The 72,089-nt window shown below is 41.4% G+C and overlaps 2 protein-coding genes and 1 non-coding gene across 4 annotated transcripts; 2 read left to right on the top strand and 1 right to left on the bottom strand.

Annotated features, from left to right (window-relative positions):
• The first annotated feature begins 41,319 nt into the window (after positions 1-41,319).
• LOC133143767 (lamin-B2-like) lies at positions 41,320-51,841 on the top strand. 2 transcript variants are annotated; one of them, XM_061265915.1, is made up of 19 exons: positions 41,320-42,993; positions 43,471-43,596; positions 43,690-43,788; positions 43,968-44,039; positions 44,177-44,302; positions 44,388-44,611; positions 44,874-45,102; positions 45,182-45,289; positions 45,567-45,686; positions 45,771-45,863; positions 47,616-47,744; positions 49,395-49,531; positions 49,797-49,953; positions 50,431-50,556; positions 50,650-50,748; positions 50,932-51,003; positions 51,141-51,266; positions 51,352-51,514; positions 51,703-51,841. In XM_061265915.1, the coding sequence occupies exons 1-18, from the start codon at positions 42,727-42,729 to the stop codon at positions 51,511-51,513; spliced, it is 2,472 nt and encodes an 823-aa protein (XP_061121899.1). In that variant the 5' UTR covers positions 41,320-42,726; the 3' UTR covers position 51,514; positions 51,703-51,841. The 2 variants fall into 2 exon arrangements, with proteins under 2 accessions (XP_061121899.1, XP_061121900.1); XM_061265916.1 differs by lacking the exon at positions 47,616-47,744.
• On the top strand, positions 51,579-55,168 carry LOC133143990 (lamin-B2-like). Its single transcript, XM_061266327.1, has 5 exons — positions 51,579-51,622; positions 51,703-51,931; positions 52,011-52,118; positions 52,398-52,517; positions 52,602-55,168. Exons 1-5 carry the CDS (start codon positions 51,579-51,581, stop codon positions 52,749-52,751), a joined length of 651 nt encoding a protein of 216 aa, XP_061122311.1. The 3' UTR covers positions 52,752-55,168.
• Positions 55,169-55,438: 270 nt separating this feature from the next.
• trnaq-cug (transfer RNA glutamine (anticodon CUG)) lies at positions 55,439-55,510 on the bottom strand. Its single transcript has one exon. It is a non-coding gene; the product is annotated as a tRNA-Gln (tRNA).
• Between the last annotated feature and the right edge of the window lie 16,579 nt (positions 55,511-72,089).

Raw genomic sequence — 72,089 nt, 5'->3', positions numbered from 1 at the left:
AAACCGGAAGTGACCCAAATAAACCGGAAGTGACCCCAAGTAGACCGGAAGTGACCCAAATCAAGCCGGAAGTGACCTTATTTCAACACTAAGTGCCCCAAATAGCTACATTTGCGCTAACGTCTTCGTTTTTTGTCCGATTTAACCCGTTTCAACATTTTTACCCCAAAAGTGAACCTCCTGAGGCCGTTTTTTTTGGTTTTGTTCCAAATTTAGAAAGATTTTGGCGCAATTGCTTTTTTTTATTTTCCCATTCATTCTCTATGGGGATTCAACATTTGCTCTAACTTCTACATTTTTTAACTGATTCAACCCGTTCCAACTTTCAACTGTTCATCTTTTGCCTACCTATTCCACAACTTCCCACTTACCAACAATTCCAAATTTAAAATTCAACCAAATTCTCCAAAATTTCGTTTTTCTACTCTAACTTCTACATTTTTCTACCGATTCAACCCATTCCAACTTTCAACTGTTCATCTTTTGCCTACCTATTCCACAACTTCCCACTTACCAAATATTCCAAACTTTCAATTTTGAAATTCACCACAAATTCTCCAAATATTCTACATCTCTCAAGTAATTCAACACGTTTCAACATCGTTCGGCAGCATTCCCCGAAAAAGTTATTCATACATTTCGCCTTCACACGCAATTTCTCCAGAAATTGCAAAATTCTAGTTATTATTGTGTGAAGGCGAAGGCCTTCACACATATGTTATTCTACTCCATTTACTTTATTATTATTATTATTCTATTTTATTCCCGCCACTTTTTTGTCCCGCTTCTTCTTCCACAAAATTCATCCGATTCACTCCATTCCACTTTTCACGTATTCCAAATATTCACGACATGAGCGCTTGTATTTTTCTCATTCCGAAAATTTTCCGATTCCGCAAAATTCCCAAAATTCCGACAAATTTTTCCCCATCCATTCTTAATGGCACATTCCACATTTCACAAAATTTCGTTTTTCACCTCTAACTTCTACATTTTTCAACCGATTCAACCCATTCCAACTTTCAACTGTTCATCTTTTGCCTACCTATTCCACAACTTCCCACTTACCAAAAATTCCAAATTTTCAAATTTGAAATTCAACCAAAATTCTCTCAAATTCTGTTTTTCTACTCTAATTTCTACATTTTTCAACCGATTCAACCCATTCCAACTTTCAACTGTTCATCTTTTGCCTACCTATTCCACAACTTCCCACTTACCAAAAATTCCAAATTTTCAAATTTGAAATTCAACCAAAATTCTCCAAAATTCAGTTTTTCCACTCTAATTTCTACATTTTTCAACCGATTCAACCCATTCCAACTTTCAACTGTTCATCTTTTGCCTACCTATTCCACAACTTCCCACTTACCAAAAATTCCGAACTTTCACATTTGAAATTCAACCAAATTCTCCAAAATTTCGTTTTTCCACTCTAATTTCTACATTTTTCGACCGATTCAACCCATTCCACATTTATTCCCTTTATTCATCTTATGCTTACCACATTCACTCCCATTCACCCCCACTTCCACTATGCTTACACAATTCAACCCTTGACCCCCAATTCCAGTGTGGCGGCCATCTTGGATGACCCTGAAGTGCCACCAATGAACCCAGAATGAACCGGAAGTGGCCCAAATCAAACCGAAAGTGACCCCAAATAGACCGGAAGTGACCTCAGGTAAACCGGAAGTGACCCCAAATCAAACCGGAAGTGACCCCAAATGTACCGGAAGTGACCTTTTTAGACCGGAAATGACCCCTAATAAACCGGAAGTGACCTCAGACGAACCGGAAGTGACCCAAATTAAACCGGAAGTGACCCAAATAAACCGGAAGTGACCCCAAATAGACCGGAAGTGACCTCTGGTAAACCGGAAGTGACCCCAAATCAAACCGGAAGTGACCCCAAATGAACCGGAAGTGACCTTTTTAGACCGGAAGTGACCCCAAATAAACCGGAAGTGACCTCAGCTAAACCGGAAGTGACCTGTATTAAACCGGAAGTGTCCCAAATAAACCGGAAGTGGCCCAAATTAGACCGGAAATGACCCGAATCAAGCCGGAAAGGACCTTATTTCAACACTAAGTGCCCCAAATAGCTACATTTGCTCTAATGTCTTCGTTTTTTGTCCGATTTAACCCGTTTCAACATTTTTACCCCAAAAGTGAACCTCCTGAGGCTGTTTTTTTTTGTTTTGTTCCAAATTTAGAAAGATTTTGGCGCAATTGCTTTTTTTTATTTTCCCATTCATTCTCTATGGGGATTCAACATTTGCTCTAACTTCTACATTTTTTAACTGATTCAACCCGTTCCAACTTTCAACTGTACATCTTTTGCCTACCTATTCCACAACTTCCCACTTACCAAAAATTCGAAATTCAACCAATTTCTCCAAAATTTCGTTTTTCTACTCTAATTTCTACATTTTTCAACCGATTCAACCCATTCCAACTTTCAACTGTTCATCTTTTGCCTACCTATTCCACAACTTCCCACTTACCAAATATTCCAAACTTTCAATTTTGAAATTCACTACAAATTCTCCAAATATTCTACATTTCTCAAGTAATTCAACACGTTTCAACATCGTTCGGCAGCATTCCCCGAAAAAGTTATTCATACATTTCGCCTTCACACGCAATTTCTCCAGAAATTGCAAAATTCTAGTTATTATTATTCTATTTTATTCCCGCCACTTTTTTGTCCCGTTTCATCTTTCACATAATTCATCCGATTCACTCCATTCCACTTTTCACGTATTCCAAATATTCACGACATGAGCGCTTGTATTTTTCTCATTCCGAAAATTTTCCGATTCCGCAAAATTCCCAAAATTCCGACAAATTTTTCCCCATCCATTCTTAATGGCACATTCGACATTTCACAAAATTTCGTTTTTCACCTCTAACTTCTACATTTTTCAACCGATTCAACCCATTCCAACTGTTCATCTTTTGCCTACCTATTCCACAACTTCCCATTTACTAAAAATTCCAAATTTTCAAATTTGAAATTCAACCAAAATTCTCTCTAATTCCGTTATTCCACTCTAATTTCTACATTTTTCAACCGATTCAACCCATTCCAACTTTCAACTGTTCATCTTTTGCCTACCTATTCCACAACTTCCCACTTACCAAAAATTCCAAATTCTCAAATTTGAAATTCAACCAAAATTCTCTAAAATTTCGTTTTTCTACTCTAATTTCTACATTTTTCGACCGATTCAACCCATTCCAAATGCATTCACCTTATGCTTCCCACATTCACTCCCATTCACCCCCACTTCCACTACGCTTACACATTCAACCCTTGACCCCCAATTCCAGTGTGGCGGCCATCTTGGATTGACCCTCAAGTGCCCCCAATGAACCCAAAATGAACCGGAAGTGCCCCAAATCAAACCGAAAGTGACCCCAAATAGACCGGAAGTGACCTCAGGTAAACCGGAAGTGACCCCAAATCAAACCGGAAGTGACCCCAAACGTACCGGAAGTGACCTTTTTAGACCGGAAATGACCCCTAATAAACAGGAAGTGACCTCAGACGAACCGGAAGTGACCCAAATTAAACCGGAAGTGACCCAAATAAACCGGAAGTGACCCCAAATAGACCGGAAGTGACCTCTGGTAAACCGGAAGTGACCCTAAATCAAACCGGAAGTGACCCCAAATGAACCGGAAGTGACCTTTTTAGACCGGAAGTGACCCCTAATAAACCGGAAGTGACCTCAGACGAACCGGAAGTGACCCAAATTAAACCGGAAGTGACCCAAATAAACCGGAAGTGACCCCAAATAGACCGGAAGTGACCCGAATCAAACCGGAAGTGACCTTATTTCAACACTGAGTGGCCCAAATAGCTACATTTGCGCTAACTTTTTCGTTTTTTGTCTGATTTAACCCGTTTCAACATTTTTACCCCAAAAGTGAATCTCCTGAGGCCGTTTTTTTTGTTTTGTTCCAAATTTAGAAAGATTTTGGCGCAATTGCTTTTTTTTATTTTCCCATTCATTCTCTATGGGGATTCAACATTTGCTCTAACTTCTACATTTTTTAACTGATTCAACCCGTTCCAACTTTCAACTGTACATCTTTTGCCTACCTATTCCACAACTTCCCACTTACCAAAAATTCCAAATTCGAAATTCAACCAAATTCTCCAAAATTTCGTTTTTCTACTCTAATTTCTACATTTTTCAACCGATTCAACCCATTCCAACTTTCAACTGTTCATCTTTTGCCTACCTATTCCACAACTTCCCACTTACCAAATATTCCAAACTTTCAATTTTGAAATTCACCACAAATTCTCCAAATATTCTACATTTCTCAAGTAATTCAACACGTTTCAACATCGTTCGGCAGCATTCCCCGAAAAAGTTATTCATACATTTCGCCTTCACACGCAATTTCTCCAGAAATTGCAAAATTCTAGTTATTATTATTCTCTTTTATTCTCCACACTTTTTTGACACGTTTCATCTTCCACATAATTCATCCGATTCACTCCATTCCACTTTTCACGTATTCCAAATATTCACGCGACGAGCGCTTGTATTTTTCTCGTTCCGAAAATTTTCCGATTCCGCAAAATTCCCAAAATTCCGACAAATTTTTCCCCATTCATTCTTAATGGCACATTCGACATTTCACATTTACGTCGTTCCAATTTGAAATTCACATCATTCAGCACATTCTAATCACATTCGGAAGGATTCTCGACATTCCCAAAATTCCCAAATTCGAAAATTTCACGTTTTCACGTTAAAAATTCCGACAAATTTTCACAAAATTTCGTTTTTCACCTCTAACTTCTACATTTTTCAACCGATTCAACTCGTTCCAACTTTCAACTGTTCATCTTTTGCCTACCTATTCCACAACGTCCCACTTACCAAAAACTTCACATCTTTTATTTTGAAATTCAACCAAAATTCTCTAAAATTTCGTTTTTCTACTCTAATTTCTACATTTTTCAACCGATTCAACCCATTCCAACTTTCAACTGTTCATTATTTTTCTACTGATTCCACAACTTCCCACTTACCAAAAGCTTCACATCTTTTATTTTGAAATTCACACCCAATTCCTTTTCCCTTCTCATTTCTACATTTTTCAACCGATTCAACCCATTCCAACTTTCAACTGTTCATCATTTTTCTACCTATTCCACAACTTCCCACTTACCAAAAACTTCACATCTTTTATTTTGAAATTCACACCCAATTTCCTTTTCCCTTCTCATTTCTACATTTTTCAACCGATTCAACCCATTCCAACTTTCAACTGTTCACTATTTTTCTACCGATTCCACAACTTCCCACTTACCAAAAGCTTCACGTCTTTTATTTTGAAATTCACACCCAATTCCTTTTCCCTTCTCATTTCTACATTTTTCAACCGATTCAACCCATTCCAACTTTCAACTGTTCATCATTTTTCTACCTATTCCACAACTTCCCACTTACCAAAAACTTCACATCTTTTATTTTGAAATTCACACCCAATTTCCTTTCCCCTTCTCATTTCTACATTTTTCAACCGATTCAACCCATTCCAACTTTCAACTGTTCATTATTTTTCTACCGATTCCACAACTTCCCACTTACCAAAAGCTTCACGTCTTTTATTTTGAAATTCACACCCAATTCCTTTTCCCTTCTCATTTCTACATTTTTCAACCGATTCAACCCATTCCAACTTTCAACTGTTCATCATTTTTCTACCTATTCCACAACTTCCCACTTACCAAAAACTTCACATCTTTTATTTTGAAATTCACACCCAATTTCCTTTTCCCTTCTCATTTCTACATTTTTCAACCGATTCAACCCATTCCAACTTTCAACTGTTCATCATTTTTCTACCTATTCCACAACTTCCCACTTACCAAAAACTTCACATCTTTTATTTTGAAATTCAACCAAAATTCTCTCAAATTCCGTTTTTGTACTCTAATTTCTACATTTTTCAACCGATTCAACCCATTCCAACTTTCAACTGTTCATCATTTTTCTACCTATTCCACAACTTCCCAAATACTTCACATCTTTTATTTTGAAATTCACACCCAATTCCCTTTTCCCTTCTCATTTCTACATTTTTCAACCGATTCAACCCATTCCAACTTTCAACTGTTCATCATTTTTCTACCTATTCCACAACTTCCCACTTACCAAAAACTTCACATCTTTTATTTTGAAATTCACACTCAATTCCCTTTTCCCTTCTCCTTTCTACATTTTTCAACCGATTCAACCCATTCCAACTTTCAACTGTTCATCATTTTTCTACCTATTCCACAACTTCCCACTTACCAAAAACTTCACATCTTTTATTTTGAAATTCACACCCAATTCCCTTTTCCCTTCTCATTTCTACATTTTTCAACCGATTCAACCCATTCCAACTTTCAACTGTTCATCATTTTTCGACCTATTCCACAACTTCCCAAAACCTTCACATCTTTTATTTTGAAATTCACACCCAATTCCTTTTTCCCTTCTCATTTCTACATTTTTCAACCGATTCAACCCATTCCAACTTTCAACTGTTCATCATTTTTCAACCTATTCCACAACTTCCCACTTACCAAAAACTTCACATCTTTTATTTTGAAATTCGCCACAAATTCTCCAAATATTCTACATTTCTCAAGTAATTCAACACGTTTCAACATCGTTCGGCAGCATTCCCCGAAAAAGTTATTCATACATTTCGCCTTCACACGCAATTTCTCCAGAAATTGCAAAATTCTAGTTATTATTATTCTTCTATTTTATTCTCCACACTTTTTTGACACGTTTCATCTTCCACATAATTCATCCGATTCACTCCATTCCACTTTTCACGTATTCCAAATATTCACGACATGAGCGCTTATATTTTTCTCGTTCCGAAAATTTTCCGATTCCGCAAAATTCCCAAAATTCCGACAAATTTTTCCCCATTCATTCTTAATGGCACATTCGACATTTCACATTTACGTCGTTCCAATTTGAAATTCACATCATTCAACACATTCTAATCACATTCGGAAGGATTCTCGACATTCCCAAAATTCCCAAATTCGAAAATTTCTCGTTTTCACGTTAAAAATTCAGAGAAATTTTCACAAAATTTCGTTTTTCACCTCTAACTTCTACATTTTTCAACCGATTCAACTCGTTCCTACTTTCAACTGTTCATCTTTTGCCTACCTATTCCACAACGTCCCACTTACCAAAAACTTCACATCTTTTATTTTGAAATTCAACCAAAATTCTCTAAAATTTCGTTTTTCTACTCTAATTTCTACATTTTTCAACCGATTCAACCCATTCCAACTTTCAACTGTTCATCATTTTTCTACCGATTCCACAACTTCCCACTTACCAAAAGCTTCACATCTTTTATTTTGAAATTCACACCCAATTTCCTTTTCCCTTCTCATTTCTACATTTTTCAACCGATTCAACCCATTCCAACTTTCAACTGTTCATCATTTTTCTACCTATTCCACAACTTCCCACTTACCAAAAACTTCACATCTTTTATTTTGAAATTCACACCCAATTTCCTTTTCCCTTCTCATTTCTACATTTTTCAACCGATTCAACCCATTCCAACTTTCAACTGTTCATCATTTTTCAACCTATTCCACAACTTCCCACTTACCAAAAACTTCACATATTTTATTTTGAAATTCAACCAAAATTCTCTCAAATTCAGTTTTTGTACTCTAATTTCTACATTTTTCAACCGATTCAACCCATTCCAACTTTCAACTGTTCATCATTTTTCCACCTATTCCACAACTTCCCACTTACCAAAAACTTCACATCTTTTATTTTGAAATTCACACACAATTTCCTTTTCCCTTCTCATTTCTACATTTTTCAACCGATTCAACACATTCCAACTTTCAACTGTTCATCATTTTTCTACCTATTCCACAACTTCCCACTTACCAAAAACTTCACATCTTTTATTTTGAAATTCGCACCCAATTCCTTTTCCCCTTCTCATTTCTACATTTTTCAACCGATTCAACCCATTCCAACTTTCAACTGTTCATCATTTTTCTACCTATTCCACAACTTCCCACTTACCAAAAATTCCAAATTTTCAAATTTGAAATTCAACCAAAATTCTCTAAAATTTCGTTTTTCTACTCTAATTTCTACATTTTTCGACCGATTCAACCCATTCCAAATGCATTCACCTTATGCTTCCCACATTCACTCCCATTCACCCCCACTTCCACTACGCTTACACATTCAACCCTTGACCCCCAATTCCAGTGTGGCGGCCATCTTGGATTGACCCTCAAGTGCCCCCAATGAACCCAAATTAAACCGGAAGTGACCCAAATAAACCGGAAGTGACCCCAAATAGACCGGAAGTGACCTCTGGTAAACCGGAAGTGACCCCAAATCAAACCGGAAGTGACCCCAAATGAACCGGAAGTGACCATTTTAGACCGGAAATGACCCCAAATAAACCGGAAGTGACCTCAGCTAAACCGGAAGTGACCTGTTCTAAACCGGAAGTGACCCAAATAAACCGGAAGTGACCCAAATTAGACCGAAAATGACCCGAATCAAGCCGGAAGTGACCTTATTTCAACACTAAGTGCCCCAAATAGCTACATTTGCGCTAACGTCTTCGTTTTTTGTCCGATTTAACCCGTTTCAACATTTTTACCCCAAAAGTGAACCTCCTGAGGCCGTTTCTTTGGGTTTTGTTCCAAATTTAGAAAGATTTTGGCGCAATTGCTTTTTTTTTATTTTCCCATTCATTCTCTATGGGGATTCAACATTTGCTCTAACTTCTACATTTTTTAACTGATTCAACCCGTTCCAACTTTCAACTGTTCATCTTTTGCCTACCTATTCCACAACTTCCCACTTACCAACAATTCCAAATTTAAAATTCAACCAAATTCTCCCAAATTTCGTTTTTCTACTCTAACTTCTACATTTTTCAACCGATTCAACCCATTCCAACTTTCAACTGTTCATCTTTTGCCTACCTATTCCACGACTTCCCACTTACCAAATATTCCAAACTTTCAATTTTGAAATTCACCACAAATTCTCCAAATATTCTACATTTCTCAAGTAATTCAACACGTTTCAACATCGTTCGGCAGCATTCCCCGAAAAAGTTATTCATACATTTCGCCTTCACACGCAATTTCTCCAGAAATTGCAAAATTCTAGTTATTATTATTATTCTCTACGATTCTCCACACTTTTTTGACACGTTTCATCTTCCACATAATTCATCCGATTCACTCCATTCCACTTTTCACGTATTCCAAATATTCACGCGACGAGCGCTTGTATTTTTCTCGTTCCGAAAATTTTCCGATTCCGCAAAATTCCCAAAATTCCGACAAATTTTTCCCCATTCATTCTTAATGGCACATTCGACATTTCACATTTACGTCGTTCCAATTTGAAATTCACATCATTCAGCACATTCTAATCACATTCGGAAGGATTCTCGACATTCCCAAAATTCCCAAATTCGAAAATTTCACGTTTTCACGTTAAAAATTCCGACAAATTTTCACAAAATTTCGTTTTTCACCTCTAACTTCTACATTTTTCAACCGATTCAACTCGTTCCAACTTTCAACTGTTCATCTTTTGCCTACCTATTCCACAACGTCCCACTTACCAAAAACTTCACATCTTTTATTTTGAAATTCAACCAAAATTCTCTAAAATTTCGTTTTTCTACTCTAATTTCTACATTTTTCAACCGATTCAACCCATTCCAACTTTCAACTGTTCATTATTTTTCTACTGATTCCACAACTTCCCACTTACCAAAAGCTTCACATCTTTTATTTTGAAATTCACACCCAATTCCTTTTCCCTTCTCATTTCTACATTTTTCAACCGATTCAACCCATTCCAACTTTCAACTGTTCATCATTTTTCTACCTATTCCACAACTTCCCACTTACCAAAAACTTCACATCTTTTATTTTGAAATTCACACCCAATTTCCTTTTCCCTTGTCATTTCTACATTTTTCAACCGATTCAACCCATTCCAACTTTCAACTGTTCATTATTTTTCTACCGATTCCACAACTTCCCACTTACCAAAAGCTTCACATCTTTTATTTTGAAATTCACACCCAATTCCTTTTCCCTTCTCATTTCTACATTTTTCAACCGATTCAACCCATTCCAACTTTCAACTGTTCATCATTTTTCTACCTATTCCACAACTTCCCACTTACCAAAAACTTCACGTCTTTTATTTTGAAATTCACACCCAATTTCCTTTTCCCTTCTCATTTCTACATTTTTCAACCGATTCAACCCATTCCAACTTTCAACTGTTCATCATTTTTCTACCTATTCCACAACTTCCCACTTACCAAAAACTTCACATCTTTTATTTTGAAATTCACACCCAATTTCCTTTTCCCTTCTCATTTCTACATTTTTCAACCGATTCAACCCATTCCAACTTTCAACTGTTCATCATTTTTCTACCTATTCCACGACTTCCCACTTACCAAAAACTTCACATCTTTTATTTTGAAATTCACACCCAATTCCCTTTTCCCTTCTCATTTCTACAGTTTTCAACCGATTCAACCCATTCCAACTTTCAACTGTTCATCATTTTTCTACCTATTCCACAACTTCCCACTTACCAAAAACTTCACATCTTTTATTTTGAAATTCACACCCAATTCCCTTTTCCCTTCTCATTTCTACATTTTTCAACCGATTCAACCCATTCCAACTTTCAACTGTTCATCATTTTTCGACCTATTCCACAACTTCCCACTTACCAAAAACTTCACATCTTTTATTTTGAAATTCGCCACAAATTCTCCAAATATTCTACATTTCTCAAGTAATTCAACACGTTTCAACATCGTTCGGCAGCATTCCCCGAAAAAGTTATTCATACATTTCGCCTTCACACGCAATTTCTCCAGAAATTGCAAAATTCTAGTTATTGTGTGAAGGCGAAGGCCTTCACACATATGTTATTCTACACCATTCTCTATTATTGTGTGAAGGCGAAGGCCTTCACACATATGTTATTCTACACCATTCTCTATTATTATTATTATTATTATTATTATTCTTCTATTTTATTCTCCACACTTTTTTGACACGTTTCATCTTCCACATAATTCATCCGATTCACTCCATTCCACTTTTCACGTATTCCAAATATTCACGACATGAGCGCTTATATTTTTCTCGTTCCGAAAATTTTCCGATTCCGCAAAATTCCCAAAATTCCGACAAATTTTTCCCCATTCATTCTTAATGGCACATTCGACATTTCACATTTACGTCGTTCCAATTTGAAATTCACATCATTCAGCACATTCTAATCACATTCGGAAGGATTCTCAACATTCCCAAAATTCCCAAATTCGAAAATTTCTCGTTTTCACGTTCAAAATTCCGACAAATTTTCACAAAATTTCGTTTTTCACCTCTAACTTCTACATTTTTCAACCGATTCAACTCGTTCCAACTTTCAACTGTTCATCTTTTGCCTACCTATTCCACAACGTCCCACTTACCAAAAACTTCACATCTTTTATTTTGAAATTCAACCAAAATTCTCTAAAATTTCATTTTTCTACTCTAATTTCTACATTTTTCAACCGATTCAACCCATTCCAACTTTCAACTGTTCATCATTTTTCTACCTATTCCACAACTTCCCACTTACCAAAAGCTTCACATCTTTTATTTTGAAATTCACACCCAATTCCTTTTCCCTTCTCATTTCTACATTTTTCAACCGATTCAACCCATTCCAACTTTCAACTGTTCATCATTTTTCTACCTATTCCACAACTTTCCACTTACCAAAAACTTCACATCTTTTATTTTGAAATTCACACCCAATTTCCTTTTCCCTTCTCATTTCTACATTTTTCAACCGATTCAACCCATTCCAACTTTCAACTGTTCATCATTTTTCTACCGATTCCACAACTTCCCACTTACCAAAAGCTTCACATCTTTTATTTTGAAATTCACACCCAATTCCTTTTCCCTTCTCATTTCTACATTTTTCAACCGATTCAACCCATTCCAACTTTCAACTGTTCATCATTTTTCTACCTATTCCACAACTTCCCACTTACCAAAAACTTCACATCTTTTATTTTGAAATTCACACCCAATTCTCCAATATTTCCTTTTCTCCTTCTCATTTCTACATTTTTCAACCGATTCAACCCATTCCAACTTTCAACTGTTCATCATTTTTCTACCTATTCCACAACTTCCCACGTCCCAAAAACTTAACATCTTTTATTTTGAAATTCCCACCCAATTCCTTTTTCCCTTCTCATTTCTACATTTTTCAACCGATTCAACCCATTCCAACTTTCAACTGTTCATCATTTTTCTACCTATTCCACAACTTCCCACTTACCAAAAACTTCACATCTTTTATTTTGAAATTCACACCCAATTCCTTTTTCCCTTCTCATTTCTACATTTTTCAACCGATTCTTCTCATTTCTACATTTTTCAACCGATTCAACCCATTCCAACTTTCAACTGTTCATCATTTTTCTACCTATTCCACAACTTCCCACGTCCCAAAAACTTCACATCTTTTATTTTGAAATTCCCACCCAATTCCTTTTTCCCTTCTCATTTCTACATTTTTCAACCGATTCAACCCATTCCAACTTTCAACTGTTCATCATTTTTCTACCTATTCCACAACTTCCCACTTACCAAAAACTTCACATCTTTTATTTTGAAATTCACACCCAATTCCTTTTTCCCTTCTCATTTCTACATTTTTCAACCGATTCAACCCATTCCAAATTTATTCACTTAATTCACCTTATTCTTCCCACATTCACTCCCATTCACCCCCACTTCCACTATGCTTACACAATTCAACCCTTGACCCCCAATTCCAGTGTGGCGGCCATCTTGGATGACCCTGAAGTGCCACCAATGAACCCAGAATGAACCGGAAGTGGCCCAAATCAAACCGAAAGTGACCCCAAATAGACCGGAAGTGACCTCAGGTAAACCGGAAGTGACCCCAAATCAAACCGGAAGTGACCCCAAATGTACCGGAAGTGACCTTTTTAGACCGGAAATGACCCCTAATAAACCGGAAGTGACCTCAGACGAACCGGAAGTGACCCAAATTAAACCGGAAGTGACCCAAATAAACCGGAAGTGACCCCAAATAGACCGGAAGTGACCCCAAATAGACCGGAAGTGACCTCTGGTAAACCGGAAGTGACCCCAAATCAAACCGGAAGTGACCCCAAATGAACCGGAAGTGACCTTTTTAGACCAGAAATGACCCCAAATAAACCGGAAGTGACCTCAGCTAAACCGGAAGTGACCTGTTTTAAACCGGAAGTGACCCAAATAAACCGGAAGTGACCCAAACTAGACCGGAAGTGACCCGAATCAAACCGGAAGTGACCTTATTTCAACACTGAGTGGCCCAAATAGCTACATTTGCGCTAACTTTTTCGTTTTTTGTCTGATTTAACCCGTTTCAACATTTTTACCCCAAAAGTGAATCTCCTGAGGCCGTTTTTTTTGTTTTGTTCCAAATTTAGAAAGATTTTGGCGCAATTGCTTTTTTTTATTTTCCCATTCATTCTCTATGGGGATTCAACATTTGCTCTAACTTCTACATTTTTTAACTGATTCAACCCGTTCCAACTTTCAACTGTACATCTTTTGCCTACCTATTCCACAACTTCCCACTTACCAAAAATTCCAAATTCGAAATTCAACCAAATTCTCCAAAATTTCGTTTTTCTACTCTAATTTCTACATTTTTCAACCGATTCAACCTATTCCAACTTTCAACTGTTCATCTTTTGCCTACCTATTCCACAACTTCCCACTTACCAAATATTCCAAACTTTCACTTTTGAAATTCACCACAAATTCTCCAAATATTCTACATTTCTCAAGTAATTCAACACGTTTCAACATCGTTCGGCAGCATTCCCCGAAGAAGTTATTCATACATTTCGCCTTCACACGCAATTTCTCCAGAAATTGCAAAATTCTAGTTATTATTATTATTCTCTACGTTTCTCCACACTTTTTTGACACGTTTCATCTTCCACATAATTCATCCGATTCACTCCATTCCACTTTTCACGTATTCCAAATATTCACGCGACGAGCGCTTGTATTTTGCTCGTTCCGAAAATTTTCCGATTCCGCAAAATTCCCAAAATTCCGACAAATTTTTCCCCATTCATTCTTAATGGCACATTCGACATTTCACATTTACGTCGTTCCAATTTGAAATTCACATCATTCAGCACATTCTAATCACATTCGGAAGGATTCTCGACATTCCCAAAATTCCCAAATTCGAAAATTTCACGTTTTCACGTTAAAAATTCCGACAAATTTTCACAAAATTTCGTTTTTCACCTCTAACTTCTACATTTTTCAACCGATTCAACTCGTTCCAACTTTCAACTGTTCATCTTTTGCCTACCTATTCCACAACGTCCCACTTACCAAAAACTTCACATCTTTTATTTTGAAATTCAACCAAAATTCTCTAAAATTTCGTTTTTCTACTCTAATTTCTACATTTTTCAACCGATTCAACCCATTCCAACTTTCAACTGTTCATTATTTTTCTACTGATTCCACAACTTCCCACTTACCAAAAGCTTCACATCTTTTATTTTGAAATTCACACCCAATTCCTTTTCCCTTCTCATTTCTACATTTTTCAACCGATTCAACCCATTCCAACTTTCAACTGTTCATCATTTTTCTACCTATTCCACAACTTCCCACTTACCAAAAACTTCACATCTTTTATTTTGAAATTCACACCCAATTCTCCAATATTTCCGTTTCTCCTTCTCATTTCTACATTTTTCAACCGATTCAACCCATTCCAACTTTCAACTGTTCATCATTTTTCTACCTATTCCACAACTTCCCACTTACCAAAAACTTCACATCTTTTATTTTGAAATTCACACCCAATTCCTTTTTCCCTTCTCATTTCTACATTTTTCAACAGATTCAACCCATTCCAAATTTATTCACTTAATTCACCTTATTCTTCCCACATTCACTCCCATTCACCCCCACTTCCACTATGCTTACACAATTCAACCCTTGACCCCCAATTCCAGTGTGGCGGCCATCTTGGATGACCCTGAAGTGCCACCAATGAACCCAGAATGAACCGGAAGTGGCCCAAATCAAACCGAAAGTGACCCCAAATAGACCGGAAGTGACCTCAGGTAAACCGGAAGTGACCCCAAATCAAACCGGAAGTGACCCCAAATGTACCGGAAGTGACCTTTTTAGACCGGAAATGACCCCTAATAAACCGGAAGTGACCTCAGACGAACCGGAAGTGACCCAAATTAAACCGGAAGTGACCCCAAATAGACCGGAAGTGACCTCAGGTAAACCGGAAGTGACCCCAAATCAAACCGGAAGTGACCCCAAATGTACCGGAAGTGACCTTTTTAGACCGGAAATGACCCCTTATAAACCGGAAGTGACCTCAGACGAACCGGAAGTGACCCAAATTAAACCGGAAGTGACCCAAATAAACCGGAAGTGACCCCAAATAGACCGGAAGTGACCTCTGGTAAACCGGAAGTGACCCCAAATCAAACCGGAAGTGACCCAAAATGAACCGGAAGTGACCTTTTTAGACCGGAAATGACCCCAAATAAACCGGAAGTGACCTCAGCTAAACCGGAAGTGACCTGTTTTAAACCGGAAGTGACCCAAATAAACCGGAAGTGACCCAAATTAGACCGGAAATGACCCGAATCAAGCCGGAAGTGACCTTATTTCAACACTAAGTGCCCCAAATAGCTACATTTGCGCTTACGTCTTCGTTTTTTGTCCGATATAACCCGTTTCAACATTTTTACCCCAAAAGTGAACCTCCTGAGGCCGTTTTTTTTGGTTTTGTTCCAAATCTAGAAAGATTTTGGCGCAATTGCTTTTTTTTATTTTCCCATTCATTCTCTATGGGGATTCAACATTTGCTCTAACTTCTACATTTTTTAACTGATTCAACCCGTTCCAACTTTCAACTGTTCATCTTTTGCCTACCTATTCCACAACTTCCCACTTACCAACAATTCCAAATTTAAAATTCAACCAAATTCTCCAAAATTTCGTTTTTCTACTCTAACTTCTAAATTTTTCTACCGATTCAACCCATTCCAACTTTCAACTGTTCATCTTTTGCCTACCTATTCCACAACTTCCCACTTACCAAATATTCCAAACTTTCAATTTTGAAATTCACCACAAATTCTCCAAATATTCTACATTTCTCAAGTAATTCAACACGTTTCAACATCGTTCGGCAGCATTCCCCGAAAAAGTTATTCATACATTTCGCCTTCACACGCAATTTCTCCAGAAATTGCAAAATTCTAGTTATTATTATTCTTCTATTTTATTCTCCTCACTTTTCTGTCCCGCTTCTTCTTTCACAAAATTCATCCGATTCACTCCATTCCACTTTTCACGTATTCCAAATATTCAGGAAAGGGTGGCTTGTATTTTTCTCATTCCGAAAATTTTCCGATTCCGCAAAATTCCCAAAATTCCGACAAATTTTTCCCCATCCATTCTTAATGGCACATTCGACATTTCACAAAATTTCGTTTTTCACCTCTAACTTCTACATTTTTCAACCGATTCAACCCATTCCAACTTTCAACTGTTCATTTTTTGCCTACCTATTCCACAACTTCCCACTTACCAAAAATTCCAAATTTTCAAATTTGAAATTCAACCAAAATTCTCTAAAATTCCGTTATTCCACTCTACTTTCTACATTTTTCAACCGATTCAACCCATTCCAACTTTCAACTGTTCATCTTTTGCCTACCTATTCCACAACTTCCCACTTACCAAAAATTCCAAATTCTCAAATTTGAAATTCAACCAAAATTCTCTAAAATTTCGTTTTTCTACTCTAATTTCTACATTTTTCGACCGATTCAACCCATTCCAAATGCATTCACCTTATGCTTCCCACATTCACTCCCATTCACCCCCACTTCCACTACGCTTACACATTCAACCCTTGACCCCCAATTCCAGTGTGGCGGCCATCTTGGATTGACCCTCAAGTGCCCCCAATGAACCCAAAATGAACCGGAAGTGCCCCAAATCAAACCGAAAGTGACCCCAAATAGACCGGAAGTGACCTCAGGTAAACCGGAAGTGACCCCAAATCAAACCGGAAGTGACCCCAAACGTACCGGAAGTGACCTTTTTAGACCGGAAATGACCCCTAATAAACAGGAAGTGACCTCAGACGAACCGGAAGTGACCCAAATTAAACCGGAAGTGACCCAAATAAACCGGAAGTGACCCCAAATAGACCGGAAGTGACCTCTGGTAAACCGGAAGTGACCCTAAATCAAACCGGAAGTGACCCCAAATGAACCGGAAGTGACCTTTTTAGACCGGAAGTGACCCCTAATAAACCGGAAGTGACCTCAGACGAACCGGAAGTGACCCAAATTAAACCGGAAGTGACCCAAATAAACCGGAAGTGACCCCAAATAGACCGGAAGTGACCCGAATCAAACCGGAAGTGACCTTATTTCAACACTGAGTGGCCCAAATAGCTACATTTGCGCTAACTTTTTCGTTTTTTGTCTGATTTAACCCGTTTCAACATTTTTACCCCAAAAGTGAATCTCCTGAGGCCGTTTTTTTTGTTTTGTTCCAAATTTAGAAAGATTTTGGCGCAATTGCTTTTTTTTATTTTCCCATTCATTCTCTATGGGGATTCAACATTTGCTCTAACTTCTACATTTTTTAACTGATTCAACCCGTTCCAACTTTCAACTGTACATCTTTTGCCTACCTATTCCACAACTTCCCACTTACCAAAAATTCCAAATTCGAAATTCAACCAAATTCTCCAAAATTTCGTTTTTCTACTCTAATTTCTACATTTTTCAACCGATTCAACCCATTCCAACTTTCAACTGTTCATCTTTTGCCTACCTATTCCACAACTTCCCACTTACCAAATATTCCAAACTTTCAATTTTGAAATTCACCACAAATTCTCCAAATATTCTACATTTCTCAAGTAATTCAACACGTTTCAACATCATTCGGCAGCATTCCCCGAAAAAGTTATTCATACATTTCGCCTTCACACGCAATTTCTCCAGAAATTGCAAAATTCTAGTTGTGTGAAGGCGAAGGCCTTCACACATATGTTATTCTACTCCATTTACTTTATTATTATTATTGTGTGAAGGCGAAGGCCTTCACACATATGTTATTCTACACCATTCTCTATTATTATTATTATTATTATTATTCTCTTTTATTCTCCACACTTTTTTGTCCACTTTCATCTTCCACATAATTCATCCGATTCACTCCATTCCACTTTCCACGTATTCCAAATATTCACGCGATGAGCGCTTCCATTTTTCTCGTTCCGAAAATTTTCCGATTCCGCAAAATTCCCAGAATTCCGACAAATTTTTCCCCATCCATTCTTAATGGCACATTCGACATTTCACAAAATTTCGTTTTTCACCTCTAACTTCTACATTTTTCAACCGATTCAACCCATTCCAACTTTCAACTGTTCATCTTTTGCCTACCTATTCCACAACTTCCCACTTACCAAAAATTCCAAATTTTCAAATTTGAAATTCAACCAAAATTCTCTCAAATTCCGTTTTTCTACTCTAATTTCTACATTTTTCAACCGATTCAACCCATTCCAACTTTCAACTGTTCATCTTTTGCCTACCTATTCCACAACTTCCCACTTACCAAAAATTCCAAATTTTCAAATTTGAAATTCAACCAAAATTCTCCAAAATTCAGTTTTTCCACTCTAATTTCTACATTTTTCAACCGATTCAACCCATTCCAACTTTCAACTGTTCATCTTTTGCCTACCTATTCCACAACTTCCCACTTACCAAAAATTCCGAACTTTCACGTTTGAAATTCAACCAAATTCTCCAAAATTTCGTTTTTCCACTCTAATTTCTACATTTTTCGACCGATTCAACCCATTCCACATTTATTCCCTTTATTCATCTTATGCTTACCACATTCACTCCCATTCACCCCCACTTCCACTATGCTTACACAATTCAACCCTTGACCCCCAATTCCAGTGTGGCGGCCATCTTGGATGACCCTGAAGTGCCACCAATGAACCCAGAATGAACCGGAAGTGCCCCAAATCAAACCGAAAGTGACCCCAAATAGACCGGAAGTGACCTCAGGTAAACCGGAAGTGACCCCAAATCAAACCGGAAGTGACCCCAAATGTACCGGAAGTGACCTTTTTAGACCGGAAATGACCCCTAATAAACCGGAAGTGACCTCAGACGAACCGGAAGTGACCCAAATTAAACCGGAAGTGACCCAAATAAACCGGAAGTGACCCCAAATAGACCGGAAGTGACCCCAAATAGACCGGAAGTGACCTCTGGTAAACCGGAAGTGACCCCAAATCAAACCGGAAGTGACCCCAAATGAACCGGAAGTGACCTTTTTAGACCGGAAATGACCCCAAATAAACCGGAAGTGACCTCAGCTGAACCGGAAGTGACCTGTTTTAAACCGGAAGTGACCCAAATAAACCGGAAGTGACCCAAACTAGACCGGAAGTGACCTGAATCAAACCGGAAGTGACTATATTTTAACACTGAGTGGCCCAAATAGCTACATTTGCGCTAACTTTTTCGTTTTTTGTCTGATTTAACCCGTTTCAACATTTTTACCCCAAAAGTGAACCTCCTGAGGCCGTTTTTTTGTTTTGTTCCAAATTTAGAAAGATTTTGGCGCAATTGCTTTTTTTTATTTACCCATTCATTCTCTATGGGGATTCAACATTTGCTCTAACTTCTACATTTTTTAACTGATTCAACCCGTTCCAACTTTCAACTGTACATCTACCTATTCTACAACTTCCCACTTACCAAAAATTCCAAATTCGAAATTCAACCAAATTCTCCAAAATTTCGTTTTTCTACACTAATTTCTACATTTTTCAACCGATTCAACCCATTCCAACTTTCAGCTGTTCATCTTTTGCCTACCTATTCCACAACTTCCCACTTACCAAATATTCCAAACTTTCAATTTTGAAATTCACCACAAATTCTCCAAATATTCTACATTTCTCAAGTAATTCAACACGTTTCAACATCGTTCGGCAGCATTCCCCGAAAAAGTTATTCATACATTTCGCCTTCACACGCAATTTCTCCAGAAATTGCAAAATTCTAGTTATTATTATTATTCTATTTTATTCCCGCCACTTTTTTGTCCCGCTTCTTCTTCCACAAAATTCATCCGATTCACTCCATTCCACTTTTCACGTATTCCAAATATTCACGACATGAGCGCTTGTATTTTTCTCATTCCGAAAATTTTCCGATTCCGCAAAATTCCCAAAATTCCGACAAATTTTTCCCCATCCATTCTTAATGGCACATTCCACATTTCACAAAATTTCGTTTTTCACCTCTAACTTCTACATTTTTCAACCGATTCAACCCATTCCAACTTTCAACTGTTCATCTTTTGCCTACCTATTCCACAACTTCCCACTTACCAAAAATTCCAAATTTTCAAATTTGAAATTCAACCAAAATTCTCTCAAATTCTGTTTTTCTACTCTAATTTCTACATTTTTCAACCGATTCAACCCATTCCAACTTTCAACTGTTCATCTTTTGCCTACCTATTCCACAACTTCCCACTTACCAAAAATTCCAAATTTTCAAATTTGAAATTCAACCAAAATTCTCCAAAATTCAGTTTTTCCACTCTAATTTCTACATTTTTCAACCGATTCAACCCATTCCAACTTTCAACTGTTCATCTTTTGCCTACCTATTCCACAACTTCCCACTTACCAAAAATTCCGAACTTTCACATTTGAAATTCAACCAAATTCTCCAAAATTTCGTTTTTCCACTCTAATTTCTACATTTTTCGACCGATTCAACCCATTCCACATTTATTCCCTTTATTCATCTTATGCTTACCACATTCACTCCCATTCACCCCCACTTCCACTATGCTTACACAATTCAACCCTTGACCCCCAATTCCAGTGTGGCGGCCATCTTGGATGACCCTGAAGTGCCACCAATGAACCCAGAATGAACCGGAAGTGCCCCAAATCAAACCGAAAGTGACCCCAAATAGACCGGAAGTGACCTCAGGTAAACCGGAAGTGACCCCAAATCAAACCGGAAGTGACCCCAAATGTACCGGAAGTGACCTTTTTAGACCGGAAATGACCCCTAATAAACCGGAAGTGACCTCAGACGAACCGGAAGTGACCCAAATTAAACCGGAAGTGACCCAAATAAACCGGAAGTGACCCCAAATAGACCGGAAGTGACCCCAAATAGACCGGAAGTGACCTCTGGTAAACCGGAAGTGACCCCAAATCAAACCGGAAGTGACCACAAATGAACCGGAAGTGACCTTTTTAGACCGGAAGTGACCCCAAATAAACCAGAAGTGACCTCAGCTAAACCGGAAGTGACCTGTTTTAAACCGGAAGTGACCCAAATAAACCGGAAGTGACCCAAATTAGACCGGAAATGACCCGAATCAAACCGGAAGTGACCTTATTTCAACACTAAGTGCCCCAAATAGCTACAATTGCTAACTTTTTCGTTTTTTGTCCGATTTAACCCGTTTCAACATTTTTACCCCAAAAGTGAACCTCTTGAGGCCGTTTTTTGTTTTTTTTCCAAATTTAGAAAGATTTTGGCGCAATTGCTTTTTTTATTTTCCCATTCATTCTCTATGGGGATTCAACATTTGCTCTAACTTCTATATTTTTCAACTGATTCAACCCGTTCCAACTTTCAACTGTACATCTTTTGCCTGCCTATTCCACAACTTCCCACTTACCAAAAATTCCAAATTCGAAATTCAACCAAATTCTCCAAAATTTCGTTTTTCTACTCTAATTTCTACATTTTTCAACCGATTCAACCCATTCCAACTTTCAGCTGTTCATCTTCTGCCTACCTATTCCACAACTTCCCACTTACCAAATATTCCAAACTTTCAATTTTGAAATTCACCACAAATTCTCCAAATATTCTACATTTCTCAAGTAATTCAACACGTTTCAACATCGTTCGGCAGCATTCCCCGAAAAAGTTATTCATACATTTCGCCTTCACACGCAATTTCTCCAGAAATTGCAAAATTCTAGTTGTGTGAAGGCGATGGCCTTCACACATATGTTATTCTACTCCATTTACTTTATTGTGTGAAGGCGAAGGCCTTCACACATATGTTATTCTACTCCATTTACTTTATTGTGTGAAGGCGAAGGCCTTCACACATATGTTATTCTACTCCATTTACTTTATTATTATTATTATTCTATTTTATTCCCGCCACTTTTTTGTCCCGCTTCTTCTTCCACAAAATTCATCCGATTCACTCCATTCCACTTTTCACGTATTCCAAATATTCACGACATGAGCGCTTGTATTTTTCTCATTCCGAAAATTTTCCGATTCCGCAAAATTCCCCAAATTCCGACAAATTTTTCCCCATCCATTCTTAATGGCACATTCGACATTTCACAAAATTTCGTGTTTCACCTCTAACTTCTACATTTTTCAACCGATTCAACCCATTCCAACTTTCAACTGTTCATCTTTTGCCTACCTATTCCACAACTTCCCACTTACCAAAAATTCCAAATTTTCAAATTTGAAATTCAACCAAAATTCTCTCAAATTCCGTTATTCCACTCTAATTTCTACATTTTTCAACCGATTCAACCCATTCCAAATGCATTCACCTTATGCTTCCCACATTCACTCCCATTCACCCCCACTTCCACTACGCTTACACATTCAACCCTTGACCCCCAATTCCAGTGTGGCGGCCATCTTGGATTGACCCTCAAGTGCCCCCAATGAACCCAAAATGAACCGGAAGTGCCCCAAATCAAACCGAAAGTGACCCCAAATAGACCGGAAGTGACCTCAGGTAAACCGGAAGTGACCCCAAATCAAACCGGAAGTGACCCCAAATGTACCGGAAGTGACCTTTTTAGACCGGAAATGACCCCTAATAAACCGGAAGTGACCTCAGACGAACCGGAAGTGACCCAAATTAAACCGGAAGTGACCCATATAAACCGGAAGTGACCCCAAATAGACCGGAAGTGACCCCAAATAGACCGGAAGTGACCTCTGGTAAACCGGAAGTGACCCCAAATCAAACCGGAAGTGACCCCAAATGTACCGGAAGTGACCTTTTTAGACCGGAAATGACCCCTGATAAACCGGAAGTGACCTCAGACGAACCGGAAGTGACCCAAATTAAACCGGAAGTGACCCAAATAAACCGGAAGTGACCCCAAGTAGACCGGAAGTGACCCAAATCAAGCCGGAAGTGACCTTATTTCAACACTAAGTGCCCCAAATAGCTACATTTGCGCTAACGTCTTCGTTTTTTGTCCGATTTAACCCGTTTCAACATTTTTACCCCAAAAGTGAACCTCCTGAGGCCGTTTTTTTTGGTTTTGTTCCAAATTTAGAAAGATTTTGGCGCAATTGCTTTTTTTTATTTTCCCATTCATTCTCTATGGGGATTCAACATTTGCTCTAACTTCTACATTTTTTAACTGATTCAACCCGTTCCAACTTTCAACTGTTCATCTTTTGCCTACCTATTCCACAACTTCCCACTTACCAACAATTCCAAATTTAAAATTCAACCAAATTCTCCAAAATTTCGTTTTTCTACTCTAACTTCTACATTTTTCTACCGATTCAACCCATTCCAACTTTCAACTGTTCATCTTTTGCCTACCTATTCCACAACTTCCCACTTACCAAATATTCCAAACTTTCAATTTTGAAATTCACCACAAATTCTCCAAATATTCTACATCTCTCAAGTAATTCAACACGTTTCAACATCGTTCGGCAGCATTCCCCGAAAAAGTTATTCATACATTTCGCCTTCACACGCAATTTCTCCAGAAATTGCAAAATTCTAGTTATTATTATTCTTCTATTTTATTCTCCTCACTTTTTTGTCCCGTTTCATCTTTCACATAATTCATCCGATTCACTCCATTCCACTTTTCACGTATTCCAAATATTCAGGAAAGGGGTGCTTGTATTTTTCTCATTCCGAAAATTTTCCGATTCCGCAAAATTCCCAAAATTCCGACAAATTTTTCCCCATCCATTCTTAATGGCACATTCGACATTTCACAAAATTTCGTTTTTCACCTCTAACTTCTACATTTTTCAACCGATTCAACCCATTCCAACTTTCAACTGTTCATCTTTTGCCTACCTATTCCACAACTTCCCACTTACCAAAAATTCCAAATTTTCAAATTTGAAATTCAACCAAAATTCTCTCAAATTCCGTTATTCCACTCTAATTTCTACATTTTTCAACCGATTCAACCCGTTCCAACTTTCAACTGTTCATCTTTTGCTTACCTATTCCACAACTTCCCACTTACCAAAAATTCCAAATTCTCAAATTTGAAATTCAACCAAAATTCTTCTTTTTCTACTCTAATTTCTACATTTTTCGACCGATTCAACCCATTCCACATTTATTCCCCTTATTCACCTTATGCTTACCACATTCACTCCCATTCACCCCCACTTCCACTATGATTCCCACATTCACTCCCATTCACCCCCACTTCCACTATGCTTACACAATTCAACCCTTGACCCCCAATTCCAGTGTGGCGGCCATCTTGGATGACCCTGAAGTGCCACCAATGAACCCAGAATGAACCGGAAGTGCCCCAAATCAAACCGAAAGTGACCCCAAATAGACCGGAAGTGACCTCAGGTAAACCGGAAGTGACCCCAAATCAAACCGGAAGTGACCCCAAATGTACCGGAAGTGACCTTTTTAGACCGGAAATGACCCCTAATAAACCGGAAGTGACCTCAGACGAACCGGAAGTGACCCAAATTAAACCGGAAGTGACCCAAATAAACCGGAAGTGACCCCAAATAGACCGGAAGTGACCCCAAATAGACCGGAAGTTACCTCTGGTCAACCGAAAGTGACCCCAAATCAAACCGGAAGTGACCCCAAATGTACCAGAAGTTACCTTTTTAGACCGGAAATGACCCCAAATAAACCGGAAGTGATCTTAGACGAACCGGAAGTGACCCAAATTAAACCGGAAGTGACCCAAATAAACCGGAAGTGACCCCTAGTAGACCGGAAGTGACCCCAAATAGACCGGAAGTGACCTCTGGTAAACCGGAAGTGACCCCAAATCAAACCGGAAGTGACCCCAAATGTACCGGAAGTGACCTTTTTAGACCGGAAATGACCCCAAATAAACCGGAAGTGACCTCAGCTAAACCGGAAGTGACCTGTTTTAAACCGGAAGTGACCCAAATAAACCGGAAGTGACCCCAAATAGACCGGAAGTGACCCCAAATAGACCGGAAGTGACCTCTGGTAAACCGGAAGTGATCTAAAATGAACCGGAAGTGACCTTTTTAGACCGGAAATGACCCCAAATAAACCGGAAGTGATCTCAGCTTAACCGAAAGTGACCTGTTTTAAACCGGAAGTGACCCAAATAAACCGGAAGTGACCCAAATTAGACCGGAAATGACCCGAATCAAGCCGGAAGTGACCTTATTTCAACACTAAGTGCCCCAAATAGCTACATTTGCGCTAACGTCTTCGTTTTTTGTCCGATTTAACCCGTTTCAACATTTTTACCCCAAAAGTGAACCTCCTGAGGCCGTTTTTTTTTGTTTTGTTCCAAATTTAGAAAGATTTGGCGCAATTGCTTTTTTTTATTTTCTCATTCATTCTCTATGGGGATTCAACATTTGCTCTAACTTCTACATTTTTTAACTGATTCAACCCGTTCCAACTTTCAACTGTACATCTTTTGCCTACCTATTCCACAACTTCCCACTTACCAAAAATTCCAAATTTGAAATTCAACCAAATTCTCCAAAATTTCGTTTTTCTACTCTAATTTCTACATTTTTCAACCGATTCAACCCATTCCAACTTTCAGCTGTTCATCTTTTGCCTACCTATTCCACAACTTCCCACTTACCAAATATTCCAAACTTTCAGTTTTGAAATTCACCACAAATTCTCCAAATATTCTACATTTCTCAAGTAATTCAACACGTTTCAACATCGTTCGGCAGCATTCCCCGAAAAAGTTATTCATACATTTCGCCTTCACACGCAATTTCTCCAGAAATTGCAAAATTCTAGTTATTATTATTATTATTATTATTCTTCTATTTTATTCTCCTCACTTTTTTGTCCCGTTTCATCTTTCACATAATTCATCCGATTCACTCCATTCCACTTTTCACGTATTCCAAATATTCAGGAAAGGGTGGCTTGTATTTTTCTCATTCCGAAAATTTTCCGATTCCGCAAAATTCCCAAAATTCCGACAAATTTTTCCCCATCCATTCTTAATGGCACATTCGACATTTCACAAAATTTCGTTTTTCACCTCTAACTTCTACATTTTTCAACCGATTCAACCCATTCCAACTTTCAACTGTTCATCTTTTGCCTACCTATTCCACAACTTCCCACTTACCAAAAATTCCAAATTTTCAAATTTGAAATTCAACCAAAATTCTCTCAAATTCTGTTATTCCACTCTAATTTCTACATTTTTCAACCGATTCAACCCGTTCCAACTTTCAACTGTTCATCTTTTGCCTACCTATTCCACAACTTCCCACTTACCAAAAATTCCAAATTCTCAAATTTGAAATTCAACCAAAATTCTCTACAATTTTGTTTTTCTACTCTAATTTCTACATTTTTCGACCGATTCAACCCATTCCAAATGCATTCACCTTATGCTTCCCACATTCACTCCCATTCACCCCCACTTCCACTACGCTTACACATTCAACCCTTGACCCCCAATTCCAGTGTGGCGGCCATCTTGGATTGACCCTCAAGTGCCCCCAATGAACCCAAAATGAACCGGAAGTGCCCCAAATCAAACCGAAAGTGACCCCAAATAGACCGGAAGTGACCTCAGGTAAACCGGAAGTGACCCCAAATCAAACCGGAAGTGACCCCAAATGTACCGGAAGTGACCTTTCTAGACCGGAAATGACCCCGAATAAACCGGAAGTGACCTCAGACGAACCGGAAGTGACCCAAATTAAACCGGAAGTGACCCAAATAAACCGGAAGTGACCCCAAATAGACCGGAAGTGACCCCAAAAAGACCGGAAGTGACCTCAGGTAAACCGGAAGTGACCCCAAATCAAACCGGAAGTGACCCAAAATGAACCGGAAGTGACCTTTTTAGCCCGGAAATGACCCCAAATAAACCGGAAGTGACCTCAGCTAAACCGGAAGTGACCTGTTTTAAACCGGAAGTGACCCAAATAAACCGGAAGTGACCCCAAATAGACCGGAAGTGACCCCAAAAAGACCGGAAGTGACCTCAGGTAAACCGGAAGTGACCCCAAATCAAACCGGAAGTGACCCCAAATGTACCGGAAGTGACCTTTTTAGACCGGAAATGACCCCTAATAAACCGGAAGTGACCTCAGCTAAACCGGAAGTGACCTTTTTTAAACCGGAAGTGACCCAAATAAACCGGAAGTGACCCTAATAAGACCGGAAATGACCCGAATCAAGCCGGAAGTGACCTTATTTCAACACTAAGTGCCCCAAATAGCTACATTTGCGCTAACGTCTTCGTTTTCTGTCCGATTTAACCCGTTTCAACAGTTTTACCCCAAAAGTGAACCTCCTGAGGCCGTTTTTTTTGGTTTTGTTCCAAATTTAGAAAGATTTTGGCGCAATTGCTTTTTTTTATTTTCCCATTCATTCTCTATGGGGGTTCAACATTTGCTCTAACTTCTACATTTTTTAACTGACTCAACTCGTTCCAACTTTCAACTGTACATCTTTTGCCTACCTATTCCACAACTTCCCACTTACCAAAAATTCCAAATTCGAAATTCAACCAAATTCTCCAAAATTTCGTTTTTCTACTCTAATTTCTACATTTTTCAACCGATTCAACCCATTCCAACTTTCAACTGTTCATCTTTTGCCTACCTATTCCACAACTTCCCACTTACCAAAAATTCCAAACTTTCAAATTTGAAATTCACCACAAATTCTCCAAATATTCTACATTTCTCAAGTAATTCAACACGTTTCAACATCGTTCGGCAGCATTCCCCGAAAAAGTTATTCATACATTTCGCCTTCACACGCAATTTCTCCAGAAATTGCAAAATTCTAGTTATTATTATTATTCTTCTATTTTATTCTCCTCACTTTTCTGTCCCGCTTCTTCTTTCACAAAATTCATCCGATTCACTCCATTCCACTTTTCACGTATTCCAAATATTCAGGAAAGGGTGGCTTGTATTTTTCTCATTCCGAAAATTTTCCGATTCCGCAAAATTCCCAAAATTCCGACAAATTTTTCCCCATCCATTCTTAATGGCACATTCGACATTTCACAAAATTTCGTTTTTCACCTCTAACTTCTACATTTTTCAACCGATTCAACCCATTCCAACTTTCAACTGTTCATTTTTTGCCTACCTATTCCACAACTTCCCACTTACCAAAAATTCCAAATTTTCAAATTTGAAATTCAACCAAAATTCTCTAAAATTCCGTTATTCCACTCTACTTTCTACATTTTTCAACCGATTCAACCCATTCCAACTTTCAACTGTTCATCTTTTGCCTACCTATTCCACAACTTCCCACTTACCAAAAATTCCAAATTCTCAAATTTGAAATTCAACCAAAATTCTCTAAAATTTCGTTTTTCTACTCTAATTTCTACATTTTTCGACCGATTCAACCCATTCCACATTTATTCCCCTTATTCACCTTATGCTTCCCACATTCACTCCCATTCACCCCCACTTCCACTATGCTTCCCACATTCACTCCCATTCACCCCCACTTCCACTATGCTTACACAATTCAACCCTTGACCCCCAATTCCAGTGTGGCGGCCATCTTGGATGACCCTGAAGTGCCACCAATGAACCCAGAATGAACCGGAAGTGCCCCAAATAGACCGGAAGTGACCCCAATTAGACCGGAAGTGACCTCAGGTAAACCGGAAGTGACCCCAAATCAAACCGGAAGTGACCCCAAATGTACCGGAAGTGACCTTTTTAGACCGGAAATGACCCCTAATAAACCGGAAGTGACCTCAGACGAACCGGAAGTGACCCAAATTAAACCGGAAGTGGTCCAAATAAACCGGAAGTGACCCCAAATAGACCGGAAGTGACCCCAAATAGACCAGAAGTGACTTCTGGTAAACCGGAAGTGACCCCAAATCAAACCGGAAGTGACCCCAAATGAACCGGAAGTGACCTTTTTAGACCGGAAATGACCCCAAATAAACCGGAAGTGACCTCAGCTAAACCGGAAGTGACCTGTTTTAAACCGGAAGTGACCCAAATAAACCGGAAGTGACCCAAACTAGACCGGAAGTGACCCGAATCAAACCGGAAGTGACCTTATTTCAACACTGAGTGGCCCAAATAGCTACATTTGCGCTAACTTTTTCGTTTTTTGTCGGATTTAACCCGTTTCAACATTTTTACCCCAAAAGTGAACCTCCTGAGGCCGTTTTTTTTGTTTTGTTCCAAATTTAGAAAGATTTAGGCGCAATTTCTTTTTTTTATTTTCCCATTCATTCTCTATGGGGATTCAACATTTGCTCTAACTTCTACATTTTTTAACTGATTCAACCCGTTCCAACTTTCAACTGTACATCTTTTGCCTACCTATTCCACAACTTCCCACTTACCAAAAATTCCAAATTTGAAATTCAACCAAATTCTCCAAAATTTCGTTTTTCTACTCTAATTTCTACATTTTTCAACCGATTCAACCCATTCCAACTTTCAACTGTTCATCTTTTGCCTACCTATTCCACAACTTCCCACTTACCAAATATTCCAAACTTTCAATTTTGAAATTCACTACAAATTCTCCAAATATTCTACATTTCTCAAGTAATTCAACACGTTTCAACATCGTTCGGCAGCATTCCCCGAAAAAGTTATTCATACATTTCGCCTTCACACGCAATTTCTCCAGAAATTGCAAAATTCTAGTTATTATTATTATTCTTCTATTTTATTCTCCTCACTTTTTTGTCCCGTTTCATCTTTCACATAATTCATCCGATTCACTCCATTCCACTTTTCACGTATTCCAAATATTCAGGAAAGGGTGGCTTGTATTTTTCTCATTCCGAAAATTTTCCGATTCCGCAAAATTCCCAAAATTCCGACAAATTTTTCCCCATCCATTCTTAATGGTACATTCGACATTTCACAAAATTTCGTTTTTCTACTCTAATTTCTACATTTTTCAACCGATTCAACCCATTCCACATTTATTCCCCTCATTCACCTTATGCTTACCACATTCACTCCCATTCACCCCCACTTCCACTATGCTTCCCACATTCACTCCCATTCACCCCCACTTCCACTACGCTTACACATTCAACCCTTGACCCCCAATTCCAGTGTGGAGGCCATCTTGGATTGACCCTCAAGTGCCCCCAATGAACCCAAAATGAACCGGAAGTGCCCCAAATCAAACCCAAAGTGACCCCAAATAGACCGGAAGTGACCTCAGGTAAACCGGAAGTGATCCCAAATCAAACCGGAAGTGACCCCAAATGTACCAGAAGTGACCTTTTTAGACCGGAAATGACCCCTAATAAACCGGAAGTGACCTCAGACGAACCGGAAGTGACCCAAACTAAACCGGAAGTGACCCAAATAAACCGGAAGTGACCCCAAATAGACCGGAAGTGACCCCAAATAGACCGGAAGTGACCTCTGGTAAACCGGAAGTGACCCCAAATCAAACCGGAAGTGACCCAAAATGAACAGGAAGTTACCTTTTTAGACCGGAAATGACTCCAAATAAACCGGAAGTGACCTCAGCTAAACCGGAAGTGACCTGTTTTAAACCGGAAGTGACCCAAATAAACCGGAAGTGACCCCAAATAGACCGGAAGTGACCCCAAATAGACCGGAAGTGACCTCTGGTAAACCGGAAGTGACCCCAAATCAAACCGGAAGTGACCTTTTTAGACCGGAAATTACCCCAAATAAACCGGAAGTGACCTCAGCTAAACCGGAAGTGACCTCAGCTAAACCGGAAGTGACCTGTTTTAAACCGGAAGTGACCCAAATAAAACGGAAGTGACCCAAATTAGACCGGAAATGACCCGGATCAAACCGGAAGTGACCTCATTTCAACACTAAGTGCCCCAAATAGCTACATTTGTGCTAACCTTTTCGTTTTTTGTCCGATTTTACCCGTTTCAACATTTTTACCCCAAGAGTGAACCTCTTGAGGCCGGTTTTTTTGGTTTCGTTTCAAATTTAGAAAGATTTTGGCGCGATTGCTTTTTTTTATTTTCCCATTCATTCTCTATGGGGATTCAACATTTGCTTTAACTTCTACATTTTTTAACTTATTCAACCCGTTCCAACTTTCAACGGAACATCTTTTGCCTACCTATTCCACAACTTCCCACTTACCAAAAATTCCAAATTTGAAATTCAACCAAATTCTCCAAAATTTCGTTTTTCTACTCTAATTTCTACATTTTTCAACCGATTCAACCCATTCCAACTTTCAACTCTTCATCTTTTGCCTACCTATTCCACAACTTCCCACTTACCAAATATTCTAAACTTTCATTTTGAAATTCACCACAAATTCTCCAAATATTCTACATTTCTCAAGTAATTCAACACGTTTCAACATCGTTCGGCAGCATTCCCCGAAAAAGTTATTCATACATTTCGCCTTCACACGCAATTTCTCCAGAAATTGCAAAATTCTAGTTGTGTGAAGGCGAAGGCCTTCACACATATGTTATTCTACTCCATTTACTTTATTATTATTATTCTTCTATTTTATTCTCCTCACTTTTTTGTCCCGTTTCATCTTTCACATAATTCATCCGATTCACTCCATTCCACTTTTCACGTATTCCAAATATTCAGGAAAGGGGTGCTTGTATTTTTCTCATTCCGAAAATTTTCCGATTCCGCAAAATTCCCAAAATTCCGACAAATTTTTCCCCATCCATTCTTAATGGCACATTCGACATTTCACAAAATTTCGTTTTTCACCTCTAACTTCTACATTTTTCAACCGATTCAACCCATTCCAACTTTCAACTGTTCATCTTTTGCCTACCTATTCCACAACTTCCCACTTACCAAAAATTCCAAATTTTCAAATTTGAAATTCAACCAAAATTCTCTCAAATTCCGTTATTCCACTCTAATTTCTACATTTTTCAACCGATTCAACCCGTTCCAACTTTCAACTGTTCATCATTTTTCTACCTATTCCACAACTTCCCACGTCCCAAAAACTTCACATCTTTTATTTTGAAATTCCCACCCAATTCCTTTTTCCCTTCTCATTTCTACATTTTTCAACCGATTCAACCCATTCCAACTTTCAACTGTTCATCATTTTTCTACCTATTCCACAACTTCCCACTTACCAAAAACTTCACATCTTTTATTTTGAAATTCACACCCAATTCCTTTTTCCCTTCTCATTTCTACATTTTTCAACCGATTCAACCCATTCCAAATTTATTCACTTAATTCACCTTATTCTTCCCACATTCACTCCCATTCACCCCCACTTCCACTATGCTTACACAATTCAACCCTTGACCCCCAATTCCAGTGTGGCGGCCATCTTGGATGACCCTGAAGTGCCACCAATGAACCCAGAATGAACCGGAAGTGCCCCAAATCAAACCGAAAGTGACCCCAAATAGACCGGAAGTGACCTCAGGTAAACCGGAAGTGACCCCAAATCAAACCGGAAGTGACCCCAAATGTACCGGAAGTGACCTTTTTAGACCGGAAATGACCCCTAATAAACCGGAAGTGACCTCAGACGAACCGGAAGTGACCCAAATTAAACCGGAAGTGACCCAAATAAACCGGAAGTGACCCCAAATAGACCGGAAGTGACCCCAAATAGACCGGAAGTGACCTCTGGTAAACCGGAAGTGACCCCAAATCAAACCGGAAGTAACCCAAAATGAACCGGAAGTTACCTTTTTAGACCGGAAATGACCCCAAATAAACCGGAAGTGACCTCAGCTAAACCGGAAGTGACCTGTTTTAAACCGGAAGTGACCCAAATAAACCGGAAGTGACCCCAAATAGACCGGAAGTGACCCCAAATAGACCGGAAGTGACCTCTGGTAAACCGGAAGTGACCCCAAATCAAACCGGAAGTGACCCCAAATGAACCGGAAGTTACCCTTTTAGACCGGAAATGACCCCTAATAAACCGGAAGTGACCTGTTTTAAACCGGAAGTGACCCAAATAAACCGGAAGTGACCCAAATTAGACCGGAAATGACCCGAGTCAAGCCGGAAGTGACCTTATTTCAACACTAAGTGCCCCAAATAGCTACATTTGCGCTAACGTCTTCGTTTTTTGTCCGATTTAACCCGTTTCAACATTTTTACCCCAAAAGTGAACCTCCTGAGGCCGTTTTTTTTGGTTTTGTTCCAAATTTAGAAAGATTTTGGCGCAATTGCTTTTTTTTATTTTCCCATTCATTCTCTATGGGGATTCAACATTTGCTCTAACTTCTACATTTTTTAACTGATTCAACCCGTTCCAACTTTCAACTGTTCATCTTTTGCCTACCTTTTCCACAACTTCCCACTTACCAACAATTCCAAATTTAAAATTCAACCAAATTCTCCAAAATTTCGTTTTTCTACTCTAACTTCTACATTTTTCTACCGATTCAACCCATTCCAACTTTCAACTGTTCATCTTTTGCCTACCTATTCCACAACTTCCCACTTACCAAATATTCCAAACTTTCAATTTTGAAATTCACCACAAATTCTCCAAATATTCTACATTTCTCAAGTAATTCAACACGTTTCAACATCGTTCGGCAGCATTCCCCGAAAAAGTTATTCGTACATTTCGCCTTCACACGCAATTTCTCCAGAAATTGCAAAATTCTAGTTATTATTATTATTCTATTTTATTCTCCTCACTTTTTTGTCCCGTTTCATCTTTCACATAATTCATCCGATTCACTCCATTCCACTTTTCACGTATTCCAAATATTCAGGAAAGGGGTGCTTGTATTTTTCTCATTCCGAAAATTTTCCGATTCCGCAAAATTCCCAAAATTCCGACAAATTTTTCCCCATCCATTCTTAATGGCACATTCGACATTTCACAAAATTTCGTTTTTCACCTCTAACTTCTACATTTTTCAACCGATTCAACCCATTCCAACTTTCAACTGTTCATCTTTTGCCTACCTATTCCACAACTTCCCACTTACCAAAAATTCCAAATTTTCAAATTTGAAATTCAACCAAAATTCTCTCAAATTCCGTTATTCCACTCTAATTTCTACATTTTTCAACCGATTCAACCCGTTCCAACTTTCAACTGTTCATCTTTTGCCTACCTATTCCACAACTTCCCACTTACCAAAAGTTCCAAATTTTCAAATTTGAAATTCAACCAAAATTCTCTCAAATTCCGTTATTCCACTCTAATTTCTACATTTTTCAACCGATTCAACCCGTTCCAACTTTCAACTGTTCATCTTTTGCCTACCTATTCCACAACTTCCCACTTACCAAAAATTCCAAATTCTCAAATTTGAAATTCAACCAAAATTCTCTAAAATTTCGTTTTTCTACTCTAATTTCTACATTTTTCGACCGATTCAACCCATTCCACATTTATTCCCCTTATTCACCTTATGCTTACCACATTCACTCCCATTCACCCCCACTTCCACTATGCTTCCCACATTCACTCCCATTCACCCCCACTTCCACTATGCTTACACAATTCAACCCTTGACCCCCAATTCCAGTGTGGCGGCCATCTTGGATGACCCTGAAGTGCCACCAATGAACCCAGAATGAACCGGAAGTGCCCCAAATCAAACCGAAAGTGACCCCAAATAGACCGGAAGTGACCTCAGGTAAACCGGAAGTGACCCCAAATCAAACCGGAAGTGACCCCAAATGTACCGGAAGTGACCTTTTTAGACCGGAAATGACCCCAAATAAACCGGAAGTGACCTCAGACGAACCGGAAGTGACCCAAATTAAACCGGAAGTGACCCAAATAAACCGGAAGTGACCCCAAATAGACCGGAAGTGACCCCAAATAGACCGGAAGTGACCTCTGGTAAACCGGAAGTGACCCCAAATCAAACCGGAAGTGACCTTTTTAGACCGGAAGTGACCCCAAATAAACCGGAAGTGACCTCAGCTAAACCGGAAGTGACCTGTTTTAAACCGGAAGTGACCCAAATAAACCGGAAGTGACCCAAACTAGACCGGAAGTGACCCGAATCAAACCGGAAGTGACCTTATTTCAACACTGAGTGGCCCAAATAGCTACATTTGCGCTAACTTTTTCGTTTTTTGTCTGATTTAACCCCTTTCAACATTTTTACCCCAAAAGTGAATCTCCTGAGGCCGTTTTTTTTGTTTTGTTCCAAATTTAGAAAGATTTTGGCGCAATTGCTTTTTTTTATTTTCCCATTCATTCTCTATGGGGATTCAACATTTGCTCTAACTTCTACATTTTTTAACTGATTCAACCCGTTCCAACTTTCAACTGTACATCTTTTGCCTACCTATTCCAAAACTTCCCACTTACCAAAAATTCCAAATTCGAAATTCAACCAAATTCTCCAAAATTTCGTTTTTCTACTCTAATTTCTACATTTTTCAACCGATTCAACCCATTCCAACTTTCAACTGTTCATCTTTTGCCTACCTATTCCACAACTTCCCACTTACCAAATATTCCAAACTTTCAATTTTGAAATTCACCACAAATTCTCCAAATATTCTACATTTCTCAAGTAATTCAACACGTTTCAACATCGTTCGGCAGCATTCCCCGAAAAAGTTATTCATACATTTCGCCTTCACACGCAATTTCTCCAGAAATTGCAAAATTCTAGTTATTATTATTCTCTTTTATTCTCCACACTTTTTTGTCCACTTTCATCTTCCACATAATTCATCCGATTCACTCCATTCCACTTTCCACGTATTCCAAATATTCACGCGATGAGCGCTTCCATTTTTCTCGTTCCGAAAATTTTCCGATTCCGCAAAATTCCCAGAATTCCGACAAATTTTTCCCCATCCATTCTTAATGGCACATTCGACATTTCACAAAATTTCGTTTTTCACCTCTAACTTCTACATTTTTCAACCGATTCAACCCATTCCAACTTTCAACTGTTCATCTTTTGCCTACCTATTCCACAACTTCCCACTTACCAAAAATTCCAAATTTTCAAATTTGAAATTCAACCAAAATTCTCTCAAATTCCGTTTTTCTACTCTAATTTCTACATTTTTCAACCGATTCAACCCATTCCAACTTTCAACTGTTCATCTTTTGCCTACCTATTCCACAACTTCCCACTTACCAAAAATTCCAAATTTTCAAATTTGAAATTCAACCAAAATTCTCCAAAATTCAGTTTTTCCACTCTAATTTCTACATTTTTCAACCGATTCAACCCATTCCAACTTTCAACTGTTCATCTTTTGCCTACCTATTCCACAACTTCCCACTTACCAAAAATTCCGAACTTTCACGTTTGAAATTCAACCAAATTCTCCAAAATTTCGTTTTTCCACTCTAATTTCTACATTTTTCGACCGATTCAACCCATTCCACATTTATTCCCTTTATTCATCTTATGCTTACCACATTCACTCCCATTCACCCCCACTTCCACTATGCTTACACAATTCAACCCTTGACCCCCAATTCCAGTGTGGCGGCCATCTTGGATGACCCTGAAGTGCCACCAATGAACCCAGAATGAACCGGAAGTGCCCCAAATCAAACCGAAAGTGACCCCAAATAGACCGGAAGTGACCTCAGGTAAACCGGAAGTGACCCCAAATCAAACCGGAAGTGACCCCAAATGTACCGGAAGTGACCTTTTTAGACCGGAAATGACCCCTAATAAACCGGAAGTGACCTCAGACGAACCGGAAGTGACCCAAATTAAACCGGAAGTGACCCAAATAAACCGGAAGTGACCCCAAATAGACCGGAAGTGACCCCAAATAGACCGGAAGTGACCTCTGGTAAACCGGAAGTGACCCCAAATCAAACCGGAAGTGACCCCAAATGAACCGGAAGTGACCTTTTTAGACCGGAAATGACCCCAAATAAACCGGAAGTGACCTCAGCTGAACCGGAAGTGACCTGTTTTAAACCGGAAGTTACCCAAATGAACCGGAAGTGACCCAAACTAGACCGGAAGTGACCTGAATCAAACCGGAAGTGACCTTATTTTAACACTGAGTGGCCCAAATAGCTACATTTGCGCTAACTTTTTCGTTTTTTGTCTGATTTAACCCGTTTCAACATTTTTACCCCAAAAGTGAACCTCCTGAGGCCGTTTTTTTTGTTTTGTTCCTAATTTAGAAAGATTTTGGCGCAATTGCTTTTTTTATTAACCCATTCATTCTATATGGGGATTCAACATTTGCTCTAACTTCTACATTTTTTAACTGATTCAACCCGTTCCAACTTTCAACTGTACATCTACCTATTCTACAACTTCCCACTTACCAAAAATTCCAAATTCGAAATTCAACCAAATTCTCCAAAATTTCGTTTTTCTACTCTAATTTCTACATTTTTCAACCGATTCAACCCATTCCAACTTTCAGCTGTTCATCTTTTGCCTACCTATTCCACAACTTCCCACTTACCAAATATTCCAAACTTTCAATTTTGAAATTCACCACAAATTCTCCAAATATTCTACATTTCTCAAGTAATTCAACACGTTTCAACATCGTTCGGCAGCATTCCCCGAAGAAGTTATTCATACATTTCGCCTTCACACGCAATTTCTCCAGAAATTGCAAAATTCTAGTTATTATTATTCTTCTATTTTATTCTCCTCACTTTTTTGTCCCGTTTCATCTTTCACATAATTCATCCGATTCACTCCATTCCACTTTTCACGTATTCCAAATATTCAGGAAAGGGGTGCTTGTATTTTTCTCATTCCGAAAATTTTCCGATTCCGCAAAATTCCCAAAATTCCGACAAATTTTTCCCCATCCATTCTTAATGGCACATTCGACATTTCACAAAATTTCGTTTTTCACCTCTAACTTCTACATTTTTCAACCGATTCAACCCATTCCAACTTTCAACTGTTCATCTTTTGCCTACCTATTCCACAACTTCCCACTTACCAAAAATTCCAAATTTTCAAATTTGAAATTCAACCAAAATTCTCTCAAATTCCGTTATTCCACTCTAATTTCTACATTTTTCAACCGATTCAACCCATTCCAACTTTCAACTGTTCATCTTTTGCCTACCTATTCCACAACTTCCCACTTACCAAAAATTCCACATGTTCAAATTTGAAATTCAACCAAAATTCTCTAAAATTCAGTTTTTCTACTCTCATTTCTACATTTTTCGACCGATTCAACCCATTCCAACTTTCAACTGTTCATCTTTTGCCTACCTATTCCACAACTTCCCACTTACCAAAAGTTCCAAATTTTCAAATTTGAAATTCAACCAAAATTCTCTCAAATTCCGTTATTCCACTCTAATTTCTACATTTTTCAACCGATTCAACCCGTTCCAACTTTCAACTGTTCATCTTTTGCCTACCTATTCCACAACTTCCCACTTACCAAAAATTCCAAATTCTCAAATTTGAAATTCAACCAAAATTCTCTAAAATTTCGTTTTTCTACTCTAATTTCTACATTTTTCGACCGATTCAACCCATTCCACATTTATTCCCCTTATTCACCTTATGCTTACCACATTCACTCCCATTCACCCCCACTTCCACTATGATTCCCACATTCACTCCCATTCACCCCCACTTCCACTATGCTTACACAATTCAACCCTTGATCCCCAATTCCAGTGTGGCGGCCATCTTGGATGACCCTGAAGTGCCACCAATGAACCCAGAATGAACCGGAAGTGCCCCAAATCAAACCGCAAGTGACCCCAAATAGACCGGAAGTGACCTCAGGTAAACCGGAAGTGACCCCAAATCAAACCGGAAGTGACCCCAAATGTACCGGAAATTACCTTTTTAGACCGGAAATGACCCCAAATAAACCGGAAGTGACCTCGGCTAAACCGGAAGTGAGCTGTTTTAAACCGGAAGTGACCCAAATAAACCGGAAGTGACCCCAAATAGACCGGAAGTGACCCCAAATAGACCGGAAGTGACCTCTGGTAAACCGGAAGTGACCCCAAATCAAACCGGAAGTGACCCCAAATGAACCGGAAGTGACATTTTTAGACCGGAAATGACCCCTAATAAACCGGAAGTGACCTTAGACGAACCGGAAGTGACCCAAATTAAACCGGAAGTGACCCAAATAAACCGGAAGTGACCCCAAGTAGACCGGAAGTGACCCAAATCAAGCCGGAAGTGACCTTATTTCAACACTAAGTGCCCCAAATAGCTACATTTGCGCTAACGTCTTCGTTTTTTGTCCGATTTAACCCGTTTCAACATTTTTACCCCAAAAGTGAACCTCCTGAGGCCGTTTTTTTTGGTTTTGTTCCAAATTTAGAAAGATTTTGGCGCAATTGCTTTTTTTTATTTTCCCATTCATTCTCTATGGGGATTCAACATTTGCTCTAACTTCTACATTTTTTAACTGATTCAACCCGTTCCAACTTTCAACTGTTCATCTTTTGCCTACCTATTCCACAACTTCCCACTTACCAACAATTCCAAATTTAAAATTCAACCAAATTCTCCAAAATTTCGTTTTTCTACTCTAACTTCTAAATTTTTCTACCGATTCAACCCATTCCAGCTTTCAACTGTTCATCTTTTGCCTACCTATTCCACAACTTCCCACTTACCAAATATTCCAAACTTTCAATTTTGAAATTCACCACAAATTCTCCAAATATTCTACATTTCTCAAGTAATTCAACACGTTTCAACATTGTTCGGCAGCATTCCCCGAAAAAGTTATTCATACATTTCGCCTTCACACGCAATTTCTCCAGAAATTGCAAAATTCTAGTTATTATATTTTATTCCCGCCACTTTTTTGTCCCGCTTCTTCTTCCACATTTTTCATCCGATTCACTCCATTCCACTTTTCACGTATTCCAAATATTCACGACATGAGCGCTTGTATTTTTCTCGTTCCGAAAATTTTCAGATTTGAATGAATGAACCGGAAGTGACCTTTTTAGACCGGAAATGACCCCAAATAAACCGGAAGTGACCTCAGCTAAACCGGAAGTGCCCTGTTTTAAACCGGAAGTGACCCAAATAAACCGGAAGTGACCCAAATTAGACCGGAAATGACCCGAATCAAGCCGGAAGTGACCTTATTTCAACACTAAGTGCCCCAAATAGCTACATTTGCGCTAACGTCTTCGTTTTTTGTCCGATTTCACCCGTTTCAACATTTTTACCCCAAAAGTGAACCTCCTGAGGCCGTTTTTTTTGGTTTTGTTCCAAATTTAGAAAGATTTTGGCGCAATTGCTTTTTTTTATTTTCCCATTCATTCTCTATGGGGATTCAACATTTGCTCTAACTTCTACATTTTTTAACTGATTCAACCCGTTCCAACTTTCAACTGTTCATCTTTTGCCTACCTATTCCACAACTTCCCACTTACCAACAATTCCAAATTTAAAATTCAACCAAATTCTCCAAAATTTCGTTTTTCTACTCTAACTTCTACATTTTTCTACCGATTCAACCCATTCCAACTTTCAACTGTTCATCTTTTGCCTACCTATTCCACAACTTCCCACTTACCAAATATTCCAAACTTTCAATTTTGAAATTCACCACAAATTCTCCAAATATTCTACATCTCTCAAGTAATTCAACACGTTTCAACATCGTTCGGCAGCATTCCCCGAAAAAGTTATTCATACATTTCGCCTTCACACGCAATTTCTCCAGAAATTGCAAAATTCTAGTTATAAATGTCATTAAAACAACTGCCGTTGGCACCGTCATTTACCACTCCGCCTCCGACTCCAGTCCTTGCACACCACATAACTTTAATAAAAAGGAGCTATTCTTTACTTTTTTCTCTCTCTCTGTTATTGGGAAAAAGTTTTGTCTTTTAGTATAATATAAAAAGAAACATGGTACCAACAGAGATGCAGGGTTTAATCGTCATGAGCAGCAAAACTATCAATTTGTAAAGCCACTGGATACTTACATTTAATATTGTAATACTTTAGTGTTGTTTATAGGAAGTGGAGTTACAAATAAAACGTATGGCGTTCGACCACAAATTGAAAAGGGGAAAACTTTATATATTTGACATATTTCACATTTTGCCTCGTTGTTATTAAGTAAAATATAATATCCCCAAACCAGACTTCTCTTGCGTTCGGACTGGGCCGCCACCGTGGCCATGCTTGTTTGTGTTTGTTTGGATTGGAACGGGGGGCGGAGGAGGAGGGCTTGGCTTGTGAGAAAAGGGGGCGGGAGCAGAGCAGAGCAGGACACGCCGGTGCAGCAGGCGGAAGGAAAAGTAGTGCTAGCATGAGTGCAAGTCGTCAAATTGGAGCAGAAAAAAAATGAGGAAAAATATTATTAAATAATTGTAAGTATCGATATTTTAGCTAGGAAGATCGATACTCAAAAATGAGCAGCCTGGATCGATATATCGATATTTCGGTATCGATCCGCCCATCCCTATTATGGAGTCTGCTACCACAAGCCGTGAAGCTGACCGGCCGGCGGCGGCCTCGTCGACTAATAATACCGAGTTGACAGCAAGTGTGCGGTTTTGCCTCACTAGTACTGTCATGCTCTCCTGCCAACATGCCAAAGTCTTCCCACCAATGAGGACAAAAAGCATCTCATAGTCTGACGACAATTTCCTTCCCTGTGTTTTTTTCTCTTGGTATGGCGCCGTGAGTGGCTGCCTCCCAGCAGTGTTCTCTCTTTTCCTCTTTATTTCCTTATTTTCTCCTTTTTCTTTCTGTCTTTTTGTCCATTCGGCGATGCTGGTGCCTTCTACCGCACCTCGGTACCTCTTCGGATCGGATATTTTATTTTATTTATTTTTTCTTCCTGGGACCGGACCGGGATCATCGGTCGAGGCCGGCGTAACTCTACGACGGCTTCCTGCTTATCCGACCAGTGATGACCGGGTCCCTCGCATTGGCCTTGCAGCCGCAACACCTGTGGGGAGTCCGCTCCCTCGTGCTCGTCGGAACCGACGACTTTCGCCATGCTAGCCCCGTGGTGGCCATCTGCACGTCCCCCGACAGGGTGCCCGGGACGCTGCTCACACGTTCGCCTGCTTTGTGATGTTTTCACCGATTCACCACCACGGTCCATTGGGCGCCGTTGAACTGGACTGCCCTTACACCTGTCGATGGACCCCGTGGAGGCTATTTTGTGTGTTTTGGGGTGTTCTCTTGTATTGAGGGGTGCTAGGTGGCCGCTGTTGCTTTTTTTTTCCTTTGTCTTTTAGCTTTGATTTGCTTTGATGGCTTTTATCTTGTGCACTTTCTGACTTTCTTTGTGGCGCCGTTGTGTGGCAGCCTTGTGAGAGCCTATTGAGTTGCGCTCATGCCATCTGTGTGTTTTTTGTATACCCACTCTGTGGTATGGATACTGCTGGGGCCTGAATTTCCCCACCCCTGGGGATCAATAAATATTCAATCAATCAATCAAACCAGTGGCAAGAAGAAGGATGGGGACCTGGCGGCGGCCATGTCGCGGGCAGGGGCGCTGGAAAGTCAGCTGAACCAGAGTGCGGCTGCGCTGTCCACGGCGCTCAGCCAGAACGCCGCGCTCTCCGCCGACCTGCTTGAAGTCAAGAATCTTCTGGCTAAGGTGCGTGCTGTTTTCTCACTCACTTACACATTTCCTGGAAAGTCCAAAATTGCTTTGTTCCCTTTGAACATAACACAAGGAAATACTCCCCCGGAGGCACTTTGAAAGCTTTTTTGGGAGTGGAACAATGTGACCTGCTCTTAGTAAGCAGAGGAGAAAAAGTGATAAACCAAGTATATTGTGCATGACAATGACAAAGGCTGTTTCAAGTTATTCCATACAATTAAACATAAAAATAATGGAACGAAGTTAAAAAATAACAACTGAAGCAAAAAAGTTGTGGCACAGCTGTTGCGCGAGTGTGGCACCAACAGGTGGCCTTCAGTAGATATTGCAGTTTTTGCAGCTGTGCCGGCAGTTTGCTGCCACCTGTTTGCCCCAAGACCGAACATCTGCGTCACCCCCACCTAACCCCGCACTGTCTGTTGTAGCTGAGCACGCCGACACGGCGTTGATGTTGATTGGAACGCTTTGCAGGCAGAGGACAGCCACGCCATCGCCAAGCGGCAGCTGGAGGCAGAAACCTTGCGGCGTGTGGACTTGGAAAACCGCTGCCAGACTCTCAACGAGGATCTGGAGTTCAGGAAGACCGTTTATCAGGAGGTAAAGATGCGTTTGTCACACTTGCCCGTCCCGCGCAGTTGGCGCTGAAAACAGCACCACAAGAAGACGCTTTCTGCTCAAATGCCTGCGTAGGAAGTTCGCGAATCTCGCTGCAGCCAAGAGCAGAGAATTGTTGAGGTGGACTCAGGATCCAAGCAGGACTATGAGTTCAAACTTGCACAAGCTTTACAGGTAGGGGAACACAGGCGTGTTTGAGAGACTCTTGACTGAACATGGTGCGAGTGTGTGCGAGTGTGTGCGTGTGTGTGTGTGGGTGGTTAAGAGACTGAGAGAGCCGTGCCAGCTGAGCGTAAGAGAGGCTGCCTGTCAGCAATTCTTCCAATGAAACAACGTGCGCGTGTGTTTGTCAGGACCTGCGCGAGCAGCACGATGAGCTAGTGTCTCAGTACAAGGGCGAACTGGAGCAGACCTTCCAGGCCAAGGTGAGCAAGGGCCACCTCATCCTCCTTTCGTCTTGCACGGCTGGATTTACTCAGCCGGTACAAAACCATGTCACTTGTAAATCCAGCCCCACACAACTTTTTTTCCTTTATTTCATATGTTGTCAACCTCACCAAAGCTGGACAACGCCAAGGTGTCGTCTGCAATGAACGACAAGGCCATGTGCACAGCCCGAGAGGAGGTGCAGGAGTCTCGAACGAGAATTGAAACTCTGAGCTATCAGCTGAGCGCCCTGCAGAAACAAGTACCCGTGCCGGCCCCGCCCTCCGCATCTCGACCGCCTGGCTCTCCGCTGGCACCGTCTTAATGATCGAGGTTTGCGCATGCAGGCAGCCGCCGCCGCCGAGGATCGTGTCCGGGAGCTGGAGGACATCTTGGCATCGGAGCGGGACAAGTACCGGCGCGTCATGGAGGTCAATGAGGACGAGATGAACGACCTGCGCGAGCGCATGAACGCGCAGCTCTCTGAGTACCAGGAGCTGCTGGACGTCAAGCTCACAGTAGACATGGAGATCAATGCCTACAGGAAGCTCCTGGATGGCGAGGAGCACAGGTGGGCCTTGTGGGGCCGTCGCAACGAGTCACTCATCATCTTGGTGGTGGGGGGGGGGGGGGGGGGTGGTTAGGGTTAGTCAAACATTGACTGTCTATTGATTATTATCAAGCCATTGTCTCAACCTTAAATTGCTTCATGTTGCACAAAAATAACGATGAATTGTCCATATTTGGCAGACCGTAAGAATTCAGAATAGACACCATTCACTAGCCCGCCAGTGACGTTTTGTCGGTGGTGACGCGTGTCGTCCTGCTTTCAGGCTCAAGCTGTCTCCCAGCCCATCTTCGCGCGTCACCATCTCCAGGGTGACAGGCTCATCCTCGTCCCGCACCTCCAAACGAAGGAGGACAGACCTGGAGTCGGGCGACCACAAGCGTGGCGAGGAGCTGCTGCTGGCGTCTGAGGAGGATGCGGCGAGCGGCGGCGTCTCCATCTCGCCCACCGACATGAACGGCAACAAGGTCACGCTGGCCAACGACACGGAGCAGGTGCGTGCTTGGGCGTTGGCTCCTCCCTCTCTCGCTTCGCCAGTTGCTTCGCTTACTTCAAGAGTGGCGTTTGCTTCAGGACCAGCCGTTGGGGAACTGGAGACTGAAGAGACAAGTGGACGACGCTGTCGAGATCGTCTACAAGTTCTCACCAGAGTTTGTTCTCAAGGCCGGACAGACTGTCACGGTAAGATGGTGCCGCTCTCTCTTGCTCACTGCGCTCATGTAGGGTAATTGAAGAGTTTGTCCAAATTGTGTGCGCTCGACTAAAACGTGTTTCTGTGGAATGCACACTTGTGAAGCCTTTGCAAAATCTAAACATGTGCGTCTGTTCGGTGTGGCCCCGTCACTCACACATGTCTCGTGTGTGTGCGTGCGCGCGCGTGTGTGCGATTTGCTTACTCGCAGGTGTTACTGAAGCTAACTTATTGTGTGTGTGTGTACGCGCGTTCGTTTGTATGTAGGTGGGGTTTGCACATGCTGACGTGGCCCAACGTCTGCCCACTGATCTCCTGTGGAAAAGCCAAGCTTCCGGGGGCACAGGAAGTGACATTACCACCACCTTGGTGAACTCTGACGGCGAGGTAACGACGTCTGTTCAATGGGCAATGGCCAAATTGAGTGGACGGCCGTGGGTTTCACGTGGCTCATGCTGTGTGTCCCCTCAGGAAGTGGCCAGACGCAGTGTCAGCAAGAAGGTGGAGAATGGAGAAGAAGAACAGGAGGACGACGACGACGCGGAGCCAATTGCGCACAAGAAGGTGAGCGCCCTAGTATTGCTAATTGGGACTAGCCTGTCAGTTTACCTGGAAAGTTAAACTGGGCAATTTAGAAAATAACCCAGTTTGAAAACTTTCCACGATAATTGTGGAGGTGCATCTCACGGAAAGGTGTCAGTGACGCCAAGCGATGATGACGGCGCGTTGTGCGCGAGGCACGCCATCAACGTGCAGCTGACCCAAAAAGGGGGCTCTTTGATGTGTTGGGGTTTTGCTGCCTTTGAAATAAACATTGCACTGGTGTGTCCCGGCAGGCCAAAATAGCGTCCAGGGAGTGCGCCGTCATGTGAAGCCTCGGCAGCAAGCGTCGGAGCTTCCTTGTGCTGTCCGTCGTATCCAAGCAAATTCCTGCTTGTTTGTTGGGCTGCTGCCGCGTTTTGATTGTAGCCCTCCTATGTTTGCCCTCGTGTTTGATTAGTTGTTGTTGGCCGCCGGACTCTCCTCGTAGATCTCTCTCGCTCTTTTTTTATTTTTTTTATTATTTTTTGCCACCTTGATGAAGGGCTTCCGTTGTGCCGTCAACATACCATCACAAGTGGTGGTTTTTAACCTTTTTTTCCCTCTTTTATTTTGTTCATGTATCTCGCCATTTGATTTTAGTGTGCGCCCAACTGAGCGGCCGCACGCAGTTTGATCATCACCTTGCTTCTGTCAATTTTTTTAGAGCTACTCGAGACTGACATTAATTGTTCCTTTGAGCAGCTCCAATGTATACAACACTACAAAGACAAAAAGAAATCGTTGCATCCGTAGGGGCGGAAAATTCCTCAAAGTTTTTCAGTAAATTTACATGGAGGATCAAAGAACAATTTCAAATTGGAAACTTTCCAGTTTAAGTGGGAATTGCAGGTGATTTAATGGAAAGCTACACAGTCAAAAATCTAAAGCGGGGCTGGGATGCACGAATTAATTAATCATAGCTCAAAGTTTTTCAGTAAATTTACATGGAGGATCAAAGAACAATTTCAAATTGGAAACTTTCCAGTTTAAGTGGGAATTGCAGGTGATTTAATGGAAAGCTACACAGTCAAAAATCTAAAGCAGGGCTGGGATGCACGAATTAATTAATCATAGGTGATTTACTTTAGTGAATATTCTGCACTTTTAGTTTGCAAACGATGCCCTTTTTGAATAAATAATAATAAATGTATATAAAATAAATGTTTAAATCTGATTAGAATAATTGGCAAATGAATCCTTTGTTAACATTACCATTAGTTGCCGTTCAACATTTTAGTATTTTTAAAAGCAGGACTGCGAATAAATGTTCCTCCTTGCCCACGTGAGCCCATCAAAAGGACCTTAGCAAATACAAAGTTTAGAGGTTATCTTTTTATTCCAACAAATTCCCACTGGGAGTTTCTAATGTTAAATTCCTGTAATTTTGTGAGCCATTTTGTCAGTTTCTGACTTAATTGCCGCTATCTGTAGAAGCTGAACGAAATGATGAACAGTTGAAAGTTGGAATGGGTTGAATCGGTTGAAAAATGTAGAAATGAGAAGGGAAAAGGAATTGGGTGTGAATTTCAAAATAAAAGATGTGAAGCTTTTGGTAAGTGGGAAGTTGTGGAATCGGTAGAAAAATGATGAACAGTTGAAAGTTGGAATGGGTTGAATCGGTTGAAAAATGTAGAAATGCCTATTATGGAGTCTGCTACCACAAGCCGTGAAGCTGACCGGCCGGCGGCGGCCTCGTCGACGCCGCTCTCACCCACCCGCATCTCTCGCCTGCAGGAGAAGCAAGACCTGCAGCACCTCAACGACCGGCTGGCCGTCCACATCGAGCGGGTACGCTCCCTGGAGCTGGAGAACGACCGGCTGCTGGTGAAAGTGTCCGAGAAAGAGGAGGTCACCACCAGGGAGGTGAGTACAAGTGGCGACCCGGGCCCCCTCGACACTATTGTGTTCACTTGGCCTCGTTTTTTGTTAACTCCCGTCAAAGTTGAGCAAAAATTACTCCGATGGAGAGTCTGGTGGGTTCACAGGAAACGTGGGTGGCGCCTGGCCAAATCATGAAACCGTTCATTTACTGTTTTTTTTCTTTCCACTAAATAAAATAAAACAAAACACCTCGTACTTGAGCTAATTTTGACTTCCCAAAGTCGAACTGGTTGATGTGAGAACGTTTGGAGTGGTAAAAAGCTGCTCGGAGCTTTCCAAATTTGAAAAGAAAGCGGTTGATTGTGCGCGCCATTTAGTACCGACGCCCTCTCCCTATTTTAACTACTTCGCGGATTGATATTTGCTTCCTTTTTTGATTCTCGAGTGGAACTGCCTCGACGTCAAACATTTAACGACTCTTTGCTGTTTTTTATTTTTGGCTCGTTTTCACAATATGCATTTACTCGAAAGCATCGCTTTGAAACAGATTTCTGTTGTTAAAATTAACATGGCACACGAAATTCTTTACAACGTTGACTATAAATTTGCAGCAATCGAAAAATCATCGCTCAGATCCAATCATCATTGCTCATATTTATACGACACTGCACTTTAAAAAAAAAAGAGTTGTGGCGAAGCCTTCTGTAGTGACATTTAAAAACGTCTTGAGTATGGTATTAAAATATTGTGTGTATTGGTGAAAAAAATAAAATTTTGACCATCACATTGTCTGCTAATCTTTGACCTATTCAAGACTTGAATCACCACTACTATTTATTCCATGAAAAACAATTACTTTTTTCTTTTTCTCAAATTGAATGGAGAAAAGTAGACCTTGATTTGTATCTGTTGTATCCAAGCAGCGATGCTATCCCGCCATACAAGTGTGCTGTCAGCAGCGGCGGTCAGCATCAATCTATGGTGGCGATATAAATAACCATTTATTTTTACCTTAGCGGTCACGTGGCATATGTCACAATGCAGTCAGAGATGTGTACTATGTGCCCGGTAGCGCAGAATCCCCCAGCAGCATTATCGTTGCGCCGCGGTGAGTCTGCAAAGTCGCCTTCCGGCTGTTGTCTGCACAAACTGGTGTCAGAAGTGTGTCAACCGGCCAGTTTGAGTTTCCACGTTGGCCCAGCACCTCCCCAGCTGACTCAACCCAAACAACCAGAAAAAAAGCTCTTTCAAGAACTTCATTCTGCTTCTTTTCTTACTTTGTTACTTCTTTCAACGCGTTGAATGCCCTTTGAATCAAGGATCTTACATGATGACGTTTTGGTTGCCTTTGCAAGATGGTGGGTCTATGCCTGGTTTAGATAAGGGACCAATACCTTGTGGGCGTCAAACCGGAGCAAACGCATGCCACGTGATAGCGTGTGAAATGTGGCTCAGCGCATTTTTCGCATTCCTTGCTGTCCCAGTACATAGCAGCACTAGTACCATCGTAGTAGAAGTTCACATTTCTTTCGGTAGCTCCAAATGGCCGCGCCTGGCTGGAGATGAAACTACAAACATCTTGCCTGAGTAAAATGCCAGTTGAGAAAAATATTCGTCGGCATTCGTCTCAGGCCCTACTTCGCTCCTCATTTCCAGTCCGTTGGTTGATTTCCGGAACAATCTTGTGTTCAGGTGCGCGGCCTGAAGCATCTGTATGAGACCGAGTTGGCAGACACTCGTCAGGTTCTGGACGAAACCGCAAAGCAGCACGCTCGGCTACAGATCGATCTGGGCAAAGCTCAGGCGGAGTTGGAAGAGGCCACACGCAGGTAACCGGCCATCTCGGGGACATGCCCCTTTGAGCATTTCGTGCTTGCGGAATCCCTAAAAGGTCCATGTACAGCAATGCTTTTTGTCCTGAACTAGAAGAACTTGGTCACAAGTCATACTAATAATACCGAGTTGACAGCAAGTGTGCGGTTTTGCCTCACTAGTACTGTCATGCTCTCCTGCCAACATGCCAAAGTCTTCCCACCAATGAGGACAAAAAGCATCTCATAGTCTGACGACAATTTCCTTCCCTGTGTGCACCAGTGGCAAGAAGAAGGATGGGGACCTGGCGGCGGCCATGTCGCGGGCAGGGGCGCTGGAAAGTCAGCTGAACCAGAGTGCGGCTGCGCTGTCCACGGCGCTCAGCCAGAACGCCGCGCTCTCCGCCGACCTGCTTGAAGTCAAGAATCTTCTGGCTAAGGTGCGTGCTGTTTTCTCACTCACTTACACATTTCCTGGAAAGTCCAAAATTGCTTTGTTCCCTTTGAACATAACACAAGGAAATACTCCCCCGGAGGCACTTTGAAAGCTTTTTTGGGAGTGGAACAATGTGACCTGCTCTTAGTAAGCAGAGGAGAAAAAGTGATAAACCAAGTATATTGTGCATGACAATGACAAAGGCTGTTTCAAGTTATTCCATACAATTAAACATAAAAATAATGGAACGAAGTTAAAAAATAACAACTGAAGCAAAAAAGTTGTGGCACAGCTGTTGCGCGAGTGTGGCACCAACAGGTGGCCTTCAGTAGATATTGCAGTTTTTGCAGCTGTGCCGGCAGTTTGCTGCCACCTGTTTGCCCCAAGACCGAACATCTGCGTCACCCCCACCTAACCCCGCACTGTCTGTTGTAGCTGAGCACGCCGACACGGCGTTGATGTTGATTGGAACGCTTTGCAGGCAGAGGACAGCTACGCCATCGCCAAGCGGCAGCTGGAGGCAGAAACCTTGCGGCGTGTGGACTTGGAAAACCGCTGCCAGACTCTCAACGAGGATCTGGAGTTCAGGAAGACCGTTTATCAGGAGGTAAAGATGCGTTTGTCACACTTGCCCGTCCCGCGCAGTTGGCGCTGAAAACAGCGCCACAAGAAGACGCTTTCTGCTCAAATGCCTGCGTAGGAAGTTCGCGAATCTCGCTGCAGCCAAGAGCAGAGAATTGTTGAGGTGGACTCAGGATCCAAGCAGGACTATGAGTTCAAACTTGCACAAGCTTTACAGGTAGGGGAACACAGGCGTGTTTGAGAGACTCTTGACTGAACATGGTGCGAGTGTGTGCGTGTGTGTGCGTGCGTGTGTGTGTGTGGGTGGTTAAGAGACTGAGAGAGCCGTGCCAGCTGAGCGTAAGAGAGGCTGCCTGTCAGCAATTCTTCCAATGAAACAACGTGCGCGTGTGTTTGTCAGGACCTGCGCGAGCAGCACGATGAGCTAGTGTCTCAGTACAAGGGCGAACTGGAGCAGACCTTCCAGGCCAAGGTGAGCAAGGGCCACCTCATCCTCCTTTCGTCTTGCACGGCTGGATTTACTCAGCCGGTACAAAACCATGTCACTTGTAAATCCAGCCCCACACAACTTTTTTTCCTTTATTTCATATGTTGTCAACCTCACCAAAGCTGGACAACGCCAAGGTGTCGTCTGCAATGAACGACAAGGCCATGTGCACAGCCCGAGAGGAGGTGCAGGAGTCTCGAACGAGAATTGAAACTCTGAGCTATCAGCTGAGCGCCCTGCAGAAACAAGTACCCGTGCCGGCCCCGCCCTCCGCATCTCGACCGCCTGGCTCTCCGCTGGCACCGTCTTAATGATCGAGGTTTGCGCATGCAGGCAGCCGCCGCCGAGGATCGTGTCCGGGAGCTGGAGGACATCTTGGCATCGGAGCGGGACAAGTACCGGCGCGTCATGGAGGTCAATGAGGACGAGATGAACGACCTGCGCGAGCGCATGAACGCGCAGCTCTCTGAGTACCAGGAGCTGCTGCGGCACTAGGGTTAGTCAAACATTGACTGTCTATTGATTATTATCAAGCCATTGTCTCAACCTTAAATTGCTTCATGTTGCACAAAAATAACGATGAATTGTCCATATTTGGCAGACCGTAAGAATTCAGAATAGACACCATTCACTAGCCCGCCAGTGACGTTTTGTCGGTGGTGACGCGTGTCGTCCTGCTTTCAGGCTCAAGCTGTCTCCCAGCCCATCTTCGCGCGTCACCATCTCCAGGGTGACAGGCTCATCCTCGTCCCGCACCTCCAAACGAAGGAGGACAGACCTGGAGTCGGGCGACCACAAGCGTGGCGAGGAGCTGCTGCTGGCGTCTGAGGAGGATGCGGCGAGCGGCGGCGTCTCCATCTCGCCCACCGACATGAACGGCAACAAGGTCACGCTGGCCAACGACACGGAGCAGGTGCGTGCTTGGGCGTTGGCTCCTCCCTCTCTCGCTTCGCCAGTTGCTTCGCTTACTTCAAGAGTGGCGTTTGCTTCAGGACCAGCCGTTGGGGAACTGGAGACTGAAGAGACAAGTGGACGACGCTGTCGAGATCGTCTACAAGTTCTCACCAGAGTTTGTTCTCAAGGCCGGACAGACTGTCACGGTAAGATGGTGCCGCTCTCTCTTGCTCACTGCGCTCATGTAGGGTAATTGAAGAGTTTGTCCAAATTGTGTGCGCTCGACTAAAACGTGTTTCTGTGGAATGCACACTTGTGAAGCCTTTGCAAAATCTAAACATGTGCGTCTGTTCGGTGTGGCCCCGTCACTCAAACATGTCTCGTGTGTGTGCGTGCGCGCGCGTGTGTGCGATTTGCTTACTCGCAGGTGTTACTGAAGCTAACTTATTGTGTGTGTGTGTGTACGCGCGTTCGTTTGTATGTAGGTGGGGTTTGCACATGCTGACGTGGCCCAACGTCTGCCCACTGATCTCCTGTGGAAAAGCCAAGCTTCCGGGGGCACAGGAAGTGACATTACCACCACCTTGGTGAACTCTGACGGCGAGGTAACGACGTCTGTTCAATGGGCAATGGCCAAATTGAGTGGACGGCCGTGGGTTTCACGTGGCTCATGCTGTGTGTCCCCTCAGGAAGTGGCCAGACGCAGTGTCAGCAAGAAGGTGGAGAATGGAGAAGAAGAACAGGAGGACGACGACGACGCGGAGCCAATTGCGCACAAGAAGGTGAGCGCCCTAGTATTGCTAATTGGGACTAGCCTGTCAGTTTACCTGGAAAGTTAAACTGGGCAATTTAGAAAATAACCCAGTTTGAAAACTTTCCACGATAATTGTGGAGGTGCATCTCACGGAAAGGTGTCAGTGACGCCAAGCGATGATGACGGCGCGTTGTGCGCGAGGCACGCCATCAACGTGCAGCTGACCCAAAAAGGGGGCTCTTTGATGTGTTGGGGTTTTGCTGCCTTTGAAATAAACATTGCACTGGTGTGTCCCGGCAGGCCAAAATAGCGTCCAGGGAGTGCGCCGTCATGTGAAGCCTCGGCAGCAAGCGTCGGAGCTTCCTTGTGCTGTCCGTCGTATCCAAGCAAATTCCTGCTTGTTTGTTGGGCTGCTGCCGCGTTTTGATTGTAGCCCTCCTATGTTTGCCCTCGTGTTTGATTAGTTGTTGTTGGCCGCCGGACTCTCCTCGTAGATCTCTCTCGCTCTTTTTTTATTTTTTTTATTATTTTTTGCCACCTTGATGAAGGGCTTCCGTTGTGCCGTCAACATACCATCACAAGTGGTGGTTTTTAACCTTTTTTTCCCTCTTTTATTTTGTTCATGTATCTCGCCATTTGATTTTAGTGTGCGCCCAACTGAGCGGCCGCACGCAGTTTGATCATCACCTTGCTTCTGTCAATTTTTTTAGAGCTACTCGAGACTGACATTAATTGTTCCTTTGAGCAGCTCCAATGTATACAACACTACAAAGACAAAAAGAAATCGTTGCATCCGTAGGGGCGGAAAATTCCTCAAAGTTTTTCAGTAAATTTACATGGAGGATCAAAGAACAATTTCAAATTGGAAACTTTCCAGTTTAAGTGGGAATTGCAGGTGATTTAATGGAAAGCTACACAGTCAAAAATCTAAAGCGGGGCTGGGATGCACGAATTAATTAATCATAGCTCAAAGTTTTTCAGTAAATTTACATGGAGGATCAAAGAACAATTTCAAATTGGAAACTTTCCAGTTTAAGTGGGAATTGCAGGTGATTTAATGGAAAGCTACACAGTCAAAAATCTAAAGCAGGGCTGGGATGCACGAATTAATTAATCATAGGTGATTTACTTTAGTGAATATTCTGCACTTTTAGTTTGCAAACGATGCCCTTTTTGAATAAATAATAATAAATGTATATAAAATAAATGTTTAAATCTGATTAGAATAATTGGCAAATGAATCCTTTGTTAACATTACCATTAGTTGCCGTTCAACATTTTAGTATTTTTAAAAGCAGGACTGCGAATAAATGTTCCTCCTTGCCCACGTGAGCCCATCAAAAGGACCTTAGCAAATACAAAGTTTAGAGGTTATCTTTTTATTCCAACAAATTCCCACTGGGAGTTTCTAATGTTAAATTCCTGTAATTTTGTGAGCCATTTTGTCAGTTTCTGACTTAATTGCCGCTATCTGTAGAAACTGAACGAGTTTCTCGGTTCTTTTGATATTGTAAGCCTTTATTGGAAAGCGTAGAGTGTGACGATGCAATGTGCAAGACGGCTGGCTGGTCTTCTGATGTCGGCCGTTCAAATGATTATGAAGACGATGACAAAGAATACTCCAAATATTTAAACTGATCTTTTTTTATTTTTCAGGCAAAAAAAAAGGTTCAGTTCATGAGATGCGTGTGTCTTTGAACGCACCTTGAGTGACCTGTGTTTTTGTGTGTGTTTTCATGCCATGTTACACTAGATATTGTTTAGTATTTTTGGCAGTGTAATCAGTTTGTTTACATTCAGTATGACTTTAATTTTGTCTTAAGGATCTCCAGGTGATTAAGTTTGGGTGTTAATGACCTGAACCTTGATTCTTCTACATTGAGGATTTGCAGACAGTGTGGAATCATTATTTCAACAAAAGTAGGCAGGTGCATACATTTGGGCACCCCAAGAGAAAAATGACATCAATATTTAGTAGATCCTCCTTTTGCAGAAATAACAGCCTATAAACCAGGGGTCCTGAACCTCGAATCGGTCAAACTAGGGGTTCGGTGAGTCGGTCTCAGGGGTTCAGCAGAGCCTCTACTGGGGAGGTCCGAACACACCTGATTTATCAATTTGTGATAACGCATATCTGAACTGGTCTCGTAAAGGCAACAGCAGAAGTCACACTGATTTGCTGGTATGTCATTTGACGTGAATTCATGCATTATGTTGGTTTTATTCTTTGAACAAGGTGATGTTCATGCACGGCTCATTTTGTGTGCCAGTAAAAAACATCTATGTCTTGAATTTGAAAAAAATATATACATTTTTTTCACTAACGAGGGGTTCGGTGATTGCGCATATGAAACTGGTGGGATTCGGTACCTCCAACAAGGAACCACTGCTCTAAACACTTCCGAAAGCTTCCAATGAGAGTGTGGATTCTGGTTGAAGGAATATTGGACCATTCTTCTTGACAAATCGTTAACTCCAATAAACTTAATTTCACTTCTCAAATATCACTGTGTCTGTCTGCTATATGATATATTTAACTGAAATTGCTGATCCGAACAGCCAAGGATTTATAAAGAAAATGTTGAAATTGATTGGGGTGCCCAAACTTTTGCATACGACGTGGTCAAACCGGGACTAAAACTGAGATCACTGGATTTAGAGTCTAGAGCGCTCATGGAACCCTTAAGTGTAGGGAAGCATACAATTTCATGGGGCAGCACACAAGCTATTACCATTTTGCAAATTTTTCCCAGCTAAATGACAAACGATTTGAGGTCCCACCGAGACTTGAACTTGGATCACTGGATTCAGAGTCCAGAGTGCTCACCATTACACCATAGAACCCTGGCAGTGACAGAAGGAGTAGCATAATTTTTCTGAGCACAATGCACTCACTAACGTGCTCATTTTACGAAATTGACAGAAGTAGTGGAGGCAGGGCTTACACACTCATAGGGCTGTCCACAAAGTACTGAATTGGAATTTCCAATTGTTCCATGTAAATGACTACAAATTGGAAGTTCCACCAAGACTTGAACTTGGATTGCTAGATTCAGAGTGCTCACAATCACACCATGACAACATTGATTAATTGATTGATTGATTGAACATTTATTGATCCCGGGGGTGGGCAAATTCAGGCCCAATCAAAATCCAAACCACAGAGCGGGTATACAAAAGACACAGATGGCATGAGCGCAACTCAATAGGCTCTCATAAGGCTGCCACACAACATCGCCACAGAGAAAGCCAGTAAGTGCGAAAGATAAAAGCCATCAAAGCAAAGGAAAAAAAGTAACCGGCCAACCAGCACCCCTCAATATCAAAGAACACCCCAAAACACACAAAATAGCTTCCATGGGGTCCATAAACAGGTGTAAGGACAGTCCAGTTCAACGGCGCCCAATGGACCGTGGTCTGGTCGTGAATTGGTGAAAACATCACAAAACAGGCAAACGTGTGAGCAGCGTCCTGGGCACGTGCAGATGGACACCACGGGGCTAGCACGGTGAAAGTCGTTGGTTCCGACGAGCACGAGGCTGCGAGGCCAAGGCGAGGGACCCGTCAGCACCGGCCGCATAAGCAGGAAGCCGTCGTAGAGTTACGTCGGTCTCAACCGATTACTCGGTAATCCAGAAGAGCATTAGCTTTAAAACCATCCAAGATCTAAAGTAAGTTCCACCAGTTGACATTGTAACTCGGAGAACATGTGATTACTTTATTAAATACTATATGGCTCCTGTTTGCCAAGGTGTCCCTGGCACATTTTGCAAAGCAGACAACACTGACAAATAGATTTAGAAAATGTTGTTTCCACCCAGTCTCAAACAGGGGGTGTTCTTAGAAGAACATGATGACCACTACGCTATGGAAACTGCTGTGATGTCGAAAGCATTTTGAGAAGCCTGGCAAAATTTCAACAAAAGTGAGTGAGGAAGAAAGCAGGAACTTATGAACATTTTGATTTGCTTTTCAAAAAAATTTTCCATACAAAGATATAAACTCAACGTCGGGGAATTGAAGCCCGATTTGCCGAGCCCAGGCTGAGTCGTTTCGCTAAAGGGTACCTGATTTGAGACTGGGTGAACCCCAGGTTTTGCACTTTTCTTTAACTTTTGCGCTTTGTTCAAGATCTCCATCGTTAAGCAAGGAAAACAAAAAGGTGGAGTAACAGTTTTTGTAACAGATATTAGGTTTTTTAATGGCAGTCAGTGCACAAGGCACTTCAGCAGATGAAACAACAACGTCAAACTTCAAATCAGAAGGCTTTATACTGACCAAAAGCAGGAACTAGAAAGGGAACGGAAGGGAAGGATAAGGTCTGTTCTGTTATCACCTGAATGTCCTGTTATTTACTGACTGTTTTGTGACTATGTGTCATGAAACTTAACTGAACTCTGTGTGCCGTGTCTGTGCTCACTGCCTATGTGTAAGTGAAAGTCACAAAAACTCTGTAGGCTGTGTCTGTGCTCTGACTGAGCAACTATGTTTGGGTAAATTATTTACACATTGATTGATATGTTTGTATAAACTAATAAGAGTATCTGCATATTGCTGTTGCTCCCTCTTCAGGCCCTAAACTGATCGGCATTCAATTCCATCCATTCCGTCCATTATCTGTACTGCGGGGGACACATTATAACTGGTTGCCAGACAATCGCAGGGCACACAGAGACAACAATCATTCACACTGGCACTCACACCTAAGGGCAGTTTGGATTACTAAATCGGCTGACCAAGCATGTTTGTGTGATGTGGGAGGAAAACCCGGGGAAAACATACGCAGGCACGGGGAGAACCTACTCCACACAGGGAGCACCTGCCCTCACCTTTGGTCCAGTAAGTAAGGTCCACCACTGTAGCAGATGTTTCCATAGTGTAGTGATTATCACGTTTGCCTAACACGCGAAAAGTCCCCAGTTCGTGACTGGGTAGAAACAGCTTCGTTACATTCCGATTGGTAGCGAATATGACATGGACCTGAGGACTGCATTTCAGTGATTATTCTGATATCATAGCCGGTTTGGACGCGTCCTTTCAGGGTCATAATTGTGTGTCTACCGCTGCCAGGCCTAAAAAAAAATGGGAACGCCTAAGGGAGTTTCGCCAAGATGAATTAGGAAGAACTTTATGAAATAAAGTTGACGTTGAAACGTAGTTGGACGTAATGTCTGGAAGCTTGTGTTCAACAGAAGGCTCTCAGCTCGCCGAGAAAATGCGATTTAAGCAATAAAATTAAAAATGCTTATAAAACATAAACCAAACGTTGGAGGTGGTCATTTCTTAATGCGCAGTAATAAACTCGGCACTCTAAAACACCCGTGAGCGTTTTTTTCGATGCCAACCTAACCAGAGTGACGGGAGCGGCACAATTCAGAAAAAGTGCTCAGCTCGCCGAGAAAATGCGATTTAAGCAATAAAATTAAAAATGCTTATAAAACATAAACCAAACGTTGGAGGTGGTCATTTCTTCATGCGCAGTGATAAAGTCGGCACTCTAAAGCACCCGAGAGCGTTTTTTTCGATGCCAACCTAACCAGAGTGACGGGAGCGGCACAATTCAGAAAAAGTGCTCAGCTCGCCGAGAAAATGCGATTTAAGCAATAAAATTAAAAATGCTTATTAAACATAAACCAAACGTTGGAGGTGGTCATTTCTTCATGCGCAGTGATAAACTCGGCACTCTAAAGCACCCGAGAGCGTTTTTTTCGATGCCAACCTAACCAGAGTGACGGGAGCGGCACAATTCAGAAAAAGTGCTCAGCTCGCCGAGAAAATGCGATTTAAGCAATAAAATTAAAAATGCTTATAAAACATAAACCAAACGTTGGAGGTGGTCATTTCTTAATGCGCAGTAATAAACTCGGCACTCTAAAGCACCCAAGAGCGTTTTTTTCGATGCCAACCTAACCAGAGTGACGGGAGCGGCACAATTCAGAAAAAGCGCCCAGCTCGCCGAGAAAATGCGATTTAAGCAATAAAATTAAAAATGCTTATTAAACATAAACCAAACGTTGGAGGTGGTCATTTCTTCGTGCGCAGTGAATAACTCGGCACTCTAAAGCACCCGATAGCGTTTTTTTCGATGCCAACCTAACCAGAGTGACGGGAGCGGCACAATTCAGAAAAAGTGCTCAGCTCGCCGAGAAAATGCGATTTAAGCAATAAAATTAAAAATGCTTATAAAACATAAACCAAACGTTGGAGGTGGTCATTTCTTAATGCGCAGTAATAAACTCGGCACTCTAAAGCACCCGAGAGCGTTTTTTTCGATGCCAACCTAACCAGAGTGACGGGAGCGGCACAATTCAGAAAAAGCGCTCAGCTCGCCGAGAAAATGCGATTTAAGCAATAAAATTTAAAATGCTTATTAAACATAAACCAAACGTTGGAGGTGGTCATTTCTTCATGCGCAGTGAATAACTCGGCACTCTAAAGCACCCGAGAGCGTTTTTTTCGATGCCAACCTAACCAGAGTTACGGGAGCGGCACAATTCAGAAAAAGCGCTCAGCTCGCCGAGAAAATGCGATTTAAGCAATAAAATTAAAAATGCTTATAAAACATAAACCAAACGTTGGAGGTGGTCATTTCTTCATGCGCAGTGATAAACTCGGCACTCTAAAGCACCCGAGAGCGTTTTTTTCAATGCCAACCTAACCAGAGTGACGGGAGCGGCACAATTCAGAAAAAGCGCTCAGCTCGCCGAGAAAATGCGATTTAAGCAATAAAATTAAAAATGCTTATAAAACATAAACCAAACGTTGGAGGTGGTCATTTCTTAATGCGCAGTAATAAACTCGGCACTCTAAAGCACCCGAGAGCGTTTTTTTCGATGCCAACCTAACCAGAGTGACGGGAGCGGCACAATTCAGAAAAAGTGCTCAGCTCGCCGAGAAAATGCGATTTAAGCAATAAAATTAAAAATGCTTATAAAACATAAACCAAACGTTGGAGGTGGTCATTTCTTAATGCGCAGTAATAAACTCGGCACTCTAAAGCACCCGAGAGCGTTTTTTTCGATGCCAACCTAACCAGAGTGACGGGAGCGGCACAATTCAGAAAAAGTGCTCAGCTCGCCGAGAAAATGCGATTTAAGCAATAAAATTAAAAATGCTTATAAAACATAAACCAAACGTTGGAGGTGGTCATTTCTTCATGCGCAGTGAATAACTCGGCACTCTAAAGCACCCGAGAGCGTTTTTTTCGATGCCAACCTAACCAGAGTGACGGGAGCGGCACAATTCAGAAAAAGTGCTCAGCTCGCCGAGAAAATGCGATTTAAGCAATAAAATTAAAAATGCTTATAAAACATAAACCAAACGTTGGAGGTGGTCATTTCTTAATGCGCAGTAATAAACTCGGCACTCTAAAGCACCCGAGAGCGTTTTTTTCGATGCCAACCTAACCAGAGTGACGGGAGCGGCACAATTCAGAAAAAGCGCTCAGCTCGCCGAGAAAATGCGATTTAAGCAATAAATTTAAAAATGCTTATAAAACATAAACCAAACGTTGGAGGTGGTCATTTCTTCATGCGCAGTGATAAACTCGGCACTCTAAAGCACCCGAGAGCGTTTTTTTCGATGCCAACCTAACCAGAGTGACGGGAGCGGCACAATTCAGAAAAAGTGCTCAGCTCCCCGAGAAAATGCGATTTAAGCAATAAATTTAAAAATGCTTATAAAACATAAACCAAACGTTGGAGGTGGTCATTTCTTCATGCGCAGTGATAAACTCGGCACTCTAAAGCATGCCCGAGAGCGTTTTTTTCGATGCCAACCTAACCAGAGTGACGGGAGCGGCACAATTCAGAAAAAGCGCTCAGCTCGCCGAGAAAATGCGATTTAAGCAATAAAATTAAAAATGCTTATAAAACATAAACCAAACGTTGGAGGTGGTCATTTCTTCGTGTGCAGTGAATAACTCGGCACTCTAAAGCACCCGAGAGCGTTTTTTTCGATGCCAACCTAACCAGAGTGACGGGAGCGGCACAATTCAGAAAAAGTGCTCAGCTCGCCGAGAAAATGCGATTTAAGCAATAAAATTAAAAATGCTTATAAAACATAAACCAAACGTTGGAGGTGGTCATTTCTTAATGCGCAGTAATAAACTCGGCACTCTAAAGCACCCGAGAGCGTTTTTTTCGATGCCAACCTAACCAGAGTGACGGGAGCGGCACAATTCAGAAAAAGTGCTCAGCTCGCCGAGAAAATGCGATTTAAGCAATAAAATTAAAAATGCTTATTAAACATAAACCAAACGTTGGAGGTGGTCATTTCTTCATGCGCAGTGAATAACTCGGCACTCTAAAGCACCCGAGAGCGTTTTTTTCGATGCCAACCTAACCAGAGTGACGGGAGCGGCACAATTCAGAAAAAGCGCTCAGCTCGCCGAGAAAATGCGATTTAAGCAATAAAATTAAAAATGCTTATAAAACATAAACCAAACGTTGGAGGTGGTCATTTCTTAATGCGCAGTAATAAACTCGGCACTCTAAAGCACCCGAGAGCGTTTTTTTCGATGCCAACCTAACCAGAGTGACGGGAGCGGCACAATTCAGAAAAAGTGCTCAGCTCGCCGAGAAAATGCGATTTAAGCAATAAAATTAAAAATGCTTATTAAACATAAACCAAACGTTGGAGGTGGTCATTTCTTCATGCGCAGTGAATAACTCGGCACTCTAAAGCACCCGAGAGCGTTTTTTTCGATGCCAACCTAACCAGAGTGACGGGAGCGGCACAATTCAGAAAAAGCGCTCAGCTCGCCGAGAAAATGCGATTTAAGCAATAAAATTAAAAATGCTTATTAAACATGAACCAAACGTTGGAGGTGGTCATTTCTTCATGCGCAGTGAATAACTCGGCACTCTAAAGCACCCGAGAGCGTTTTTTTCGATGCCAACCTAACCAGAGTGACGGGAGCGGCACAATTCAGAAAAAGTGCTCAGCTCGCCGAGAAAATGCGATTTAAGCAATAAAATTAAAAATGCTTATTAAACATAAACCAAACGTTGGAGGTGGTCATTTCTTCATGCGCAGTGAATAACTCGGCACTCTAAAGCACCCGAGAGCGTTTTTTTCGATGCCAACCTAACCAGAGTGACGGGAGCGGCACAATTCAGAAAAAGCGCTCAGCTCGCCGAGAAAATGCGATTTAAGCAATAAAATTAAAAATGCTTATAAAACATAAACCAAACGTTGGAGGTGGTCATTTCTTAATGCGCAGTAATAAACTCGGCACTCTAAAGCACCCGAGAGCGTTTTTTTCGATGCCAACCTAACCAGAGTGACGGGAGCGGCACAATTCAGAAAAAGTGCTCAGCTCGCCGAGAAAATGCGATTTAAGCAATAAAATTAAAAATGCTTATTAAACATAAACCAAACGTTGGAGGTGGTCATTTCTTCATGCGCAGTGAATAACTCGGCACTCTAAAGCACCCGAGAGCGTTTTTTTCGATGCCAACCTAACCAGAGTGACGGGAGCGGCACAATTCAGAAAAAGCGCTCAGCTTGCCGAGAAAATGCGATTTAAGCAATAAAATTAAAAATGCTTATTAAACATAAACCAAACGTTGGAGGTGGTCATTTCTTCATGCGCAGTGAATAACTCGGCACTCTAAAGCACCCGAGAGCGTTTTTTTCGATGCCAACCTAACCAGAGTGACGGGAGCGGCACAATTCAGAAAAAGCGCTCAGCTCGCCGAGAAAATGCGATTTAAGCAATAAAATTAAAAATGCTTATAAAACATAAACCAAACGTTGGAGGTGGTCATTTCTTCGTGCGCAGTGAATAACTCGGCACTCTAAAGCACCCGAGAGCGTTTTTTTCTATGCCAACCTAACCAGAGTGACGGGAGCGGCACAATTCAGAAAAAGCGCTCAGCTCGCCGAGAAAATGCGATTTAAGCAATAAAATTAAAAATGCTTATAAAACATAAACCAAACGTTGGAGGTGGTCATTTCTTCGTGCGCAGTGAATAACTCGGCACTCTAAAGCACCCGAGAGCGTTTTTTTCGATGCCAACCTAACCAGAGTGACGGGAGCGGCACAATTCAGAAAAAGTGCTCAGCTCGCCGAGAAAATGCGATTTAAGCAATAAAATTAAAAATGCTTATAAAACATAAACCAAACGTTGGAGGTGGTCATTTCTTAATGCGCAGTAATAAACTCGGCACTCTAAAGCACCCGAGAGCGTTTTTTTTCGATGCCAACCTAACCAGAGTGACGGGAGCGGCACAATTCAGAAAAAGTGCTCAGCTCGCCGAGAAAATGCGATTTAAGCAATAAAATTAAAAATGCTTATTAAACATAAACCAAACGTTGGAGGTGGTCATTTCTTCATGCGCAGTGAATAACTCGGCACTCTAAAGCACCCGAGAGCGTTTTTTTCGATGCCAACCTAACCAGAGTGACGGGAGCGGCACAATTCAGAAAAAGCGCTCAGCTCGCCGAGAAAATGCGATTTAAGCAATAAAATTAAAAATGCTTATTAAACATAAACCAAACGTTGGAGGTGGTCATTTCTTCATGCGCAGTGAATAACTCGGCACTCTAAAGCACCCGAGAGCGTTTTTTTCGATGCCAACCTAACCAGAGTGACGGGAGCGGCACAATTCAGAAAAAGCGCTCAGCTCGCCGAGAAAATGCGATTTAAGCAATAAAATTAAAAATGCTTATAAAACATAAACCAAACGTTGGAGGTGGTCATTTCTTCGTGCGCAGTGATAAACTCGGCACTCTAAAGCACCCGAGAGCGTTTTTTTCGATGCCAACCTAACCAGAGTTACGGGAGCGGCACAATTCAGAAAAAGCGCTCAGCTCGCCGAGAAAATGCGATTTAAGCAATAAAATTAAAAATGCTTATAAAACATAAACCAAACGTTGGAGGTGGTCATTTCTTCGTGCGCAGTGAATAACTCGGCACTCTAAAGCACCCGAGAGCGTTTTTTTCGATGCCAACCTAACCAGAGTGACGGGAGCGGCACAATTCAGAAAAAGTGCTCAGCTCGCCGAGAAAATGCGATTTAAGCAATAAAATTAAAAATGCTTATAAAACATAAACCAAACGTTGGAGGTGGTCATTTCTTAATGCGCAGTAATAAACTCGGCACTCTAAAGCACCCGAGAGCGTTTTTTTCGATGCCAACCTAACCAGAGTGACGGGAGCGGCACAATTCAGAAAAAGTGCTCAGCTCGCCGAGAAAATGCGATTTAAGCAATAAAATTAAAAATGCTTATTAAACATAAACCAAACGTTGGAGGTGGTCATTTCTTCATGCGCAGTGAATAACTCGGCACTCTAAAGCACCCGAGAGCGTTTTTTTCGATGCCAACCTAACCAGAGTGACGGGAGCGGCACAATTCAGAAAAAGCGCTCAGCTCGCCGAGAAAATGCGATTTAAGCAATAAAATTAAAAATGCTTATTAAACATAAACCAAACGTTGGAGGTGGTCATTTCTTCATGCGCAGTGAATAACTCGGCACTCTAAAGCACCCGAGAGCGTTTTTTTCGATGCCAACCTAACCAGAGTGACGGGAGCGGCACAATTCAGAAAAAGCGCTCAGCTCGCCGAGAAAATGCGATTTAAGCAATAAAATTAAAAATGCTTATAAAACATAAACCAAACGTTGGAGGTGGTCATTTCTTCATGCGCAGTGATAAACTCGGCACTCTAAAGCACCCGAGAGCGTTTTTTTCGATGCCAACCTAACCAGAGTGACGGGAGCGGCACAATTCAGAAAAAGTGCTCAGCTCGCCGAGAAAATGCGATTTAAGCAATAAAATTAAAAATGCTTATAAAACATAAACCAAACGTTGGAGGTGGTCATTTCTTCATGCGCAGTGAATAACTCGGCACTCTAAAGCACCCGAGAGCGTTTTTTTCGATGCCAACCTAACCAGAGTGACGGGAGCGGCACAATTCAGAAAAAGTGCTCAGCTCGCCGAGAAAATGCGATTTAAGCAATAAAATTAAAAATGCTTATAAAACATAAACCAAACGTTGGAGGTGGTCATTTCTTAATGCGCAGTAATAAACTCGGCACTCTAAAGCACCCGAGAGCGTTTTTTTCGATGCCAACCTAACCAGAGTGACGGGAGCGGCACAATTCAGAAAAAGTGCTCAGCTCGCCGAGAAAATGCGATTTAAGCAATAAAATTAAAAATGCTTATAAAACATAAACCAAACGTTGGAAGTGGTCATTTCTTCATGCGCAGTGATAAACTCGGCACTCTAAAGCACCCGAGAGCGTTTTTTTCGATGCCAACCTAACCAGAGTGACGGGAGCGGCACAATTCAGAAAAAGTGCTCAGCTCGCCGAGAAAATGCGATTTAAGCAATAAAATTAAAAATGCTTATTAAACATAAACCAAACGTTGGAGGTGGTCATTTCTTCATGCGCAGTGAATAACTCGGCACTCTAAAGCACCCGAGAGCGTTTTTTTCGATGCCAACCTAACCAGAGTGACGGGAGCGGCACAATTCAGAAAAAGCGCTCAGCTCGCCGAGAAAATGCGATTTAAGCAATAAAATTAAAAATGCTTATAAAACATAAACCAAACGTTGGAGGTGGTCATTTCTTCATGCGCAGTAATAAACTCGGCACTCTAAAGCACCCGAGAGCGTTTTTTTCGATGCCAACCTAACCAGAGTGACGGGAGCGGCACAATTCAGAAAAAGTGCTCAGCTCGCCGAGAAAATGCGATTTAAGCAATAAAATTAAAAATGCTTATTAAACATAAACCAAACGTTGGAGGTGGTCATTTCTTCATGCGCAGTGAATAACTCGGCACTCTAAAGCACCCGAGAGCGTTTTTTTCGATGCCAACCTAACCAGAGTGACGGGAGCGGCACAATTCAGAAAAAGTGCTCAGCTCGCCGAGAAAATGCGATTTAAGCAATAAAATTAAAAATGCTTATAAAACATAAACCAAACGTTGGAGGTGGTCATTTCTTAATGCGCAGTAATAAACTCAGCACTCTAAAGCACCCGAGAGCGTTTTTTTCTATGCCAACCTAACCAGAGTGACGGGAGCGGCACAATTCAGAAAAAGTGCTCAGCTCGCCGAGAAAATGCGATTTAAGCAATAAAATTAAAAATGCTTATAAAACATAAACCAAACGTTGGAGGTGGTCATTTCTTCATGCGCAGTGATAAACTCGGCACTCTAAAGCACCCGAGAGCGTTTTTTTCGATGCCAACCTAACCAGAGTGACGGGAGCGGCACAATTCAGAAAAAGTGCTCAGCTCGCCGAGAAAATGCGATTTAAGCAATAAAATTAAAAATGCTTATAAAACATAAACCAAACGTTGGAGGTGGTCATTTCTTAATGCGCAGTAATAAACTCGGCACTCTAAAGCACCCGAGAGCGTTTTTTTCGATGCCAACCTAACCAGAGTGACGGGAGCGGCACAATTCAGAAAAAGTGCTCAGCTCGCCGAGAAAATGCGATTTAAGCAATAAAATTAAAAATGCTTATAAAACATAAACCAAACGTTGGAGGTGGTCATTTCTTAATGCGCAGTAATAAACTCGGCACTCTAAAGCACCCGAGAGCGTTTTTTTCGATGCCAACCTAACCAGAGTGACGGGAGCGGCACAATTCAGAAAAAGCGCTCAGCTCGCCGAGAAAATGCGATTTAAGCAATAAAATTAAAAATGCTTATAAAACATAAACCAAACGTTGGAGGTGGTCATTTCTTCGTGTGCAGTGAATAACTCGGCACTCTAAAGCACCCGAGAGCGTTTTTTTCGATGCCAACCTAACCAGAGTGACGGGAGCGGCACAATTCAGAAAAAGTGCTCAGCTCGCCGAGAAAATGCGATTTAAGCAATAAAATTAAAAATGCTTATAAAACATAAACCAAACGTTGGAGGTGGTCATTTCTTAATGCGCAGTAATAAACTCGGCACTCTAAAGCACCCGAGAGCGTTTTTTTCGATGCCAACCTAACCAGAGTGACGGGAGCGGCACAATTCAGAAAAAGTGCTCAGCTCGCCGAGAAAATGCGATTTAAGCAATAAAATTAAAAATGCTTATTAAACATAAACCAAACGTTGGAGGTGGTCATTTCTTCATGCGCAGTGAATAACTCGGCACTCTAAAGCACCCGAGAGCGTTTTTTTCGATGCCAACCTAACCAGAGTGACGGGAGCGGCACAATTCAGAAAAAGCGCTCAGCTCGCCGAGAAAATGCGATTTAAGCAATAAAATTAAAAATGCTTATAAAACATAAACCAAACGTTGGAGGTGGTCATTTCTTAATGCGCAGTAATAAACTCGGCACTCTAAAGCACCCGAGAGCGTTTTTTTCGATGCCAACCTAACCAGAGTGACGGGAGCGGCACAATTCAGAAAAAGTGCTCAGCTCGCCGAGAAAATGCGATTTAAGCAATAGAATTAAAAATGCTTATTAAACATAAACCAAACGTTGGAGGTGGTCATTTCTTCATGCGCAGTGAATAACTCGGCACTCTAAAGCACCCGAGAGCGTTTTTTTCGATGCCAACCTAACCAGAGTGACGGGAGCGGCACAATTCAGAAAAAGCGCTCAGCTCGCCGAGAAAATGCGATTTAAGCAATAAAATTAAAAATGCTTATAAAACATAAACCAAACGTTGGAGGTGGTCATTTCTTAATGCGCAGTAATAAACTCGGCACTCTAAAGCACCCGAGAGCGTTTTTTTCGATGCCAACCTAACCAGAGTGACGGGAGCGGCACAATTCAGAAAAAGTGCTCAGCTCGCCGAGAAAATGCGATTTAAGCAATAAAATTAAAAATGCTTATTAAACATAAACCAAACGTTGGAGGTGGTCATTTCTTCATGCGCAGTGAATAACTCGGCACTCTAAAGCACCCGAGAGCGTTTTTTTCGATGCCAACCTAACCAGAGTGACGGGAGCGGCACAATTCAGAAAAAGCGCTCAGCTTGCCGAGAAAATGCGATTTAAGCAATAAAATTAAAAATGCTTATTAAACATAAACCAAACGTTGGAGGTGGTCATTTCTTCATGCGCAGTGAATAACTCGGCACTCTAAAGCACCCGAGAGCGTTTTTTTTCGATGCCAACCTAACCAGAGTGACGGGAGCGGCACAATTCAGAAAAAGCGCTCAGCTCGCCGAGAAAATGCGATTTAAGCAATAAAATTAAAAATGCTTATAAAACATAAACCAAACGTTGGAGGTGGTCATTTCTTCGTGCGCAGTGAATAACTCGGCACTCTAAAGCACCCGAGAGCGTTTTTTTCTATGCCAACCTAACCAGAGTGACGGGAGCGGCACAATTCAGAAAAAGCGCTCAGCTCGCCGAGAAAATGCGATTTAAGCAATAAAATTAAAAATGCTTATAAAACATAAACCAAACGTTGGAGGTGGTCATTTCTTCGTGCGCAGTGAATAACTCGGCACTCTAAAGCACCCGAGAGCGTTTTTTTCGATGCCAACCTAACCAGAGTGACGGGAGCGGCACAATTCAGAAAAAGTGCTCAGCTCGCCGAGAAAATGCGATTTAAGCAATAAAATTAAAAATGCTTATAAAACATAAACCAAACGTTGGAGGTGGTCATTTCTTAATGCGCAGTAATAAACTCGGCACTCTAAAGCACCCGAGAGCGTTTTTTTTCGATGCCAACCTAACCAGAGTGACGGGAGCGGCACAATTCAGAAAAAGTGCTCAGCTCGCCGAGAAAATGCGATTTAAGCAATAAAATTAAAAATGCTTATTAAACATAAACCAAACGTTGGAGGTGGTCATTTCTTCATGCGCAGTGAATAACTCGGCACTCTAAAGCACCCGAGAGCGTTTTTTTCGATGCCAACCTAACCAGAGTGACGGGAGCGGCACAATTCAGAAAAAGCGCTCAGCTCGCCGAGAAAATGCGATTTAAGCAATAAAATTAAAAATGCTTATTAAACATAAACCAAACGTTGGAGGTGGTCATTTCTTCATGCGCAGTGAATAACTCGGCACTCTAAAGCACCCGAGAGCGTTTTTTTCGATGCCAACCTAACCAGAGTGACGGGAGCGGCACAATTCAGAAAAAGCGCTCAGCTCGCCGAGAAAATGCGATTTAAGCAATAAAATTAAAAATGCTTATAAAACATAAACCAAACGTTGGAGGTGGTCATTTCTTCGTGCGCAGTGATAAACTCGGCACTCTAAAGCACCCGAGAGCGTTTTTTTCGATGCCAACCTAACCAGAGTTACGGGAGCGGCACAATTCAGAAAAAGCGCTCAGCTCGCCGAGAAAATGCGATTTAAGCAATAAAATTAAAAATGCTTATAAAACATAAACCAAACGTTGGAGGTGGTCATTTCTTCGTGCGCAGTGAATAACTCGGCACTCTAAAGCACCCGAGAGCGTTTTTTTCGATGCCAACCTAACCAGAGTGACGGGAGCGGCACAATTCAGAAAAAGTGCTCAGCTCGCCGAGAAAATGCGATTTAAGCAATAAAATTAAAAATGCTTATAAAACATAAACCAAACGTTGGAGGTGGTCATTTCTTAATGCGCAGTAATAAACTCGGCACTCTAAAGCACCCGAGAGCGTTTTTTTCGATGCCAACCTAACCAGAGTGACGGGAGCGGCACAATTCAGAAAAAGTGCTCAGCTCGCCGAGAAAATGCGATTTAAGCAATAAAATTAAAAATGCTTATTAAACATAAACCAAACGTTGGAGGTGGTCATTTCTTCATGCGCAGTGAATAACTCGGCACTCTAAAGCACCCGAGAGCGTTTTTTTCGATGCCAACCTAACCAGAGTGACGGGAGCGGCACAATTCAGAAAAAGCGCTCAGCGCGCCGAGAAAATGCGATTTAAGCAATAAAATTAAAAATGCTTATTAAACATAAACCAAACGTTGGAGGTGGTCATTTCTTCATGCGCAGTGAATAACTCGGCACTCTAAAGCACCCGAGAGCGTTTTTTTCGATGCCAACCTAACCAGAGTGACGGGAGCGGCACAATTCAGAAAAAGCGCTCAGCTCGCCGAGAAAATGCGATTTAAGCAATAAAATTAAAAATGCTTATAAAACATAAACCAAACGTTGGAGGTGGTCATTTCTTCATGCGCAGTGATAAACTCGGCACTCTAAAGCACCCGAGAGCGTTTTTTTCGATGCCAACCTAACCAGAGTGACGGGAGCGGCACAATTCAGAAAAAGTGCTCAGCTCGCCGAGAAAATGCGATTTAAGCAATAAAATTAAAAATGCTTATAAAACATAAACCAAACGTTGGAGGTGGTCATTTCTTCATGCGCAGTGAATAACTCGGCACTCTAAAGCACCCGAGAGCGTTTTTTTCGATGCCAACCTAACCAGAGTGACGGGAGCGGCACAATTCAGAAAAAGTGCTCAGCTCGCCGAGAAAATGCGATTTAAGCAATAAAATTAAAAATGCTTATAAAACATAAACCAAACGTTGGAGGTGGTCATTTCTTCATGCGCAGTGATAAACTCGGCACTCTAAAGCACCCGAGAGCGTTTTTTTCGATGCCAACCTAACCAGAGTGACGGGAGCGGCACAATTCAGAAAAAGTGCTCAGCTCGCCGAGAAAATGCGATTTAAGCAATAAAATTAAAAATGCTTATAAAACATAAACCAAACGTTGGAGGTGGTCATTTCTTCATGCGCAGTGAATAACTCGGCACTCTAAAGCACCCGAGAGCGTTTTTTTCCATGCCAACCTAACCAGAGTGACGGGAGCGGCACAATTCAGAAAAAGTGCTCAGCTCGCCGAGAAAATGCGATTTAAGCAATAAAATTAAAAATGCTTATAAAACATAAACCAAACGTTGGAGGTGGTCATTTCTTCATGCGCAGTGAATAACTCGGCACTCTAAAGCACCCGAGAGCGTTTTTTTCGATGCCAACCTAACCAGAGTGACAGGAGCGGCACAATTCAGAAAAAGTGCTCAGCTCGCCGAGAAAATGCGATTTAAGCAATAAAATTAAAAATGCTTATAAAACATAAACCAAACGTTGGAGGTGGTCATTTCTTAATGCGCAGTAATAAACTCGGCACTCTAAAGCACCCGAGAGCGTTTTTTTCGATGCCAACCTAACCAGAGTGACGGGAGCGGCACAATTCAGAAAAAGTGCTCAGCTCGCCGAGAAAATGCGATTTAAGCAATAAAATTAAAAATGCTTATAAAACATAAACCAAACGTTGGAAGTGGTCATTTCTTCATGCGCAGTGATAAACTCGGCACTCTAAAGCACCCGAGAGCGTTTTTTTCGATACCAACCTAACCAGAGTTACGGGAGCGGCACAATTCAGAAAAAGCGCTCAGCTCGCCGAGAAAATGCGATTTAAGCAATAAAATTAAAAATGCTTATAAAACATAAACCAAACGTTGGAGGTGGTCATTTCTTCATGCGCAGTGATAAACTCGGCACTCTAAAGCACCCGAGAGCGTTTTTTTCGATGCCAACCTAACCAGAGTGACGGGAGCGGCACAATTCAGAAAAAGCGCTCAGCTCGCCGAGAAAATGCGATTTAAGCAATAAAATTAAAAATGCTTATAAAACATAAACCAAACGTTGGAGGTGGTCATTTCTTCATGCGCAGTGATAAACTCGGCACTCTAAAGCACCCGAGAGCGTTTTTTTCGATGCCAACCTAACCAGAGTGACGGGAGCGGCACAATTCAGAAAAAGTGCTCAGCTCGCCGAGAAAATGCGATTTAAGCAATAAAATTAAAAATGCTTATAAAACATAAACCAAACGTTGGAGGTGGTCATTTCTTCATGCGCAGTGAATAACTCGGCACTCTAAAGCACCCGAGAGCGTTTTTTTCGATGCCAACCTAACCAGAGTGACGGGAGCGGCACAATTCAGAAAAAGTGCTCAGCTCGCCGAGAAAATGCGATTTAAGCAATAAAATTAAAAATGCTTATAAAACATAAACCAAACGTTGGAGGTGGTCATTTCTTAATGCGCAGTAATAAACTCGGCACTCTAAAACACCCGTGAGCGTTTTTTTCGATGCCAACCTAACCAGAGTGACGGGAGCGGCACAATTCAGAAAAAGTGCTCAGCTCGCCGAGAAAATGCGATTTAAGCAATAAAATTAAAAATGCTTATAAAACATAAACCAAACGTTGGAGGTGGTCATTTCTTCATGCGCAGTGATAAAGTCGGCACTCTAAAGCACCCGAGAGCGTTTTTTTCGATGCCAACCTAACCAGAGTGACGGGAGCGGCACAATTCAGAAAAAGTGCTCAGCTCGCCGAGAAAATGCGATTTAAGCAATAAAATTAAAAATGCTTATTAAACATAAACCAAACGTTGGAGGTGGTCATTTCTTCATGCGCAGTGATAAACTCGGCACTCTAAAGCACCCGAGAGCGTTTTTTTCGATGCCAACCTAACCAGAGTGACGGGAGCGGCACAATTCAGAAAAAGTGCTCAGCTC

The sequence above is a fragment of the Syngnathus typhle genome, linkage group LG19, assembly GCF_033458585.1.
Source record: "Syngnathus typhle isolate RoL2023-S1 ecotype Sweden linkage group LG19, RoL_Styp_1.0, whole genome shotgun sequence".
NCBI lineage: Eukaryota > Metazoa > Chordata > Actinopteri > Syngnathiformes > Syngnathidae > Syngnathus > Syngnathus typhle.
Note: the sequence above shows the minus strand (reverse complement) of the source record. Positions and strands in the feature narration are given on the sequence as shown.

Coding starts and splice junctions, on each gene's coding strand:
- LOC133143767 (XM_061265915.1), top strand. CDS start 42,727: ATGCCATCTGTGTGTTTTTTGTATACCCACTCTGTGGTATGGATACTG. Junction 47,745..49,394: donor AGGAGGTCACCACCAGGGAG/GTGAGTACAAGT, acceptor TCTTGTGTTCAG/GTGCGCGGCCTGAAGCATCT. Junction 49,532..49,796: donor TTGGAAGAGGCCACACGCAG/GTAACCGGCCAT, acceptor TGTGTGCACCAG/TGGCAAGAAGAAGGATGGGG.
- LOC133143990 (XM_061266327.1), top strand. CDS start 51,579: ATGTTGCACAAAAATAACGATGAATTGTCCATATTTGGCAGACC. Junction 51,932..52,010: donor TGGCCAACGACACGGAGCAG/GTGCGTGCTTGG, acceptor CGTTTGCTTCAG/GACCAGCCGTTGGGGAACTG. Junction 52,119..52,397: donor AGGCCGGACAGACTGTCACG/GTAAGATGGTGC, acceptor GTTTGTATGTAG/GTGGGGTTTGCACATGCTGA.